Source organism: Toxorhynchites rutilus, chromosome 2 (assembly GCF_029784135.1).
Source record: "Toxorhynchites rutilus septentrionalis strain SRP chromosome 2, ASM2978413v1, whole genome shotgun sequence".
Taxonomy (NCBI): Eukaryota; Metazoa; Arthropoda; class Insecta; order Diptera; family Culicidae; genus Toxorhynchites; species Toxorhynchites rutilus.
In genome coordinates this window covers 7872825-7944913 of record NC_073745.1, presented here as the reverse complement: position 1 = coordinate 7944913, position 72089 = coordinate 7872825, and the positions used below count along the sequence as shown (strand labels likewise).

General features: G+C 39.6%; 2 protein-coding genes, 1 non-coding gene and 1 pseudogene across 6 annotated transcripts; 2 read left to right on the top strand and 2 right to left on the bottom strand.

Annotated features, from left to right (window-relative positions):
* Nucleotides 1-13271: 13271 nt before the first annotated feature.
* Nucleotides 13272-49233, top strand: LOC129768516 (uncharacterized). 4 transcript variants are annotated; one of them, XM_055770222.1, is made up of 6 exons: nucleotides 13272-28026; nucleotides 28091-28363; nucleotides 41491-41545; nucleotides 41605-42224; nucleotides 42283-42421; nucleotides 42485-42647. In XM_055770222.1, exon 1 carries the CDS (start codon nucleotides 19962-19964, stop codon nucleotides 21006-21008), a length of 1047 nt encoding a protein of 348 aa, XP_055626197.1. In that variant the 5' UTR covers nucleotides 13272-19961; the 3' UTR covers nucleotides 21009-28026; nucleotides 28091-28363; nucleotides 41491-41545; nucleotides 41605-42224; nucleotides 42283-42421; nucleotides 42485-42647. The 4 variants fall into 4 exon arrangements, with proteins under 4 accessions (XP_055626197.1, XP_055626198.1, XP_055626196.1 ...); XM_055770223.1 differs by having other exon boundaries at nucleotides 13272-28363; nucleotides 41491-41541; XM_055770221.1 differs by having other exon boundaries at nucleotides 13272-28363.
* On the bottom strand, nucleotides 37101-37171 carry Trnag-gcc (transfer RNA glycine (anticodon GCC)). Its single transcript has one exon. It is a non-coding gene; the product is annotated as a tRNA-Gly (tRNA).
* A 5829-nt stretch (nucleotides 49234-55062) lies between the features above and the next one.
* On the top strand, nucleotides 55063-56517 carry LOC129764522 (uncharacterized). Its single transcript, XM_055763696.1, has 3 exons — nucleotides 55063-55126; nucleotides 55191-55462; nucleotides 55525-56517. Exons 1-3 carry the CDS (start codon nucleotides 55063-55065, stop codon nucleotides 56515-56517), a joined length of 1329 nt encoding a protein of 442 aa, XP_055619671.1.
* A 126-nt stretch (nucleotides 56518-56643) lies between these two features.
* On the bottom strand, nucleotides 56644-57682 carry LOC129764521 (uncharacterized; annotated as a pseudogene).
* Between the last annotated feature and the right edge of the window lie 14407 nt (nucleotides 57683-72089).

Genomic DNA, 72089 nt, shown 5'->3' with positions numbered 1-72089 from the left:
ATCGTATCCTATGTTTCAAACTAACCGGGCAATCAGTGGATCCCAGGTTTGCGTGCGAGACACCGCCGCTTCCGACGGCGGGTCGGCGGTGGACTCGGATTGCGTCATCTTGGCGGCATGGGCCGCCTCGATTCCTTATCCTCGCCAAATGGGGACTTCGTCCCCATTACATTGTCCTCAGAATAAATTTCGAAAAACGAGAACAAGAGAATAAATTTATAATAGAAATGTGAGGCACATGATGTTTTTCCCGCGCCAAATATTTCTAGCCTACTACACTTTTTCTAAGCGGTTGTTTCTGTTGCAGTTGTTTACTGTGGCGATTTATTCCGGTCACCAGAGTTGTATGCTGCGGCGTACTCTCCGAAATCTGAGGTTTGTTATTTTGTTATTGCGACTTACATCATCATGGTTTTGCGAATGGAATCAGTTGATGACATAAGCATTGATAACGCGTGCATCATCCAGCCGATAAGAAAATTTCATACGTCATATTTTCGTCATCAGATTCTAATCTGCTCGTCGTAATCCCTGGGAAATCACTTCCTGCATTAAACTAGGGAGAAGCTATCGGTGGCAGAAGGGAACGAAGTACGTGTCACGCAACTTTGTTTCACTGGGGGAATTATGGTGGTGACACTAATCTCTTGAAGTTCTTGGACAATCAACGGCTAAGTTACGGCGATGGACATAATTTGTCGTGAGATTAAGATAAAAGTTTTAGAGTTCACTATTTCTCGTCATCTCAACTAAGAACCTTCTACGAGAAGCGTTCAGAAATTGGAGGACAAATTGAGCAAAACGATATTAAAAATTTAATAATATAATTCACATCTGTATTCGTTAAAATGTGAGTTTAATTTTATAATACTCATAAAACAAGAAAAACACAGACATAACGATTTAGATAACATAATGTGACAATGATTGAATGGAAAGCCTAGATTGCTGAAATTGCATACACTTCAAGCGAAGAAGCAAAAGAAACTCTAAAAACTGGTAAACAAAACAAAGTTCCTGACATTGAATTTCATTTTAACGATGGAAGGCGTGACGCTATAGACTTATGGACCGTCCTAAAGATTGTTAAGGGGAGGAAGACGGACAGATAGACAACGCAACGTAGAAATAGGCAATCAGTAAGCCACGCCTAGTATCAGAGACCAACCAATGGATAAGCCACAGCGGAAGATGACAGTAACAACAAAAATTTTATGATAGAAAATATGAGAGTTTATGCAAGTGTATAATAAAAAAAATAATAATAAAAATATTATGTTTACAATTATGATAAACCGAAAATGCACATGAAACGATGCAATTGAAAAGCAGATCATATGTTTAAAAAAGTAATAATATGTTCAAGAATCAAAAATAACAGAAAATGCGCTACTTCCCAATACGTGTATAAACATTTGCTAGAGCCAATATGAGCCAATATAAGCGAGCGAAACAGGAGACACATTGAAATGAAAGCATATGAAAGCTTTTCGTATAGTTTGCCAAATACAAGGCCCAGACCGAGATATAGATCTCTTTTATGTTCTCCTTTTGACTTTTAGAAAAAAGTCACAGGAGGGTTGTGTCCAAGACACGACCGCATAGTTGACGTAGGATTCCGTTAGGCTATCTGCTGCATGCTGATTTTTGATATGTTTGAAGAATTACATTGTTAAACTCTTCGATAATTATTTGGGTCCGTTTTATCTGGTTTTTAAGTATTGTTTGTTCACTCCACCAGTGTCCATAACCGAGTGATAATGCTAGAAAGATGGTGATTAGTCATTAGATGGTGCGTATCACGTACTAAAGTCACCCTCTGTGGTCCTGGACGAGATGGCTCCTATGTTATGTATAGATGGAATTAAGAGAAAAAAAAGCTCATCAATTAGGCTAACAGCACCCAATACGATATGTAGAGCATATGTGAAATCACTTTTTCGAATATTCCTTCATTTTTCCAATTTTGCTCGTCGCATGAACTTTCCTTGGGAGAAAAAAAATCGTGCTAAAATTTTACAATACATGATCGGTCACTGATATGAAATTTCACGAAGCAACCAACATAAAAATTCCAAATTTAAATTTTATTTAATTCTATCAAGCATAAGTTCTATTCAGTTCATTGAAACATCATTCTTCAATCAACCCATCGAAAGATTCTTATTGGAACGAAAATAACAAAAAAAAAAACACTCGTTCATCGCTCCCAACTTATTCGCCAGCATGTATGCAATCAGCAATGCACAACACTATCCATTTGTGCGCGTCGTTAGTTAAACTATCGACCACGAGGGTATTTACATGCTGATTACCCTCAGACACCTTGGATTATAAATCTCTGTTAGGGAATACATGTCAGTGGAAAAAAGCTCCCCCTACTTTCATGTATGCAATGTCGATTTCCCCCAGGCAGCTTGGTTTTGATGTCTCTGTTAGGGACTCGCCGCATGTGTCGTAGATTTCGACCAATCAGAAGTAGGTATTTCCGTTAAGATAAGGGTTGAGATTTTTCAATTGTTCGATAGTTAGTTTCATGACATATACTATTTTATTCAATGTAAAAAATTGTTATGGAGTGCCGAAATTGATTGACGCAAAAATCTCATTAATCCATCATGAAATTACTGAGCAATAAGCATTTGAAATTGGACAATTTTCACGATGCGCTCGATTTTCGATTTTCAATTTGTACCCCAATATGTTCCCGAAAGACGTAATCCTACGTCAAAAAACACTTTTCAACTTCATTTTATAATCAGGAAATGATTACGCAATAGCACCAGTAGCTATGTGGATAGCATGGTCGTGCAAAACAGCCTTCCATTCTAGCCGAGCTTGGTTCGATCCCCGTTGATATTGTTTGGGCTTTTTTTTTTGGGTGCAATCTCAGAAGAGATGAAAAAGAAAAAAGAAAGAGATGTCTGCTCCCATACATACAAACATTTGAAAGCTTTAAGACAGATGATTTTATTTGCTCATTTGACGCATCAGGACACGAAAAGCCATCTTTTCTGCCAAAGATTAAATGCTTTCTGGCAACGCTAGTTTAGATGTAGTTTCCCCTCAAACTCATTGAGTGAGGGGAGATGCAGCTCCCCTATTTGAATAATTTAATAAGACAATTTTCTAACCAGGATATAAGGAACAATAAAATTAATGATTTCTCAAATAAGAATTTCGGAATTTTCCATACTCATGCTCCACGGTTTTGTAGTCCGTGCTGGGGAAACACATTCCGGTCTTCTTCTTATTGTTGAATTATAGATACGTTAAGCTTTTGCAGTCGTCTCTAGCCCTGGGCTCTACTCTACTTCAAGCTCCCCTTCCGCCACTCAGCGAACTATTCCATTCTTTATTTTTAAAGGCAATCAAGTTCGCAGTTTATTCGCCTCTAAACTAGCAAACCGTGTCCGCTTTCAGCACCATAAAGCGAAGATCTGATGTGCATGTATTTTCAATGACGATTCCCCTTGGTTTTGAAGTCTGTGTTGGGGAAATTGTATTCCATTGTTACTCTGGTTGCTCCTTTTGATCAGTACCATTTGACTAGCACAAATTGAACCAATCAAAACGTGGCACTTAACGCATTTGGACAATGCTTGATATTTCACAATTTTTCAATTTTGACGTAGGACTACGTCTTTCATTTCTATACCGGGGTGTAAAATCAAAGTTTCGAAAACGAAAGCGTTACGCCGAAGACCGAGATTTTGAGTGTTAATAGCTCCTAAACAACTGAACGAAATTGTATGATAAACACTTCATTCGAAAGATAAAATGTCTACGCGTTCTATACTTGTTACTTTCTGATCCAAAAACTTGTTTCAATAGTCTTAAATTTGCTTTCAAAATAGGCTATTGAAATCACCAATCGGTATATAAGCGAGCGCCGCTCGGAAATCCACTCAGTTCTAATTGAACAGCGATTGGAGCATGTTGTCGCTGTTGTGGTGAAGCTCTTCATTTATCATGAAAGCGCGGATGAACGGTGTCACCAAGAGCCTGTTTGTGCACCTTAGGCCAGAAGGGAATCCATCAGGAGGAGAGTGATGCTACAAACGGTTCCCCGGGAAGATCTCGAAGCAGCCGCTACACACACACACATACACGCACGGAATTCTTTCCGTTTGGATCGAGAAAGATCCGGAAAATAATCTGCCAGTTCCTCTAGGAATTTAGAAATACATTCATGTGAAAGAGTTTATTTGAATATTTTCTATCCATGTAACACTGTGACCAAATATGTTTCAATCAAGTGCTATTAACAGATGGTTATCGAGTTAGCATTAACCACTGGTTGGCTTCCAGTATCGAGGAAAATGTGGAAATATCTAATCGTTACTGAAAATAATCTGCCAGTTCCTCTGGGAATTTAAAATTACATTCATATGAAAGAGTTTATTTTAATGTTTTCTATCCATGTAACACTGTGACCAAATACATCAGGTTTTGTGATTTTTCAATCAATCGCAATCAACAGGATAGCTTCTGAAGATTATTCTTCCCCATCAGTAGGATATTTCCGTATCCAATATTGGATGCATAAAACCTTGTGCCTCCAACGTAACGCTCTCGTTTTCGAAGTTCTCCAAATATTCATTCATTCAGAATGAATTCAGATTCAACTTCATACAAATGATCTCTAAATCAACGATAGTCCTACGTCACCCTTGCGGTTATACCATAGATATAACCCACTTCCTGTTTTTATCTCAAAAAGCTTCACCTGTCAATTTATGTTAACATCTTTACGATCTCAGGTTATAAGCATTCGAAATATTTCATTTTTTCCTACATGTCTTCATTTCACCTCTCATAAATTCCGCTTAGACGTAGTCCCACGTCAAAAAATATCAATTATTATAAATTGGTACTAATCAGTAGAGTTTTTTTGCAATTCAATTTTAAATTACCATGCGCTTTTTCACCAAAGAGATACACTCGGCTTAAGCTATTAGAAATGGAAGTAGGGGGGATTTATGAAACCATAACCACAATAAGGAATTCATCTCCTCACTTCATTCATCAACAGGACACTGGTTCTATTTAGCCCTCTATTTCACTAGCTTACAATTATGTTTATTTTTTTTTAATTTAGAAAAAAATGAAGATTTGAAAAAAATAAATTATATTGCACATGTTTTCCTGTTGCTGCCATTCACGATTTCAGCGGTCTGGCTTGCAATTTTGCATTTATAAAAGAAAAAGTGTAAAATGTAGCGAATTTTCTCTTGGTTGTCCTTCATTGTTAACACCCTGTAACTCACAACTGAATGGAACGAACAAGAAACAGCAAAAGATTTTTTTTAGTGTGAAATGTCGAGCCTAAACTTTAAATTGTATAATCTATATTACGCGAGATATTGATCACTAAAACCAGCTACCGAGAAAATAATGGATAACTTTTTCCTCAACTTAATATGTAATGATAGCTAAGGGCAATGAATCGAAACATCAAAGGAACAGACAAACAATAAAAAAACAGGAAGTGGGTTATATCTATGGTATAACCGCAAGGGTGACGTAGGACTATCATTGATTTAGAGATCATTTGTTTGAAGTTGAATCTAAATCCATTCTGAATGAATCAATAAATGAATATTTGGGGGACGAGAAAACGAGAGCGTTACGTTGGAGGCACAAGGTTTTATGCATCCAATATAGGATACGAAAAACCTTGTTCTGAAGAATAATCTTCACAAGCTTTCTTGCTAACTGTACTTGATTAACAAATCACAAACCCAAATGTATTATATGGATATTTTATGGATAGAAAACATTAAAATAAACTCTTTCGCTTGAACGTAATTTTCAATTCCAAGGGGAACTTGCAGATTATTTTCCAGTAACGATTAGATTTTTCCAAATTTTCCTCGATACTGGAAGCCCACCAGTGGTTAATGCTAATTCGATAACCACCTGTTAATAGCACTTGATTGAAACATATTTGGTCACAGTGTTACATGGATAGAAAACATTCAAATAAACATTTTCACATGAATGTATTTTTAAATTCCCAGAGGAACTGATCGATTATTTTCCGGATATTTCTCATGGCATCCAAACGGAAAGAATTCCGTGCGTGTATGTGTGTGTATGTGTATGATATCCCTCTTTTCCATTTTCTATACGAATGATCAGGTAGTGAGTCTTAAACAACTGCAGTTTGTGAACAAAGAAACGAAATGTCATGAAACTTCACACATATGCTAATGACAGATGAACCTCTCGAAATGAATCTTGTTCCTTTAGTAGCGCCATCAGTTGAAAAATCTCGGGACTTTCCAGTCCATCTGGTATAAGGTCTTCTAAAAAAATTATTCGATGCCCTGCTGGGCGACCTTACGGTAGTTGACCGGAACCTTAGCCATGATCGGTAAGAAGATAATTGTCAGCATGTTCTTCAGAACTTTCGTGGCCTTGGTGATCCGCTGCTTCTCTGTTTGACCACAAAATTATTGGAGTAGATCCTCCGTTTATGGTTCACCCAGCAATTTTCTATCGGTCGCAGCTGGGGGACTTTGAGAGGGTTGGTGAACTTCCGCACAAGGTCTATCTTCAGCCAGTCCATCTCCTCCAGTGATTTGTTGTCAGCCGCTGTTTCTGGGTGATTGCCTGTTGCTCAGACACGGTCGGCCTGGACTGACGCTTCCGCATAAAAAGTCCATTTTAGCCAGGTACTTGTTCATAGTTTGGTCGGTTGCTCCGACCTCCCGGCCCAAGGCGAGGTACGATGAGGCTACCTTGCTCTCGGTCTCCCTCTCCAGCTGCTGCTCCACTTTACGTTTGCTGTGAACTGTCGGACGATCAGAGCCAGGCTTCCTTCCGTCGCTCTCGCATTCTCCTGGAGAAAGGGGATGTTTTAAATGCCGCATCGGCTATATCCAGCGGACACAACGTGCATTACGATGTCCAACTTCCTCGCGCTCTAGGGTGAAATTTCCAGAAGGAGAGATGAGGGTAAGACGAACATGATAAGGAAAACTTCAATTGTATCTTTGGAAACTCATGTTTTCAAAAATTTAAAAGCAGTTTCTTACAGTTCAATATAGCGGTTTTCGAAATAACTGGCCAAATGTTTTATAAAAACAGGAAGTGGGTTATATATATGGTATAACCGTAGGACTGTCGTTGATTTAGAGATCATTTGTTTGAAGTTGAATCTAAATCCATTCTGAATGAATGAATATATGAATATTTGGGTTATTTCGAAAACGAGAGCGTTACGTTGGAGGCACAAGGTTTTATGCATCCAATATAGGATACGAAAAACCTTGTTCTGAAGAATAATCTTCAGAAGCTAACCTGCTAACTGTACTTGATTGACAAATCACAAACCCAAATGTATTATATGGATATTTTATGGATAGAAAACATTAAAATAAACTCTTTCGCTTGAATGTAATTTTCAATTCCAAGGGGAACTGGCAGATTATTTTCAGTAACGATTAGATATTTCCACATTTTCCTCGATACTGGAAGCCCACCAGTGGTTAATGCTAATTCGATAACCATCTGTTAATAGCACTTGCTTGGAACATATTTGGTCACAGTGTTACATGGATAGAAAACATTCAAATAAACTCTTTCACATGAATGTATTTTTAAATTCCCAGAGGAACTGGCAGATCATTTTCCAGCAATGATTAGGTCTTTCCGGAACTTTCTCGATGCTGAATGGCATCCAAACGGAAAGAATTCTGCGCGTGTATGTGTCGATCCTTCGCCGTCCACCTCCTGCAGCACGTTAGGCAACGATGTTGTCTTGTCGATGTCCTCACGAAAAATGAATGTGTCTCACCACCAGAATATCGCTTAAGTATGCTTTTTGTGTGTGATTGAATCGAAAGTAGGTGTGGTTTACGATGGCAATTTGGAAGGCAAACTAGAGGGGAATGAACTCTCTGAGCTCGTAACTTTCGGCGACTGAGCAATAATCGATTGCGGGCGCATACAATATTGGATACGGAAATATCCTACTGATGGGGAAGAATAAGCTATCCTGTTAATTGCGATTGATTGAAAAATCACAAAACCAAATGTATTTGGTCACAGTGTTACATGGATAGAAAACATTCAAATAAACTCTTTCACATGAATGTATTTTTAAATTCCCAGAGGAACTGGCAGATTATTTTCAGTAACGATTAGATATTTCCACATTTTCCTCGATACTGGAAGCCCACCAGTGGTTAATGCTAACTCGATAACCATCTGTTAATAGCACATGATTGAAACATATTTGGTCATAGTGTTACATGGATAGAAAACATTAAAATAAACTCTTTCACATGAATGTATTTTTTTTTAATTCCCAGAGGAACTGGCAGATTATTTTCCGGAACTTTCTCGATGCTGAATGACATCCAAACGGAAAGAATTCCGCGCGTGTATGTGTGTGTAGCGATATCTCCCCGGGGAACCGTTTGTGGCATCACTCTCCTCCTGATGGATTCCCTTCTGGCCTAGGGTGCACACCGGTGACACCGTTCATCCGCGCTTTCATGATAAACGAAGAGCTTCACCACAACAGCGACAACATGCTCCAATCGCTGTTCAATTAGAACTGAGTGGATTTCCGAGCGGCGCTCGCTTATATACCGATTGGTGATTTCAATAGCCTGTTTTGAAAGCAATTTTAAGACTATTGAAACAAGTTTTTGGATGAAAAAGTAACAAGTATATAACGCGTAGACATTTTATCTTTCGAATGAAGTGTTTATCATACCATTTCGTTCAGTTGTTTAGGAGCTATTAACGCTCAAAATCTCGGTCTCCGGCGTAACGCTTTCGTTTTCGAAACTTTGATTTTACACCCCGGTATAGAAATGAAAGACGTAGTCCTACGTCAAAAAATATTTCAATGTTTTTTGGTTCAGATTTCATTATAGTTATTTTCAGTCAATTATCTCACTCTCGGGAGATAATCTATCTACATAAAAAGCTCGTGCCACGGTGTTTATGGTCGAACTCCTCCGAAACGGCTCGACAGATATTGATAATATTATACCAAAAAAAAATAGTAGACATGAGAATAGATCGTAAGGTTTATATCATACTGCAAGGATATCGATTACCGTATATTTAATACCAATTAGAGTGGCTTAATGGAGAGAAAAAAAATTCTGAATATTTTCCATTATCTTTCATTCGCTCTCTACCTTCGCTTACATGTCGAGCATGAATTTTTGGCACAGCTCACGCATTGTGGATCACCGTGAGCTGTGCCAAAAATTCATGGTCGACACGTAAGCGAAGTTAGAGAGAAAATGATTGCAATTCCTACTACACAATCAACAGAAGCGGCGGAAGCAAGAATACATTCACCTGCGAGAAGCTATCATGAGCAACGCCGACTCAGTCTTTGCTATTGTCTATTGGCCAAAACGCAATGCTTTGTCATCACATTACAGCACGTTTGTTTAACTAGAAAATTAAGTTTTTAATGAGCTTGATTGAAAAAAATTACACGTATTCGGTCCCAAGATTACCTCACAAACACATTTTTGATTCGATTAGTCGACAAAATGCGGCTTGAGGAAATCGATAGTGTAACTTCATCGGAATTTTTCCTAACGAATCGTTGTGGCAAACTTGCCAGCCATGCAGTTTGACATAGACGCCATTGAGCTTCGTGATCCATTTCTGTGAAGCGAGAATGATGATGTATTTTCGGGTGAAATAAACACGCTTTTAAAATAAAAATTTCAAATGAAAATTAGCTCAACCGTGTCAAATATGTATTCGATAAGACAAAATAACACATTCTCTGCAATTAGAGAAGAATCTTGAAAGAAAATTGTGTGTGATAATGATTTTATATTATGAACAAAGTTTTGTCGAAAATGTAAGGAAATTTATAGAAAAATAGTTAGGTTAGGGTTAAAATTATATCTCATGAATATTCAAATAACATCGAGCAATAATTTCCATTCAATTTTTGACGTGGGACTACGTCTAACCGGAGTATATGGGGGTAAAATGAAAACCGAAACACAGAACATGCAGGAAAAAATTAAAGATTCCGAATGCTTATAACTCGAACATTTCTTACTGGATCGGAAAGATGTTTGCATCAATTGATACGAAATATTTCTACGCTTCTATCGCAATTAATAAAACGTTATTTTTCATTAGATAAACTATTGAATAACTGTAAAATGTTAAGCGTTATCTAAACACTCTAACTACCTCGTTTTGATTGACCCGCTTTACGGTTTCCCCAACACAGCCATCTAAACTAAGCAGGCTTGGGGAAATCGGAGACTTTTGTTCTCACCGAAATCTGTTCCCTTAAACAGACTTCAAAACCAAGCAGCGTTAGAGAAATCGGCATTGCAAATATATGAATGTTGGTTGTATTTTTGTTCCGACTGAAATGTGTTTCCCTAACACAGACTTCAAATCAATGATTCGTAGGGAAATTGGCATTGCGAGTTCATGCATGTCTGAGGAAATTGACATTGCCATTCAATTCAGGTCGGGGGTATTTTTGTTCCGACTGAAATGTGTTTGCCTAACACAGACTTCAAAATGAAGATGTCCAACGTCAACCTTGCGGTCATATCATACATATAAACCACCCATTTTTATCAATTTAAAATTTTTTTGGGTCTGCTTACCTAATAGAGAGTAAAGTTCCCCACAAATACGGATGAATTGTTATGATATTTGTTTGGCGTCAATACAAAATCGCCACATTAGCATGCGATTTAATTGCATAGAGCAAACGGATTTCAGAATGCAAAAGCCGTTTTCGATCGAATCGTGAAGCCCGTCCTTGATTCTAACGAATCGAATTCCGGAATATATGTAACAGTTCATTATTGTAACCACAGTGGCCCATGCGGTGATCTGAAACTGATTTAAACTATGCAAGGCGATAAAAGCGTTTTGCTAAACATTTCGCCCACAATACGGTGAAGAGCAATTTTTTTTCAAATCCATGAATACCGATGTAAAAACTCCTCAATTCAATGACTACGTCATGAAATGCATGATTCTGAGTTGGTTTCCAGCAGCATAAACACGCCTTCGTTCATATTGTTTCAAACGTTCTATTTTATCGATCACATTCGATAAATGTTATAGATCATTCAAATACAACAAGAAATAATGGCAGAATATAATGTTATAATTATAATGGCAGAACAGCTTGTTATTAATAAAGAAGAATCCTGGGAAAGCGATTGCATTTTGGAATGTTCAGTCAGATTTAGTAAAACTCTTCCGAATAAGTATAGTTTCGAACAGTTATGACTATTTGAACGTTGACAAAATAATGTTATTCTCATTTTTTGTGTATCGTACTTACACGTTGAGATTATATAACATAGTAAATTGAAACTAAACTCGAAACGGGATTTCAAGTAGTTTCAAATTTTTATGTATCCTTCGCTGAACAATGCCTGAGAAATCAAGGAGGAAAATATTTCACTTCCCGCAAATGCTGATCTCAACTTTCTCTTTGTACCATTCCGAGCCACGTGTCCTTCAAAAAACTTTTTCCATTCACCGAACTAGCAGAGCAGAATGAAGCGACACGCCGTCTGACAAGTCATAAATAAATTAAACAAGATCACTTGCTGCACGCCCGGAGAATTCCGAAATGCTTCTCACAGCGGAAACTGTTTTGCATTCGTCACCAAGGCGCTTGGCAACGCTCGAGCTGCTCAGCTGTCGTAAAACCCAACCTGTGCCGTGTCGAACTCGAAAAACTCGTCCCCATTAGTCCTCCCAGAAACCAGAATACCTCCGCTTGGAGGATGGAGGACGCACTGTGTATGCAAAAGTGTGTGCATCACACGTCTGCGGGGAGCTGACTGAGTTCGAGATGAGCGTAAAACATCAATAAGATTGCTCTGACAAGATAAGAAACGATTTCGAGCCACAAACGCGGAACGGATTAAGAACGAATTTGAATTCGTTCCCCGCTCGCTGGAAATCCCTCCCCTGGGCCTCACGCGATAGCGATAGGCATCGGGAAAAGCGGATGACACTTTCCTGATCGAAACGATGATGAGTGTGGGATTACTTTGCCATTTCGGACCCAATGCAAACTTGAAAGGCTGTCATTTGTTTTATTGATTTTTTTCTTCTTTTGTTCAAAACTCGAGGTGGAACGAGTCACGTTTATGATTAACGGTCATCGCCACGAAGGACGGGTGAGCAGGATCTATTCATTTTCCACTTTCATGTACGATTCCTGCACAGACTCGAACTGCCAAACAAACTTCTGAGGAAAATAAATGAATTTTCAATCCCTTCAATTATCGAGTCAATGCGCGGGCAGGAGAAGTGAAGCAGCCGGTTCGAATACCCGGAAGGGAGAAAATTGTAAAGGTGCCAGGATAATAGCACTCTCGGGAGAACACGCGCCGGAACAAGTGATTGGCTGTCGTTCCTGCCGCTCGTTGTGGTTTCGCACTGGATTGTGGTCTCGGTGCATCCTGATGCTGACAGTGATGACTATGGTTACGTAATTGAACGGGGCAACAAGTGCTCCGCCCGATGGCCTTTTCAGTGGTGGGGGACTAAATTGCATACAATTCAATCGGAATTGATAGTTTAGATCACGTCCAGTACAAATAAACGGTAATTTGTTCAATGAGTTTTTAATGCCAGCTGAATAGATTGACTGCCAATGAATTTTCCATCAATCACAACAGCGTAGGGCAAATACACAGATGTAATGAGGTTGGTTGAAAAATCACTGAACAAATAATTGTAATTAGATTTGTGGAGAATATAAATGGCGGGAAAGGGAATGTATGTCATCAATGGCCAGGCGCTCCCATTGAGGGATACTGTTTTCAATTGAACACTAACACCTTTAACGAGGAAATCGAATTCACTGTTGTTAAAGGATTTACAAAAACATGTTTCTTTGTTTTCAATTCTGAAAATGAATTAAAACAAGTGATACTATCAATTCTATGACGATTCATAACTGACAGTCGAAAAATCAATTTCCCCGGACCGCCATTGGGAACACGCAGACGACCGCCCCTTTTGGCCACCGCCCATTAGAGGGTTGGGTGACAACGCAGGGACGGACGTGGTGTCAAGCGCATCCAGCGAGATCTCATCTTCTCCTGCCATTTGTTTGCTATAAATTCCGGCGCTCGACGCTCCGCAAAGAAGATGTAGTTCACGCTTCCGGAACCTGTTCCGCTAGCGATAGGGAAGCATCGTTGTCCGTGCGGGGACGTAAGAGAAGATGTAGCGAGGGTGATACTTTTGATCTCCCGCGCACAACGGCAGCAGCCATAATCCTATGGCCTACCCAACCAGCGAGAGCTCAACGTGAGATCAGTTCGTCTGCAGCATCCGACTCGCTCGCGTGTTTATCTCTACGATTAGCTAAGGTCGTCTTCGCTTTGGAATGGATGCTGCCATTGCTGCTGGAAGACGGAATACCGGTTTGACTGGACCGAACAACGAAGAACGTCTCCATCGAAAAGGAGCTGGCCGCATCCGCTTTGGCAATAGTTAATTATGGCATTATAATTGTCAACTGTCGTAGCCAAGAGGGAATCCCGACGAAGATGATCATCAGTGAACCATCCGGAATATTGAATACATTGTTCCGCAGCAAGTGTGACATCATGTGAATCGAGCTTATCTCGATTTGTTTATTTAGATGGCAGATTACTTTACGTTGTTCGATCTAAGTGTTTATTGGTGCTGGAATATGACCAACAATAAGTTGTCTTCGGTCGAATGAGACGAATGAATTAGTTTGACGCGAATCAGCGAGAGTTTTTCGAACGTTTCAGGTTACTCGCGATGAGAATAAAGTGTCTTTTAGTTTCTGCATCGGAATTTCTCGTTTTATGAATTTTGATTGGATTATTTTGGCTATTGGAACCAAGAATAAGATTCCACTAGACTTCCTTTGACACCATTTGAAAAAATTATTATTTTCCTTCATCTTCAACATCTACATTACTATTTCAGAGCATTTAGACCATGCATATTGTTTCCGACAATCGACAATTCCTCGTGATTTGCAACAAAAATTATATGTGCATCAATTGGAACGTATTCCCGGAAAATACTCTTAGTACAATGGAATTTTTTTCTTTCCGTTTGTTCACAAATTGGCAAAATGCTATACAGCTGAAGATAAAATATACATCATTTTAAAGCTACAAGTTTCTAGTTTTGGAATCTCTGGTTGTTGTTTTTTTGGTTTTGACATGTGTAAATGTTATGGACGAAACGTGTATAAAATATGCATGCATCGAACCAGAAATGTGCACCTAGAAAACTGTACCTCTGATGTATAACCAAATCCAGGTGCTCATTCAATACGAACGTACAACTTTTCAAAAATCACATAAAAATATGGTGCTGTACCTGGCTCCTGTAATTTTTCGTTTGAATTTGTGACAGTCAGTTTGTAGATGCAACAAAATCATGTTTTGTTGCAACTATATTAATTGTTTTGTTTTCTATTTTGATTCTATTTGTATATTCTAACAGTCCAGTTCAAACTTTTGTGGAGTAGAAGATTGGGCTCTCAGTATTTACTTCACACTGCCCGCTGGTTACACCTTTTGACATGATAATGATTGAAAACAACCATTGCAACCATTGCGCCTCAAGTCTTATTCTAGTTCATCAAGAAACATTGGAAGCTATTATTCTAGGATATATATTTCATAACTATCAAATAATCACGACAAAAAGGGTGATATTTTCTACCAGCAAGGTTTCATGCTTGCTGGACCAGATGGCAAGGATATCCTCGGGCCATGGCTGCAGGCTACTGAAGATGCCAAAATGTTGTAATTCCCCTTCATCGTGAAGAAGAAGAAACAAGAATCTTCGTGGCTGATTCATTGTTCACACGTTAGATCCTGAAGAATAGTTCGGCATCTTTTAGATAGCAGCAAAACGCTACTACTCTCGTTGAATCGTCGCTCAAGATGTCTCGTACACTCCCGCTGATTCCATAGAGATTTCGCAGATCCTTGTATTTCGGGCAACCACACAGGAAATGTTCAACGGAGTTGCAAATTTGGCAGTGGCCCCAGAGTAGACGGAAAGGTCCTCTATACAATCCGTGCGAGACCGAGCAGTGGCCGGTCCTCAGTCTGGACAGGATTCGTTGTTCTCGCATCATTAGTGCATCTTCGACCCTGTTCAATCGAACGCTTACTTTTCTGAGAAACTGTTCTCTATCTACGAACCAAACCAGCTATCCGTCCAAAGGGCGCGTGATCCACAACATCACTTCTTCGAGCAGCACCTCCCAAAGGAAAAACTGACCGGTGTAATCGATTCCAGTTAATCGGGCCGTCGCTTCATTCCACTATGTCCGAGAATCCACATGAACACAGTGTCGGGCGATAAGTACTTTCTGACGGCCTGTACCCATGAAGACCCAGAATACCTGACAGATGTCCGCGAGTTTCTTGCTGGGAATTAACCTATTCTTAACGTCGCTTACCCCAAATCCAAATCCCAATGGTCCCAAATATCTGATTTCGTGGAAACGGTATTTTTCTGCTATGATGGCCTTAAAGTGCACGTTCGCCACAAACCAGGATTGTTTTGCCCCCAGGGTGAGATTGGAATGCGCCACACGTTGCAAGATCGTTTTGCTAAGGGCAATCAGACGGGTCTCCCCATACCGCCGGTTTTAAACAAGAAACTGGCAGTCCTGGATACGATGATTAGGTCGAAAGAGAGTTCTCTAATTTCAGCGCAGACAGAGGCAGCTGGTGTCGATGACAGGATGCCGAAGACAGTTCATAGTGGTAGTGTTATAAATCAGTGCCAGAGTTCTTGGGAGCTTGTCTCCGGCCAAACACACCAGATTGTCAGGCCGTATGAGGCGGCTGCTAATAATAATTTTTGCCACCCGTAACCGGATCTTCCTGTTGTTGTTTCGGTGCGGTTTGGAAATAGTTTTCAACAGGTTCTACCGGGTAACACAACTCTTCTCAACTTCCTCGAAATGGAGGAGAAAACTAAGTTTGTGGTTGACCAACACTCCAAGGATCATGACCATTTTTTGGCGGGAAATGTAGTCTTTGTATAACTTTGTTTACTGAGTGGTACGATAAATTGGTGTGACTGAAGAGTGTGCCCCGGTGAGTGTTTTACCTTGATCGTTTTGGTCATCGGAGTCTAGGTCAGGTTCGGACAAGTTAGCCAAGTTGCTGTTTTATAGTGATCCGCTCGTATTTTTCTTTTGCACAGTTTGGGAAAGTAGGAATCTCGTTTCATGTTTCTCCTTCCGTTGAAGAGCAAATGTGCCGTCTGTTTGAGCCATTTTCTTCTCCATGGTCTTTACGGCGTTGGTTAATTTGTGCACCGATGGGCTGTGACTCCATCGAAGCGACCAGGCTGTCGATGGTTACTTCAACCTTCAACGTCTCCTTGAGCAACTTACCCGGCCATTCTGCATTTGGTCGGGGCCACCTTCTCATTTGCCGCCTGATCCGACTCTTTGTTTGCTCTGGCCAGCAAAACTGACCGACCGGCCAATTTCTGCTTAAAAGATCGACTTGATTTTATAGTCGACGTCCCGGTCGACTTTAATCTTTTGGATCAGGTGTTCTCTTCTCTTCTTCCCGGATATCCCGATCAGTCAGATTGTGGTCAGCAGTGTTGCAATGGATACAGCCAGGGTTTCCACTAATATTTTTCAAAAACTGGAAGCATGCTCTCAAAAATAACTGGAAGTAAACTGGATCCTATGAAAACGGTTCATTTTAAAAAGATCTTCTTTGATTTATCTAAATTGATTTTTTATTTATTTCAATGCTTGAGAAATTCCCTATGATGCTTCGTGTAGGGGAACTGGGGGGAATGTGGTCACCCTAGATAACATGCCCAATTCCTGTTTCCACATACCACTTAAAATTCCGTTCTTCGAAGAATATTGTAGCTCAACTTATTGTAGTTCAAGATAGAAAGCGGTTTTTATTATGAAAATTGAAAATAGTATATTTTTCATATATGTGGTCACCCTAAGGAATACGACCATTTCCAGCGTCACATACCGCTTCAATGCCCGTTTCTCGAAGAATATTATAGCTCAACTCATTGTTGTTCAAGATAGCAAACGGCTTTTACGATAAAAATTCAAAATAGTACACTTTTCATCATTAGAAAAATCGTTAGTCATCATTAGTGAAAAATCGAACATTATTTTTGCTTGGAGGTAAAGTGGTCACCTAGTGGGGGCAAAGTGGTCACTAGCACATATCAAGCTTAATGAGATAGATTTATGCGTTTTTTTCGTTCAAATTTGTTTGAATCATATTTGATATAGTAATAACATCTATGAAATAAGCTTGGCCTATTCACCTAGAGTCTCAATTTAATTTGTCTCATACATACAAAAATGTAGCAAGAAACACATAACATTCCACATAAAAACGCTTCGTTCAGTTGGAGTGGCATAGTTTTCCAGGGTCAAAGCCACAAAAGGAACCTCTTCAATAGCAGAATGTGATGAGGTATATCAGTTTTAGTAAACAGCACATTGTATGTCGTTATTCACCTATGACCACTTTGCCCCCAAACATCAAAATTACTTCTATGCCAATTAATCGCTGAGAATCAACAAAATATCTGTTCACCTCTCCTAGAATATGTGAACAATCGTCCAAACTGATGATTTGTCCAATATATCAGATTGAATAAACTAAATTTCACGAGAAATTCCTTAGATACCATGCGCACAGAACTATGGCCTAATGGCTATCGCGAGAACAATTTCTGTTTTTATTTATATTTTGACATGCAACAGCCTCACAATCCGATCGGCCTGGGTTCAATCCCAGCTGGCGTCGTTGGGATTTTCTGAGGTGAAAAATCTCTGGTTGCGTCTTCCTTCGGAAGGGAAGTAAAAGAAGTTGGCCCGGTTCAGTAGTTGTTGAGTCTGATAGGTAGGAACAGGTGGAGTCACCTCCCTGATGTCGGTGATTGGCACTAAAGTGGCGGAAATAGGTCGACGAAAAAATAGGCGAAGATAAAAAAAAAGCAGGTGACCACTTTACCCCCACTACCCCTAGCATTTATATGTAGATGTAGATGTAGATAAAACGATGAAGTCAACCCTATCATTCGAGCAGATCAATATGACATTTCCCACCACTCGAACATTTCTATGAAACTATATTTGAGGATCTTTTCTTCTAGAACCTCTAAAAAAAGTTTTTTTTGGTAAAAAAACTCGCATTTATTGTTTCATGTCGATAACATCGCTGATAGGAGTCGCAAAACTGCTCGACAATATAATCTGGTTATGGATCATTGCACCGGACCTAACATTAATCCTCTGTTCATTATCTTCTAACACGCATTTGACATTGCTGTAGTGTTTCTTTTTTGATAATCTTCGTTGCTATCATTCCAATAAGAATATATATATATTGCTAATGACAGTTGTCAGTATAAATAAGCTTAGCGACAGGGATTTTTACATTCAGATCTTGTACTGCCACACTGAAATAATACAACTGAACAGGTTCGTGTAGTGGTAGAATACTGTCGGTTTGAATAGGCAGCTAAATAATAGCTTGAATAACATATTCAATTTGATTCGAATTCGACTTAGCAAATAATAAGTCAGGTCCAATACAATTGAAACACAAATTTCTGCATTGCTCGAGAATTAATCAAGCAAACGAAACCAAAGTTGACATGTGGAGGTTTTAGGGTGCAATAAACGTTTCTTATTGGTTAGACATTCTTCCCCCCTCCTTAAAGGGGGCCTGCCATACAAATGAAACACAAACATATTCCAACCAAACATGACAATTGAAAATTTTCGGAAAACTCTGAAGGAAAATGGGAAAATTCGAAAAATTCAATTCGAATATGTTCTACAATTACATATTGACAAGCATTGTTAGTTGATTTGATGTTTGCGCTAACTGAATTGATCTTCGTTCGAAAGTGGAAATGGATTTTAATGTGATAAAACGCACTTCTATATCGTCTTTTATCTATATAAATAAAAATGGATCGCCGAATATGTTGATAAGAGCAAAACTCGAGAAAGGAATTGTCCGATTTAGGGCTGTCTTTATTCTGTCATATTTTCTGTATCCAACATTTATTCCATTTAACGGATTAACATGTTATTTGCAAGTGGATGATAAATCTTGCACGATAGTTGTGTCTGAAAATAATCTGTTATTATAATGTCGAGTTTTGGTAAAAGTACTGAAATTTTATATTTAAAAATAATGTTGAACGGTAGATTAGAAGATATCAATGAACAGTTCTGCGATTGGACCCATGAACGTGCGCTTAGTACGAAAACGTGGATGTGATAACAAAAAATATATTTTGGGCGGGACGAAGTTTGCCGGGTCAGCTAGTGCTAAATAAAAGAAACCAATAAATCAATTTTTACGGTTTTACGTTTTTGCGTGGTTTGGAATGGGAGCTAAATCAAAACACACAAAACTGTCAAACTGACGTTTCTGTGCACTGATTTATGCTGTGATTTATGTATTAGAATTCTGGAATCATTTTTGATTAGGTCCCACAATAGTATTCCAATAATAAAACGAGCACAGTCAATACCAAAACAACACTGCTCAAGTATTACTTTGGTACTGAAATTATCAAATTTTGATATTAAAAAGCTACATTATTGTTGAAAAACAAACTTTACATGTTGTCATTGTTTTCTTGTTCTTCTTCGTTCTTGCTGCTTTATATTCTCGTTTATTCTCATCCATTCCCGATTTCTCCCCACGAAAAGAGACGTAGTTTTTGTGGCCAGTATACCTTTCATCGTAATGTTCCCCAGTCTGTTTCTAAAGTCTGCTTCATTTAATATTGGAACAAATTCTTTCGCTCATTGTGGCGCTCCTAGTGGACGGATTTGGAAACTTTTTTCACCCACGTGTCGGGAAATTCATTACCTTTCACCATGTATTTATGTCATAACACCAAACGATAGCATTTTGTAAACAACCACCATGGAAGCCGAACGGAGAGATAAAATTGTGCACAGTTTTCTTGAAAATCCATTGTTGTCGGCATCTAAGCTAGCTAAACAGCTTAAAATGCCCAGAAATACCGTATGGCGTGTTATCAAGCAGTACAAGGAAACATTGACGACGGCTCGGAAGCCGCATTCGAAGCGTCGGAGTGGAACTGTCGACCGGAAACTGCGTGGGAAAGTCATCAAGGCCGTCAAGAGGAATCCCAATCTTTCAGACCGCGATTTGGCCAATAAGTTCCAGGCTGCTCACAGTACGGTGCGACGAATTCATCTCCGGGAAAGAATAAGGTCATTCCGAGCCAGCAAACAGCCAAATCGGACGCTGAAGCAGAACAATGTGGCCAGAATCCGTGCTCGAAAGCTGTACGACCAAGTGCTGACCAAGTTCGACGGATGTATTCTGATGGACGATGAGACCTACGTGAAGGCGGGCTTTGGGCAAATCCCAGGTCAAAAATTTTATTTGGCGACGGCTCGGGGGCATGTACCTGCAAAATTTAAGTTCGTGTTTGCGGATAAATTCGCCCGCAAGTACATGATTTGGCAGGGGATATGCAGTTGTGGACAGAAAACCAAAGTCCAAAGTCCAAACCATGACAAGACAATGACATCAGAAGTTTACAAAAAAGAGTGCCTACAGAAACGGATTCTGCCGTTTATTCGTGCCCACGACCGTCCAGTAATGTTTTGGCCGGACCTCGCAAGCTGCCATTACAGCAAAACGGTTATGGAATGGTACGCAACGAACGGGGTCAGCGTAATACCGAAGGACCTCAACCCTCCAAACTGCCCCCAGTTCCGGCCGATAGAGAAATACTGGGCAATCACGAAGCGGAGGCTTAAGGCAAAGGGAAAACTTGTTAGGAACATGACTCAAATGAAGAACTGGTGGAATCAAATCGCCAAAACGGTGGACGAAAAGGGTGTGCGCCGCCTAATGTGCCGTATTACGGGAAAAGTACGAGAATTTCTTCGAAACAGCAATGAATTTTTTTTTTTTATTTTTTTTATGAAAGAGTAAAGAAAATGCTACATTTGTATGAAAAACAAATTATGAATTCGTTAATAAATGACTGAACTACACGCAATTGTTTGTGTTCCAATATTAAATGAAGCAGACTTTATTCTTCATTTTGTTGAGATTATATTCAGAAAAAAGTTCTTTCCTCAGTTTCCACAGGGTTAGGAAGGGTGAGGTAGGGACATTATTTATACATTGTAAAACTATTTTACATAAAATGAGTAAAACTGAAGCAAAAATTTAAAAAACTGGATAAAACCGGATAATATTATAAAAACTGGAAGATTTTAGGATTGTTCGACTGGATCGAGAAAAAAATGGAAGAATCCAGTTTAAACTGGAAAATTGGCAACGCTGGCTACAGAACCAGCGCCTTTAGCACTTATTTCCTTATTTCCTCAACTTAGTGTGCCCGCAGGCCCAACAACTGAAGCACTAAACCGTTGCAGGATAATACGGTCCCGTTCCTACTTATAGTTACTCAAAGTTGATGTATTCTGGTGATTCGGTTCCATCCCCCCTTGGGTGATTTTTCGATTTTCGAAAAACTCAAAATTCAAAAAAATCATCGGAAATCGGGGTTTTCAAAAATTTGTTTTGTGATTTTTGTGAAGACATTTGGCATAAAAAAAATCGATTTTCGGCCAAAATTTTTTTCGAGAGAACACCAGATCTCGACGTGCAGACATTCGGCGTGAAAATATATTTTTTTTACCCCGATTTCATGGGGAGAACATGGGGGATTTTCGAGGGCAAAAAATCAAAACTTTGAGTGTTTTGAACCTTAGCCTCATGTTCGATTGAGCAGAAATTTTGCAATGGTAATTTTTTGGGGCCAGTAAACAAAATGTCGCTGCCACCCTAATGTCCATATTCCATAATTGTGGATTCTCTTCCATAACCACACTGGCACGAGAATATCCCGTATGTAGAATATTTTTCCCGTTTGGTAACTTAAAAATAAACATGATTCATCCATTTGCAACTGAAATGTAAATGATTAAGAAAATATCATTGAATTCTCTCACATAAAACAACACTCACCTCTTTCTCGGTTTATTTAAGAGGCTTTAGCCCTTTGCGGGCGTGTTTAATTCTGATATGTATGGCGTACTGATCGGAGTGAATCTCCCTCGCAAGAGCAGCGATAACATGTATATCGAAGATAAACAAGATCTATTTTTTGTGAAATTTTGATATGTATTTACTTAACAATGTGTTCTGATGTGATGTGTTTATAGAAATAACATTTTATAAATAACGAAGGAAAATACCCAGCATCGTGACTATCCCCTTATCTTTCCACGTTCATAATCTTTGGTTTATACCGGGTACCATTGTCTTCTATTCATAGGAGCTCCTTTTTAATTCGTGAACAGGTTCACTAAACATTAATATTTGTTTAGAGAAAAATGTAAATTGATATATAATTCAATCTGCTTTCAGACACCACAGCATGTAACCATTCTAATCATATACTTTGATTAGAATGGTTACATACTGTAGTGGCTGAATGCAGACATACGAGCGCGAGCTTGAGCTTGGGTAGACTGTACACTTCGTAGTTGCTCTCCGTGATTGACCTGAACCAGCGAAATTGCACAAAAAACACACTGAATGTCGCTTGAGAGTAGCAATCCATTCTCATTGTGCAAGTTTCGGTGGATCGAGCTTCAAATAGTCAATAACGACGCCAGCCACGTCCTTCTAGTCACCAGATGGGTCACCTCTATAGCGCGGTTCCCTAGCGATTATCATTTGAGGGATAGTTGTTAGTGGGAAGGGTTAAGAATCAAGATTTACTGCGGATAGTGATGTGATTATGTTAACGCGAACCCAAAACGACTCGACAAAACATGGGTCCGAGGTTATCATCGGGCTACCTGAGAAATCGAAAGAACTCTACAATGACTCGAATCGGCGACTTATTATACACTCTGTCCAACTTCTATAAGACCACCCTGATTCTATTTCGTTGCAACACAAACAGTTAGAATTTCAACAAGATACATCCATACATTGTTGAATGTTTAGAATAAAGCATATTTAAGGTCAATTTCGTTTAAAAGAGTTGTTTGTTTATTTATTGTGCTTAAATATAATATAGAAACTAAATACTTGAAATTAAGAACATTTCAAAATTCATAAGGATCATCAATGAATAAAACGAATTTCTCGATATTTTTCGATGTTTCCGAAATTGCGACCTTGAGCTCTTCAATCGTGATGTACCGTTTTCCCTCAGTGTAAATTCTGCGTACAAGGTTCCCCCTAAGATTTTCAACAGGATTCAAATCTGGAGAGCGTACCGACCAGTCCAAAAAATTAAGTTTTTGGTCCCTAATCCATTGTTTAGTTGCTTAGTTATTGCTTTCTCGTATGAATAGTAGCATTGTTTTCCTGGAATGTGAATTTTTTGTGACGATATCCACGCAAAAACGGTAGGAGAGAGGATTCCAGAACTTACGTGATCCTTGAATGGTGTGAAAGCTGTCTTGAGCTTTCCGGTTGCACAGAATCCCGCCCAAATCATGCACTAGCCTCCAACAAAATTTCTGGTTAAAAAATACTGTTTCTTCTTTCGTCAATCACGCCAGTGCCCGTTGAAACCATCAAGACCATCCTAATTGATCTTTTTTCGTCAGTGAAGATAACCTATACATTGGGCCTGATCACGAACGTCACTTCACGGTGAAAACGAAGTGAATTGTATACAACGTTATTACGGCTGCCACCGTGTGTGTAGAATCCGGAAGAGTTCATCCGTCGTGACAACTTCGATGAACTCGGTGTTATTATGAATATCACGATACTGTCACGTCACGGGGAAAAACAAGTATATTTGTCACTTGTGGTTTAAATGGTGAAAGCTAGTCACGCGGAATGGAGTAAGTTTAATTTCGGATTTATTTAGCTTTTTTGCTAACATTTTGAGTTGTGTCTTACTTTTTAAATAAGAAAAGATAAACAAACAGCAATGTACTCGCTTGGTGGCATTTTTAGAACGAAATTCTGACGTATCCAGAGGACGTAAATTTGTTTATTTGGATTCGATAAATACTATGCTATGGGATGTAACTGAGGACTAAAAATGTAGCTCCTGTTGAACGATTAAAACATGGCGAAAGGTCTAATTTCGATTGTCCTAAATGAATAGAAATTTTTTATTTCTATTTTAAGGATTAGACTAACAGAGAGTTGCAACCCCATAAAATGGCAATGGAAGCCACTGGCCACTGACGATCATTATGATTGATTATGCATAATATTGATTTGCTGATAGTTTGAATATTAAACAATAACTGTAATGTTTTCCAACATTGCAGAGCTGGTTTTTGTAATTCAAACATTCGCAATTGGTGGACAAGACCCGAATCAGGACGATAGTTACATCGAATAAGGCCATTGATCTTTTGTTTTTACGTAATAGATATTTTCAACGATATTGTTTTGAAGACATACTTTGAATGAAAGAATATTTAAATTTCAAATAAGGAAAAAAATGAATCTATCATTGCATAGCTTTTAATTTAATAATTTTCAAATTATTCTCTAGTTCTTTTTCCATAATTTTGATATCCGTCCAAAGGAAATCTGAATCATTTTCTGCGTATGGCAGAAAAACTCATCAGGTGTTTCATATGAAAATTATGCTTCTGACCGACGGTACTGACCAGTTTCTGTTTAAATAATTATATCAAACCTCATGTCCCGTATATCAAATTACACGAGAATGGGAAGTATAAGAGGATTAAACTCCAGAATCCCATATGGGAGTAACTAAGATTATACTGATCATGAGATGGATAAATTCGGGTTTATTCTGAAATATAGAAGATATTATTATTCATCAAAATTGTAGAAACGGTTGTTCAAAAATGATTTTAACGTTAACCTATACTAACTACTTCTCACTATTCAAACGAGTAAGACAGAGCTGAGTACAAGAGTATGCGAGATATCAATTATTAAACTCATGATAGTCATGCTTTATCTCTAAAGTAATTTATAGAAAAGGAAATAAAATTACATTCCCATATGTTCAACAACTACATCATTCAAAAGCAACCAAGTGTTCCTCCTCATCTTTGAACCAGCGTTTGATTCAGCAAACTAACGCATCAAGCAAATGATTCATGGAATGATTCCGAATAGTTGGCATTGAAATACCGAATCATCGAGATATAATCGCAAACTTGTCATTCTAAAACATACGTTCAATTAAATGAAATATTATCTCATACACTTAGTTATTTTACCTACATAACGTTCAAACGTCCGAAATTATGCAACCAACATAACGTTCAAAATTATGCAACTGAGATGTCTCTTATAAACGAGAATGAACTCTTTCACTTCACGGAGTTTATTTTTACACGCAACTATCCGTGACAATGATGATAGACACAAAAAGATTAAGTGAAGTGTAAGTGACGTGAAAGCGTTTGTGACAGTGATGTTCATGATCAGGCCCATTGAAGAACTTTTCGTTATGGTATACAGAATACAGAATGTGAAGGGTGTGTCACATCAAATTGCATCACGGAAAAAACGGTGTAGAAATTTAATTTTTAGGAATTATATCTTCAGCTTTCGCTTATAATCAGATAAGCGTGTATAGATCACGTTGGCCATGCTTCACTGTCAATTTTTCGTAAATTTGGAAAAATGTCGTCGAACGAAAAAGAGCGTCGTGAATTAATCCTGTGCACTCATTTCGAGAATCCGGAGTTGTCACATCGGGACATCGGTAAGATGCTGGGAATCGTCCAATCCACGGTCAGCAGAGTACTAAAACGATATTTCGAGAACCTAACCATCGACCGGAAGGTGAAGAACGGCAAAAATGGATGCTCCGTCAGTGAAAAAGATCACAAGCGCGTAGTTAAGCAGTTTAGACGCGATCCGAGAAGTTCGGTGCGGGATGTCGCCAATAAGCTGAATTTGTCAAGTTCATTCGTCCAGCGGACCAAACAGCGGGAGGGCCTGCGTACATACAAGGTTCAGAAGGCTCCTAACCGCGATGAAAGGCAAAACATGGTGAGGAAGGCGCGAGCCCGGAAGCTGTACACCGAAATGCTGACGAAGCCGCATTGCCTGGTAATGGACGACGAAACCTACGTCAAAGCGGACTTTCGTCAGCTGCCGGGCCTGTTGTTCTTCTCCGCAAAGGACAAATTCAGCGTTCCGGAGGAGATTAGCAAGCAGAAACTATCCAAGTTTGCCAAAAAGTACATGGTGTGGCAAGCGATCTGCTCTTGCGGAAAGCGCCCCCTTCGTGATGACCGGCACGGTAAACGGGCAGGTTTACCTTAACGAGTGCCTACAGAAGCACTTACTACCACTATTGAAGCAGCACGAGGGCCTGACCATCTTCTGGCCGGATCTCGCTTCGTGCCACTATTCAAAGGACGTGTTGGAGTGGTAAGAAGCCAACGGGGTCACCTTCGTGCCAAAGGAAATGAACCCGCCCAACGCGCCGGAGCTTCGCCCAATAGAGAAATATTGGGCGATTATGAAGCAGGCCCTCCGGAAGAACCCAAAAGTTGTCAAATCGGAGGCGGACTTCAAGAGAATGGATTTCTGTTCAAAAAAAAACTAAAACCTGACGTTGTACAGAACCTTATGAACGGGGTAAAGCGGAAGGTGCGAGCATACGGGCTTGGGCTCGAAGTATGAATAAAAAGAAAATGCCAAAAGTTGTTTAATAGTTTTTATTTTACTGTCTAAAATTTTCAAAAGGATCGGTCTACTGGGCGAATTTCTACAGCGTTTTTTCCGTGATGCAATTTGATGTGACACACCCTTTATTCTTTTGGAAACATTCTTTGTCACAACATACCATGTCCCACTGTCGGTTCATGTGAGCTTTGGCAAAACTCAGACGTCATCCGATGTGAGATGGTGTAAGATGAGGTTTAACGCTTTAACCTTTTAAACCCTCTTTATGTGAGGATTTTTTACCAAACCTTGATGAATTGTCATCCGATTGCTTTATATTGCTTTATTTGAATAAGCGATTTTGAGGTATTCGAATCTGTTCTAGCTATTTCCCGCTTATCCCAGTCAGAGAGCTTCAATTTACGTGGAGCTCTCTCCTTCTTATCGTATCCTTGAGGATTCGTCAAATAATTGAGCACTACTTGATGGGATCGTCCAATCCGACGAGAAATTTCTTCGATACCAACATTTTCTTGGAGGAATGCATCGATTTGTCTTTCTTTTCTTTACGTGAGCACATTTTCATTATTTATTGATCAAAACAACTAAAACAACGGGAAAATGTAACTGGTCTTATAGAAAATTGGCACTTGGAAAATATAAAACCTTTGATTTACGCTCAGAGATTACACACACACATATGAAAATTATGCAGTGTATGGTAGTCACCAATACGAACACACTAGAATATAAGTAGAAGCATTGGTTATTTATAATGGCACAAAGCAGCAATATCGTCACCTGGTCTTATAGAAGTTAGACAGAGTGTATTATTTTTGCGCCTGGTATTCTCTTGTATTCTCAGATCGCGACGCCGAAGATTAACTGAAAGGTAACTGAAAGAACTCCTCAATGGTTCGAATCGACGATATATTATGAGATCGTTCACGCGTAGTATACCTCTATTGAATTCCCTAAAAGTCATGAATGGGTTACCTGAGAAGGTAACCGAAATAACTCCTCTAAAATGATTTGAATCGACCGCTTATTATATGACTTTTCGCGCATGGTACTCTCTTGTATTGTCAAATCGCGACGCCGGAGATTATTATGAACAAGTTGAGCTCCGTGTTGGTCGCTAGGGGCCGACATTGAGTATTTCGTTAGAAAAACGTTAATCACTAGGAGTGACAGTTACTAAATTGTAACGTTTGATAAAAAAATATGTTGAGAAAAAAAAGGAAAAAATAATTCAATTTAAATTCAAAGTTCTTTATTAATTGTTTAGGTAGTAATACAATATATAAAAAAACAGCTCATAGTGTTCCGTTTGCGATTACGTTTAAGGATAATCAAGGTAAAAAACTAAAGGAAACTTATCTCTCCTGAATTAATTTACTTTATAAACCCTTTGTGAACAGGAACGCCTTTTCATCAGGCGGCTTATCCAGGACCTTGCTGCTGGACAATTGATTCGGTTGAATACCGGGTGAGTCTGCAACCACGGCGAAACGAACCGGAGCGAACCCGAACGTCCGACTCGGTGCATCCGCAGTATCCCGCTGTACATGCCAAACGCACTTGGAGGAACTTGGAGGAAGACCGATCGGTGGCTCGCCTGTGTGGTGGCAGACCACCCGCAGGCAAGCACGTCCCCGAGTTCTGGAGCGAATCCGGAGATCGACAGATTATAGGTAAAACCCTGCGAGCAGGTATGATAGATTGAGTAACATGGACATGATCACATGATAAAGTGAAAACAAAGGGAACGGGAGAGAAGAGAGATAAAATATTGTAGAAAGTGTGGAAAATGTAAAGAAAATAGAAAAGAGTGAAATAGTCGAAATAGAGGTTTTTCAGTTGGAGAATCACGTGGATTAAATTTCCGGTTAACCTAAACAATCCCTTTTCCGTTCGGAAAAAATACGCTTGATGCGGAATAAATGGAAAGCGCAGCAAGAGCAATCTGGGGCTCAACGTGTTAATCTACCTTTGAATGTAACCGGAAAAACTTTTCTATGATATGAGAACAGACATACGACTGCGAAGGTAAAACTTGGCAGTTCATCTGTATCCAAACACTCACTGATTGCATTCACCGCCGAAATAGGGTCATCTATAATAATTGTTTATTGATTGTTGTGGCACTCAAAAAGAGTGCATTTGAAAAGGGTTCCACGACGATGACAGATCCGAAATCATACTATACGTGAAGCTCTGTCCATGTAATACATTTGTTTTGAATAATGATTAATTTTATGAAAACATGATATATACATTCCACATCTTGTAGCATAGAACTCCCAATTCAAACTCCATTTTCTGTGTATATGGACTTTCATTTGATGCGCTTAATTTTCTAAACAAACAGAAGCTCACAGCAAAAACTCATTAACGATATCAAACGAAACCAATATATGTCGAATCATATATGCACAAATAAACAGATTGAATGCATGCTACAACTCATCAAAGAGATCCTATTTGAAAGCCTATAGACCCTGTTTGTGGCAAAGGATTATCCCCCTATTAATTGTTTTTTCTTACTCCTCGCCCTTCCGTAGACCGTAGACTGGGTTTCGTCCCGGTGGAATACGATCCATTTTAATATTTAGCATATTTCACACACCTAGCCAGCCGTTCGACATTTATTTTATACACCAGACGAACATTATATCCGATACCCTGCACACTGAGAGCGCCTCATTTACAAACAGGCAATTACTTAATTTATTCATTTTTCTTTCTGAGTGTGTGGGAGCAGCAGCAGAAGTGGTTTGAGAGGATACCCGCAAATGAAGTATGACGAGCAGTGTCAGGAAAAACACATCGTTAGACAATTATTTAATCTTTTGATTTGATTCGATAGACGAAGACAGAGGTCTGAAACAATGTAATATCCGCGTTTATTGATGATAGAATTTGATTTGGATACAATTCGAATTCAATAGAATTTTTTTAAACATTTTCAATGCAACTGCAGCTATTTTTTTCCATTCACACCTTCATATTAGTTCCTAGATGACATTTCTGAGTTATATTTCTCCTTCTTTGGTTGCATGTGAGAATCCCTATTCAAGTGTCACATTCTGCACGGAAAGACTCTTCTCTTCCGCCGCGGCAAAGGTATAGCGCTCATTAAAATTCTTGCCACTTGTTGGAACGACAACGTCTCCTAGGGCATTGAAATCACTCCGTGGAGTGTCCCTTCCTAGCGATTGTAACCGAATAATGGGTAGAAACATAACAACAATAACAACAGCGCGACTGGTGTGGATGCTAGCACAAGAATAGGGTATCCGTCGATTCGGACCTATCCCAACGCGCGCTGACGTCTCGAGCTTCTGTCGAATGGTGTCACGATCGGATGTAACGGTAATCGGGTGGTTCGCGTCATTGTTTGTTCCTCTTCGAAGCAAAATTCGCTGTTAGGGAACAAGTCGAACAGGATGGACCCATCCGACAGGTTATTGATAGTTCCGTTTTACATCGACACAAGGTCGTCGTTACCGACGGAGAAATGTCGCAGCATGCATTAGACTGGAGAGATTATACCAAGTTGCATGGCTAGTCCAATAGTCGAGTGTTATAGCCTTGCTGTTGCAATATTTGAAATCCTTCGGTTTTTCTGTTCCCCTGGTAATGAATTTTCCACCAGTAACAATATCAACCGCGGTACAATAATCCAGCCCTTGTAATAGGTTGTACGGTCACCCTCACTAACGCTTGGGAAAACTGATGCTAGCTGTGAAAAAGCTGCTCCGAACAAAATATCGCGACGGGGGAGAAACGTATTCAACACTCAATCTGTTAACTATTGTTATTACGACTACGCCCTGTTTCGAGCCTTTTTCCCTTAGTTTTAGCCTTGGACATTAAAAACAAATAATCGGGGAATAAGATTTGCTAGCATTTTGCTACTTCAACCCCTTCCTCTTGCTTTTTGAGTTTGATGGCCTGGAATGCTTGTATCATGTATTCGGGAAGATTGTTTTTTTTTATTAATCCGTTTATTTTTACAGGCTCAGTTACATAATTTTAATGGAGCCAAACTCTTAACTATATTTCAAATAGCATATATCAACATGTTGTTTCCTTAATTCTATGGTTAATGAAATAGGAAACCGATTACTCGCGGTCGACTCGAGTTTAGAAGGGTGACACATTTTCATTAGGAAAAGGATGGGATGTAAGGAGATGTGTGTTTACACTCGCACTCACATTCACATTCACATTCTCATTCACACTGACACTTCACACTCAATTCTTAAAACTATCCTTACATCTAATATGTATTTACAATTTAACTTATTCTAATGTTAGTAGGAAGGGAACCGATAGCTCGCGAAGGACGAAAAGGAGGGGAAAAGGATGTATGAACAATCACACTCGAAGATCGATAGCTTTAAGGAAAACATATATTTGGGACATGTAATCAAGGTCTAACCGAGCCAACACATCTCTCACCGGCACATTGGACTGCTTTCCTCCAGCCCGAAGGGAGGGGAAGATTGTTATTAGTCATAGATTTAACTTAGGCAATGCTATGACACTTACAGTAGAAAGATAGAAAGATGATGACTTCCCTGCTTCAGTCGGAATTGGCGGACCCTGTATATTGAAAAAGCGTTCATGCCTATATTCAAATTTGAATTCATAATCTCGAAAAGTGTTTTTATATTTCTATCGAAATTCGGATTTGCATAATCTTAAAAATGATCAATCGTTTTTTCGTTTTGGTTTTTTTTTACTATAGCGCGTTTTCAAGATCACATATAACACACAAAAAGATGAAATGTAGAAGAATCGATTATTTAGCACCTATCAGCCAGCTAGTGACCTAATTTATGAGAAAAGAAAATCGAATAAATATGAAGCTTTGATGTCGGCCACAACTTAGCGAATAGTATGCTGTGGTAGCGAATTGTGAATATGAATTATGCAGGCTTTTCATGCATGTCTTTTTCGTACCTAAACCTCTTAGGTCCACGTTCGTTGGATGCTGATTCACTTTCTTTTGTCACTTTTGCCTCTCCATAACCTACGATATATACGATATACAATTACATAAGCGGGTTTTCGCTTCTCAAGATACGAGAGAATAATGTTCTCTGTTTGTTTCTTTGAAGGACATTACAGGACAAAACAAGATGAAAGTCTGGCAAGCAACTGATCCAAAAAATGCCTCCTATTCTCGGGACAATTTTCAAACTATTTAAAAGATCATAAACCGTTCATGAGAAAACATTATTGGCACAGTCTGGATAGAAAACAAAAATAACGGAGAATCAGATGAATAAAAAAAATGGAAAAAAGATGAATAAATAATAATAAAAACATAAATAAATAAGTTCCCGCTAACTAAGTGACAGATTTCAACGTGAAAAGTATACTTCCAGTAAATTCATCTCTGTTCGGTATGAATAAAAAAAATTGCATGCTCTTGAGTAGCATGCAGTACAAAACAAGAACACGATATACCGCTTCCATGCCCACCAATCAGAGTTTATCAACTGACTTCCCTGTATCTGGAGCAGCTTTATGTGCCGAGTATATGATACGACACACTGCGAACACAATATAATTCGTGATGTTGTTTCGTTCAAGGTTTGAACTAAAAAGTATTACAGGTCGGACTCGATTATCCGGAGACTCGATTATCCGGGATTCGATTATCCGGAATTTTAGACTCGATTATCAGGAGTATTTTATTTTTATTTTCGGAAATTTTGAATAATTTGTATAATAATTCCATATTGAATAGCCAATATGGGTATCAAATGAAAGGGCTTGACTAAAGGGTGTGTCACATCAAATTGCATCAGGGAAAAAACGCTGTAGAAATTTAATTTTTAGGAATTATATCTTCAGCTTTCGCTTATAATCAGATAAGAGTGTATAGATCACGTTGGCCATGCTTCACTGTCAATGTTTCGTAAATTTGGAAAAATGTCGTCGAACGAAAAAGAGCGTCGTGAATTAATCCTGTGCACTCATTTCGAGAATCCGGAGTTGTCACATCGGGACATCGGTAAGATGCTGGGAATCGTCCAATCCACGGTCAGCAGAGTACTAAAACGATATTTCGAGAACCTAACCATCGACCGGAAGGTGAAGAACGGCAAAAATGGATGCTCCGTCAGTGAAAAAGATCACAAGCGCGTAGTTAAGCAGTTTAGACGCGATCCGAGAAGTTCGGTGCGGGATGTCGCCAATAAGCTGAATTTGTCAAGTTCATTCGTCCAGCGGACCAAACAGCGGGAGGGCCTGCGTACATACAAGGTTCAGAAGGCTCCTAACCGCGATGAAAGGCAAAACATGGTGGGGAAGGCGCGAGCCCGGAAGCTGTACACCGAAATGCTGACGAAGCCGCATTGCCTGGTAATGGACGACGAAACCTACGTCAAAGCGGACTTTCGTCAGCTGCCGGGCCTGTTGTTCTTCTCCGCAGAGGACAAATTCAGCGTTCCGGAGGAGATTAGCAAGCAGAAACTATCCAAGTTTGCCAAAAAGTACATGGTGTGGCAAGCGATCTGCTCTTGCGGAAAGCGGAGCGCCCCCTTCGTGATGACCGGCACGGTAAACGGGCAGGTTTACCTTAAGGAGTGCCTACAGAAGCGCTTACTACCACTATTGAAGCAGCACGAGGGCCCGACCATTTTCTGGCCGGATCTCGCTTCGTGCCACTATTCAAAGGACGTGTTGGAGTGGTACGAAGCCAACGGGGTCACCTTCGTGCCAAAGGAAATGAACCCGCCCAACGCGCCGGAGCTTCGCCCAATAGAGAAATATTGGGCGATTATGAAGCAGGCCCTCTGGAAGAACCCAAAAGTTATCAAATCGGAGGCGGACTTCAAGAGAAAATGGATTTCTGTTCAAAAAAAACTACAACCTGACGTTGTTCAGAACCTTATGGACGGGGTAAAGAGGAAGGTGCGGGCATACGGGCTTGGGCTCGAAGTATGAATAAAAAGAAAATGCCAAAAGTTGTTTAATAGTTTTTATTTTACTGTCTAAAATTTTCAAAAGGATCGGTCTACTGGGCGATTTTCTACAGCGTTTTTTCCGTGATGCAATTTGATGTGACACACCCTTTATTAGAATACAGTTATTTATGAAAAATGCAAATCCAAGATGACCGCCACCACAAGATGGCGCCATATATATGTTTTCACAACCCCATCAATATAGGTATCAAATGGAAGGGCTTGACTAGTAAAACACAGTAGATAATGAAAAATACAAATCCAAGATGACCGCAGTTCCCAAAAAACTGATTACTTTTTAATGGTTTCATTCAGCTTGCCCGGTTTGAATGTATGTTTGAGTGTTCGTAGGATTGCCCCACATTAATTGAAATTTGACCCCGTTCCTGATCACTGATTGATCCGAAATTTGGAACATACATTTAATTCTATTGCCATTATAAAACTGCGTATTTCATGATTTGTTCCTTGTTTAATTATTTTCTAGCTTTTAGTACATTATTCCGTATAACCTCAAAAGCTGTTTTATTTGCATTATTTTGTAGTTTTTAGTTAATTATCTGTACCATTAGCATACTACAATGGTATATCTACAATAAAACCATTCAAGGATTTTTTTAATTTTTATTTCTTACCTAACTTTCTTCGGAGTATTTTAATTATTCACTGTATCCTATTAGTTAAATCATTTTATTTTATAACAATACAGGGTAACTTCGATATAACGTACATTTTACTTTCAAAATTGTACGTTGTATCGAAACATAGTAAAGAACTCAGAAATGTAGCTTATATTACTTTATTGTGTTGCTGTTTGAGTAAGGTTAATGGATAAATTCAACTAGAAGACGAAGCCAACCTTTCTCATGATGTTTCTCTTCGTACTGTTGATTAAAATTCTATTCATTTAGAATCCGGAATCACAAAACAGTTGTACTTCGGGATTTTTTTTTTCTTTATTATAGTGACTTTCAACACATTTCGGCTGGTTCGTCACTTTTACTTCCATTTTTGGAAGAATGTCGGGAGTGAGAATTGAACTCGTGATCTCTGCGTGAGAGGTATGGATGTTACCACTACGCCAGATCGCCTCCCCTAAACACTTCGGGATTGGTTAGAAGTACAAACCAAGCTTTAGTATCAAAATACAGATAATTCATTGTTCTTTCAGAAAAATACTATTCAAAGAAATCTTCTTTGGACTTTGAAAATGTGTACGTTATAACGAGGGTACGCTTTATCGAAGTTTCCCTGTATTGAGGGGAATGCAAAAAATACATAGTCGACCATTTAGAGGCGGTTACCTTTTCGAATTTATGTTGTTCATAATGTAGTCTATTCTCCAAGTCAAGCCATTCAGCCATTTTTAAGGGGCCTTATTTCAAGAAGAAATGTAACCTTTCAACGTTAAGGTGTAATTTGAGTGGCTATTACATGTACAGTGGGGTAAAAATAGTGATTTTTGGAGATTCTGCTTGATTTTTTACCAGGAATTCTTTATATCGAAGTGGCAGCCAAATTAAGAAAGATAGAATTTGGGGGTAAAAGAACAAATTGTAGAGCGGTTTGAGTTTGAGAGTATATTATCTGTACCATTAGCATACTACAATGGTATCTCTACAATAAAACCATTCAACTTTTTTTTAATTTTTATTTCTTACCTAACTTTCTTCGGAGTATTTTAATTATTTACTGTATCCTATTAGTCAAATCTTTTTATTTGATAACAATACAGGGTAACTTCGATATAACGTACATTTTACTTTCAAAATTGTACGTTGTATCGAAACATAGTAAAGAACTCAGAAACGTAGCTTATATTACTTTATTGTGTTGCTGTTTGAGTAAGGTTAATGGATAAATTCAACTAGAAGACGAAGCCAACCTTTCTCATGATGTTTCTCTTCGTACTGTTGATTAAAATTCTATTCATTTAGAATCCGGAATCACAAAACAGTTGTACTTCGGGATTGGTTAGAAGTACAAACCAAGCTTTAGTATCAAAATACAGATAATTCATTGTTCTTTCAGAAAAATACTATTCAAAGAAATCTTCTTTGGACTTTGAAAATGTGTACGTTATAACGAGGGTACGCTTTATCGAAGTTTCCCTGTATTGAGGGGAATGCAAAAAATACATAGTCGACCATTTAGAGGCGTCAAGTCAAGCCATTCAGCCATTTTTAAGGGGCCTTATTTCAAGAAGAAATGTAACCTTTCAACGTTAAGGTGTAATTTGAGTGGCTATTACATGTACAGTGGGGTAAAAATAGTGATTTTTGGAGATTTTGCTTGATTTTTTACCAGGAATTATTTATATCGAAGTGGCAGCCAAATTAAGAAAGATAGAATTTGGGTGTAAAAGAATAAATTGTAGAGCGGTTTGAGAGCTTCAATGATAGGAACAATCCAATTAGTACAATTTTTAGGATAAAACTAATAATAACACATTAAAAATTATTAACTTTTAAGTTTTTCACTTCCAAAATGTTATTAAAATACACTAATTTAGATGTTCCACTACTATATCCTACACTAAATTTTCACATCTTTCAAATGTAACAGACAGAGTTGTCTTCCGTAGCGTTCTTTTTAATGTAGAGCCAGTTTGAGGCAACAGAGTCCGAAACAGAAAAATAGTTCTATAACTCTGTCATTGTTGAAATTCGAGCGTAGAAGGATTTTTTTCATCAAATATGATCGCCTATTACCTCCTGAGAGAATCTGGATAAATTATTTTTGACGTAGGATTACGTCTTTCGGGAACATATTGGGGTACAAATTGAAAATCGAAAATCGAGCACATCGTGAAAATTGTCCAATTTCAAACGCTTATTGCTCAGTCATTTCATGATGGATTGATAAAATTTTGGATTGATAAAAAACAATCCATTTCATGATGGATTGATAAAGATGGATGGAAAAATTTGAAATCTTTTATCTGATACGCACCATCCAACGACTGTTTATCATCCTTCTGTCATCATCACTCGGTAAACAATGGTGGAGTGAACAAACAATACCCAACAACCAAACAAAACGGCCCTTTTCAGGAGGCCACCAAATCATTATCAAAGAGTTTAACGATGTAATTCTTCAAACATATCCAAAATCAACATATAGCCTAACGGAAACCTACGTCCTACTGCGGTCGTGTCTCGGACACAACCCTCCTGTGACTTTTTTCATGGGAGAAAGGTGTTTTCTGACTTTAAGGGGATGAATCAAAAATCAATTTTTTTCTTTTATATTCAAAAAACAAAAAATACATGCAAAAAAAACCAATAAAAAAAACGTTTTTTTTTGACTCGATTATCCGGAGAATTCGATTATCCGGAGTGAAAAAAAAATCAATACTCCGGATAATCGAGTCCGACCTGTATTTACAGAATGAATAAAAATAGGAATTTACAAGTTTACCAAACCTCTAAAAAATAGATTTTCTTGCATCGGCCGGGAATCGAACCCGGGCCGCCCGCGTGGCAGGCGAGCATTCTACCACTGAACCACCGATGCTCGGTTGAGAAGTGTTGAAGCGAAATGGAGTACCATATGATCAAATAAGAAAACAAAATCTCTAATCGTGTTTCCACGCATATAAATATTCAATCTGAGCCGCTGAATCGACTAGGATTACTAGTAAGGGAATTGGGGGTAAAGTGGTCACCCTAAGAAATATGCCCATTTCCTGTGTTCACATATCGCAACAATTCACATATGGCTAATATTAGGCTGTCAAAAAAGTCCTGCGGTATTTCCGCGAGGTGTCGTTGTAAGCGCGTAGTTCTAGTTGTATTCATTGTATCGAGTCATACTATAGCTTGTTGGAAAGGTATTTTTGCGCGCTATAATATAGTCCTTGACAGTGTTTTATTTGGTTAAGTCGTTCGTGAGTTATAGTGTCGCAAATATGGAGCAAAATAAAGAGAAAATCCGACATATTTTACAGTACTACTATGACAAAGGCAAAAATGCATCTCAAGCTGCCAATAAAATTTGTGCAGTTTATGGACCCGATACAGTTTCCATTTCCACCGCACAACGATGGTTTCAACGTTTTCGTTCTGGTGTAGAGGTAGAGGAAGATGCGCCACGCTCCGGAAGGCCTGTCGTCGAAAATTGCGACAAAATCGCTGAATTAGCCGAGAAAGACCGGCATAGTAGCAGCCGTAGCATCGGCCAAAAGCTGGGGATAAGTCATCAAACCGTTATTAACCATTTGAAGAAGCTTGGATTCAACAGAGAAGCTCGATGTATGGGTGCCGGACACGTTGACGCAAAAATAACATCTTTGACCGTATCGACGCATGTGAATCGCTGCTGAATCGCAACAAAATCGGCCCGTTTCTGAAGCGGATGGTGACTGGCGATGAAAAGTGGGTCACTTACGACAACGTGAAGCGCAAACGGTCGTGGCCGAAGCCCTCTGAAGCGGCTCAGACGGTGGCCAAGCCCTCATTAACGGCCAGGAAGGTTCTGCTGTGTGTTTGGTGGGATTGTCAAGGAATAATCTATTATGAGCTGCTTCTCTATGGCCAAACGCTCAATTCGGACCTGTACTGCCAACAACTGGACCGCTTGAAGGTAGCACTCATGAAGAAGAGGCCATCTTTGATAAACAGAGGCCGCATTGTCTTCCATCAGGACAACGCCAGGCCACACACTTCTTTGGTGACGCGCCAGAAGCTCCGGGAGCTCGGATGGGAGGTTCTTTTGCATCCGCCGTATAGTCCGGACCTTGCACCAAGTGACTACCACCTGTTTTTGTTCATGGCGAACGAGCTAGGTAGTCAGAAGTTAGCCACAAAAGAGTCCTGTGAAAATTGGCTATCCGAGTTTTATGCCAACAAAGGAAGCGAGCTTCTATAACAGGGGTATTATGAAGTTGGCATCTCGTTGGGTACAAGTCATCGAACAAAACGGCGTATATTTGACATAAAACAGATGATTTTAACTAATTTTATGAACAAATGAAAATTCAAAAAAAATACAGCAGGACTTTTTTGACAGCCTAATATATTAACGTAATGTTGTTGGAGAAAGCAAAAGATTTTTACTATTATAATGTAAAATTTATGGAATGGCGTCAGTTTGTTCTAATGATTGCAATGCCTGATACATCAGCGAGTGAGTAATTTGCTTCGTATCTATAACGATACTGAAAGTTTGCCTCCGAGGTCCAACATTTCTACTCCAGACAAATATTCCCCTTCGTTGTTCTTCTTTTCTTTGTTCTTCTTTTGTTTGTTTTCATTCCCCTTCGTTGATCACCGATAAGTTGCTCGTTATTGAGGGCATGGATAGGGAAGCTCACAAATGAGCAGAACAAATGTATGGGAAAATGGAAATGCTTCTAGTTTTCATCAATTCAAACCGTTTACACATCAGGGGATTATAAAATATAGCAAAAAAAAACAATCTTAGGGAATTTCCGATTCGCTTGGTATGTAAATCGTCTAAATCCATTCGAGGCTAAAAAAGTTATTAACGTTAACTTTATTTCATAAAAACGTGACCTGTTTTCTGATTTGACACCCTTAATCAAAGACGTAGTTCTACGCCAAAAGAATATTTATAGCAGATTCGTGAAGTCGAGCACGATCAACTGCAACAGAGAAACGGCAAGATAATTCTTCCTACTGAATCGATATCATCCAAATCCATCCAGTTCTCCGAAAACCGACCGACACTAGTTCCAATGTCATGCCACGCCATCCATCGAAGAAGGTGCGAATCCGTCCTCTCAACAGAGACAGCATTTCCATCGCGATGACAAACAGCCCAGGGACTTTTTAGAGCCCCAACAACACGTACCAACCAAAATTTTTAAAAATATACCAAAACAACAAACTCACTTCTCCCTATTTCGCACTTTTCACAAAGCCAGTTTTTTCATTGCACTTACAATTGTTCGTATCCGCTTTCCGATAAACTTTTTATCGGTGTTTAAACCTAGGATTGAACGATCTCTGCCCGATTTTTGATTTGATTTTGATTGATTTTTTTTCCATTCCGATCTCCGATTTTTTGGATCGATTCGCGAAAATCGATCTTTTCCATTTCAGAAAATCATTTTGTAGATTTTTTTTCAGTGAACATCATTTTTTATCACCAAAGAACACTTAGTAAATTCAATAAACAAAATGTTAAAATTTGGATCGGTTCATAAGGCTTGCTCAAAAGTCAGGCTGATTCTATGATTTATAAAATAAACAATGAACATATTAAAAAATGGCTTTTGATTTTCCAAAGCTCGATTCTCTGGTAGCGATTTAAACAGTGATCTCTAGGCTGTTCTGGGAATCGATTCGTCAAGATCGATCTTTTCTAAAGATCGCCCAATCCTGGTTCAAACCCACCAGTCGACTCTGCCTTCCCGAGATCTCAAGCGGACCGTTGGGTACATAAAAGGCGTGGTAAGCTGGACTGGACAGTACGGCTTAGTCGTAGTTAACAAATTAGACCGAATTAGATTCACAAATTGTTAGGAGCAGTCTCAGACAAAGCGCTAATGTCGGCAATGTTTCTATAAGTCCTATCCACCCCTCGTTTAAAGCAATTACTTCACAGAAATTCCAATTAAGAGCGTCCTCTGCTTTTATTCCTGTAGCGATCTCATTTCTTCGAAACCTATTTCTACCATAAGATCTTCTTCCGGAACATCGACGTAGAATGAAGCAAATTGTTCCAGTTGTTGTTTATCCACCTTCTGTACTGTCCATGTTTGTATAGGAGACGTAAACGACAAAATGAACAAAATCGACTTTTAAGCTGTTTTGCATTCTACACAATGTGATACGTTTGCTCAACATGCAAACAAACATTTTTTATTCGAAAACATTTGAGCAATTTTGAAAAAACGTTTTCGAAAAATCACTGTTTGTCCGCATAACAGACGTTGTTCCATGGAGCTTTCATACATCTTCTAAAATCAACAATTATAAGTATTTTTTTTACACGATGAACAAAGAGAAGCAATTGTGTGTTATAATTACCAAAATTTCTGCATTTGAATCTTCAAGTAGATAATGAAACAATCACATCAGCAGTAAAATTAAAATAATATTGGTTCTTAGCACTATAACTCATCGGATTCAACATTGAATTATTTCACATAATCAGCATTTTCTCATACCGTTGGTGTAAGTCACTCCACCATCTTTATGCCATTGATCGTGATATCGGTAAATCATGTTGCTAAAATTACCAACATTGCAGTTTGCCTAAACAAATTCGATTAATTGAAAAAACACGAACCTGCTGTTCTTATCATATACCAGAGTATTCTTCAGAAAGAAAGTACTATCATATACCAGGGACAGACATACAGCTGTACTAGCGTTGTACAGGTACCATTGTACCATGACAGACATACTTTGGTTGTACATTGTACCGAATGTCAAACTGAGAATCAGAAATTTTTCCGATTTTCACCATATATTTCAATGAAAAAGGTTATTATTTAGCGTTCAAACTATCAAACATAACAAACAAGTTTAAAATCTATGTTAATAACTCAAGAGAAAGTCAATGAATAGAATGTTTACCAAGTGATTTGATTCGGTTTGTTCATGCTACCCACCACTAACCGTCTATGGCGCTGCGCATAGTACAACTGTACCCAGTTTCATATATTTTCGAGCGGTTTTAAGCACCATGTGGACCGAGCAACGGAAAGTGCTCAAAAATTTTGTGCTGTGCTGGAATTTTACCCCGCCTTTCCCCCCATAAGCAGCACTGCCTATAGTTTCAGCCATAATTGTACACGATTACTTGTACAGAGCGAAACGGCATCACTGATCGAGTCTTTTCTCTTTCTCTCATGATAATGACAGTTTGTTCAAAACAATAAAACGGAGAATGGAATGGATCGAGAATCATGTTTCGTAGGTACGACAAGATTTGTTGTTTTTTCAAATATCAATCATGATGAATTTTGTGTTTTTCAGCTTTTCTGAACAACATTACAGATTGGAAGACCTACATAATGCAGCGAGCAAAACACAGCAGCAGCAAGCAGTTGTTCGACTTATTTCATGGAGGGGGGCCCATCGAATCGGATATTTTATTTCGAAGAAAAATAAATGAAAATGCAACAGTTGCAGACGAAAACGGCAGTATTTATTTGTCGATGCTCGGAAAAATAATATGCATCCTGAACATATCCGTAAAGTTATTCGTGGTCATAGTGATATGAAGCGAACCGTGCAGAGAGTTTTGCAGTGATGAAATTGTATGCTAACGTTCCGGTGCTGCATCATATCGTCTCGTGATGTGCGGTTGGAAATAAGACCGATGCCGTTCCAACGAATCCAACGATATACTGATAGCGTGTAGGAACCAGAACAATTGAAGGTTATCAAAATTGATTCAAGGTCAATTCCTGCGAACATGAGTGAACACCAGTTTTTGACTGAAGTGGCGTGTTTCAACACAAAAAGTAACCACCACCAGCATCGCTATGTGGATTTACAAACGGATCCTATATACTATGACTTTCATCATGACATAGTCTCCGGATATTGTTCATGGGAGGTCTAAATGTTCATCTATCACCAAGGACCGTTAGGTATGAGCATTGGTTTCTATCGTTGTCACATATTTAATCGATTTATGTTTTGTTTCAGTATTGAAAATTGGAATGATTGCGATAGCATTTTGTCAGCCCATTCGCGCTAAATAATTGCTAATTGTGTAATAATATGCTGAGATGTTTATATTATTGTGAAACTCTCAAAAATATTTCGAGATAGTAGAGCGGTCTTCGTAAGTTAGGTGATTTTGTTATAGATAACGATTTATAATTGTTATATTTTTCATAATGCCCAGAAATCATTGATTTCTTCATTCGTCGTGACAGTACGCAGAATACCAGAGGATGTCACGGATTGATATTATGGAACTGATGAATTGTAATACTGAACGCTATTCCGGTAGGGAACGATCGGTAGACATTCAAACAAAATAGTAACGAAATTAAATTTAAAAATAGCCATGCAATGAAATGTAATGTATTTGTACATATAATAAAATGAATCAATTCCATCCACTGTCTGTTTGTTTTACTTTCTATTTGATCATACTTGAAAATAAATAAAGTCATAATAAGGGTCGAGTAGTTTCGCATTCGGTCGACGTGGTGCCAGATTGGCACAGTGTTGGCCCGTATTTGGTTGTCAAACACGAAGGATAGTTCGACAAAATCATTGCAAAATGGCACGATGTCGGTACCGATGTCGACATTATTTTCTGGGACCAATTTGGCACAACAAAATAGAGTGGGTAGCCATTTACAGCGGTAAAACAGGTCGGTACAGGTACAGGTACAGCGATTGTACCGAGTTGCTTGCATAGTTCTAGCGCTGTACATGGTGACAGACATACAATTTTTGAAGTAGGGGAAAAGGGGGGAATTTGGACCACCTAAGGAAATCGCCTAATATTTCCAAACCAACACGGTCTAAATAAAAAAAATGTCACATTGTATACTGAGCTATACTTGTTTTCTCTCAATAAATAATGTTTAATCATTATATAAAGCTTCAATCTACCGAATATATCATAAAATAAAAAAGAGGATTTTTGGACATTAAAATTTGGTCCAGTGTGTGTTTCATCGAAAAAAACATACTTATGTTTATGTAAAGTATGCAATGCTGCACGTGAAACTCTCAAACACAAACTCACTGAGTGCCAACGAATAACAATGGCATGGACGCTTCTACAGAGGATAATAGCAACAACACTTGACAACACTTGACGAGGCTTTCATATGACGATTTGATACATCCAACTTTAAGTGGCGTGAATGGAGAAACGAAAACAAAAATAATGAAAATTTTTATCAGTTACGTAATGTTCATAATGAATTTTGACAATGTGGTAGAAGTAAATGAATTGGAGTTCCACCTAAGATTTGGATTTTAATGATACAATATTTTAATGATACAATATTTTATGTAAATAGCTTTGACAAAACAATGAAATAAACTAAATTTTGATTTATAAAAAAAAAATCAGTGAGAATGTTTTGGGATCGATACCAGGTGTCTTGGTCAGATTCCAGACCAGAAAAGTTGGATTGACACCATCTCGCATGAATCTTGTCACTGTTGGTCGAGCATTTTCAAACACTTTTGATGCTTGGTCAAAGAAAATCCGTTCTCGATGGCTTGCGATGCTCTTTTAAGCTCCTCCTTCTTCCAACGTTGTCTGTCCATCCTCTTCTTGTAATTCAGCGGCATCTGGAATCAATTAGACCAAAGAAAAGTATCAAACCTGTAGGACCAATTCACCCCACAGAAACGTGTCCATGTCACCCCACACAACACGCAAAAATTAAAATGCAATTAATTTCATTTATTGTTCTCAAACTTACAGTTTCGCTACATCAAATTGTTCCTCTTCTGTAGGCGAACAGAACTTTACTGCACAATACACGAAAAGTTTGTTTAATTAGCGGGAAAAACCTTAAAACCACGATGGGAAAACTCACATTTTTTGACGATCAAAGTGCTTGTTGTGTTCATGCTACCGTTTCCCTTTACTTGTGAAGTTTTACCAAAGTTTTTTTACTTTAGGTACATACGGTTCAACAATAGAAGGAAATGACATTATAAAAAATCCAAGTTGAGCCGTAATTTTTGAGATAAAGGGGTGGTCCAAATCACCCCATATGACCAAATCACCCCGTGTTACCCTACAACGCTAGTACAATTGTATGATAGACTCGCAACAAATCAAGAGACAGACATTTCACTAAATTTATTCCAAACGTTTTGACTATTATCAGAATTATAAAAAACTAAATTATAAAAAACAAACAGAGCAACCTGGTGATTACGTCTAGCTATGCGGATGTTCATTGAAACGATTGATTATCCGCGTAAATAGATGCAAGCGTTTCCCAAATGGAAAAACGTGTGTTATAATCCGCAAAATTACCTAGGCCCTTTTTTTGGCGATAATATCATTTCATCGAAAATTTGCATAGTTATGCTTGTAGGCCAAAAAAGAACAAAAATGCGTTTTTCCAACACTAATAGTGTTGTCGATTACGTCTCCTATGGGCAGTGTAGGAGCCTTGAACCACTGTGACCAATAGTTTCATCTATTCCAGTTATATAGATAATTATATTTCAAGAATTCACCAGACTTACTTACTTAATACCCAATTCACTATGCTATGTACTTATCATAAGCCTAAAGTGACCAGATGGTCAAATGTCTTACGCGGGACACAAAAAAACAAAACGTTATGTTGATATATAGGGTTGGGGAAAAAGAAATGTCGTATTTCTGATCGAAATTTGACGCTTTATTTAACATACCTAAAATTATCCAATTTAAGTCAAATATGCGCAATTTTGTTCGCAAACTTCTTGCCATTTAGAAGGCAACTTCATTATCCCCCTTCTTATAAACCGCCCCCCCTGTGTGGACGCCAGAGTGCATATTGGCAGCACTGTCAGCTATAAGTATCTCGCCATACTCGTTCATCCCACCATTCGTATATACCTCGATTACAGCAATCTTGCACCTCGGCCTGACAGCTCATCTGAGTACGCCACACTCACAATCGTCCCCTTCCTTGTTCCAGCCACAGCAGAAGAAAGATACGTTTCCGCGTTCCGAGGCAAAATGGTGTACTTCACGGAGCCCGGTTATTTACATTGGCGATCCTGCCAGGAGCAGGAATTTCCTGCAGCACGGCTATTTGTGTTCGTCATAGCCAATTGACCATCGTCATAGCCAATTGACCATTGTGGCGTGGTGTTGGGACGAAAAAGCTAAATATATTTCGAGAAAAAAACAAATGTGTGGAGGTGAAAATGAACATGGCTGTATTGCAGGTTAGACATTGTGATTGTTGTAGTGTAGCCGGGTCTGAAAAAGGTTGAACACGAGTGTTTTTTTCTCACTTTTGGTTTTTTTGTTGAATAAAGGGAAAGTGTTGTGTGAGGAATCGAGGAATCACCCAACGCGCTCTGAGAAGCCGAATCACTCTTTCGTTACAGTTGGTATGTCGAAAGTGGCGATGCTTGGTGCTATACGACTGACTGTGGGTAACGTGCGTGTGTATGTGCATCTAGTATATGCACGCGAGGTGGGATGATACTGTGAAGCCTAACAGGCGATACCGGCAAGTTCATTATAGCTTATGACGCCACACAAGTGTGAAGTAATGAACTTTTTATATATGATTGGGCTTGTGGAAGGGATCGGAATCAGGTAATATTAAAAGCGGATCGTGACGACCGCGCTAGGTATTATTAAAAGCGGATCGTGACGACCGCGCTAGGTGCTATGAAAAGCGGATCGTGACGACCGCGCTAGGTATTATTAAAAGCGGATCGTGACGACCGCGCTAGGTACTATTAAAAGCGGATCGTGACGACCGCGCTAGGTACTATTAAAAGCGGATCGTGACGACCGCGCTAGGTACTATTTAAAGCGGATCGTGACGACCGCGCTAGGTATTATTAAAAGCGGATCGTGACGACCGTGGCGCTATGTTCAATTTAAAACGGAACGTAACGACCGTGCCACATTTGATTGAAGGGGCTCGTGATAATCGAGAATTTAATTTCATTCAAAATTGCGTCGAGATAAATGGGAATTATGAAAACAATAACCATTTATGAACAAATCCCACTATTAGAGCAGCTATCCATGCTACTTCATAAGAGGACGGCATGAAATGTCGAAAATAAAGATAAAACTGAAGAAAAAATCTTTCATCTATTCCCCAGGTTCCGTTTTTTTTTAGAAAGGGGGGAGGATGTGTTGTCGCCAGAGTGCATATTGGCAGCACTGTCAGCTATAAGTATCTCGCCATATCGCCATACTCGTTCATCCCACCATTCGTATATACCTCGATTACAGCAACCTTGCACCTCGGCCTGACAGCTCATCTGAGTACGCCACACTCACAATCGTCCCCTTCCTTGTTCCAGCCACAGCAGAAGTAAGATATGTTTCCGCGTTCCGAGGCAAAATGGTGTACTTCACGGAGCCCGGTTTTTAAACCCCCCCCCCCCCCCCTCTCCTTATTTGCAAGAAACTCAGACAGCCAGTTTTCGCAAGCCTCTTTTGAGGCCAACTTAGTATCACCAAGAGCGTTTTGAATGGACCGGAAGAGATGATAATCACTTGGAGCCAGGTCCGGACTATACGATGGGTGCAATAGGACATCCCATCCGAGCTCCCGTAGCTGCTACCATCTTCCGTAGCGTAGATGTGTGAGGCCGAGCGTTGTCCTGGTGGAAAACAACACCATTCCTATTGATCATTTCTGACCGCTTCTGGTCAATCGCCTGCTTCAAACGGTCAAGCTGCTCACAGTAGAGAACCGAGTTGAGGGTCTGGCCATAGTTGAGTAGTTCATAGTGGATGATTCCCTTCCAATCCCACCAAACACACAGCAAAACCTTCCTGGCCGTTAATCCGGGCTAAGCGATGGTTTGGGCCGGCTCACCGCGCTTCGACCACGATTTTTGTCGTAGGACTACGTCTTTCATTTCTATACCGGGGTGTAAAATCAAAGTTTCGAAAACGAAAGCGTTACGCCGGAGACCGAGATTTTGAGCGTGAATAGCTCCTAAACAACTGAACGAAATGGTATGATAAACACTTCATTCGAAAGATAAAATGTCTACGCGTTATATACTTGTTACTTTTTGATCCAAAAACTTGTTTCAATAGTCTTAAAATTGCTTTCAAAACAGGCTATTGAGCGGCGCTCGGGAATCCACTCAGTTCTAATTGAACAGCGATTGGAGCATGTTGTCGCTGTTGCGGTGAAGCTCTTTATTTATCATGAAAGCGCGGATGAACGGTGTCACCAAGAGCCTGTTTGTGCACCCTAGGCCAGAAGGGAATCTATCAGGAGGAGAGTGATGCCACAAACGGTTCCCTGGGAAGACATCGCTACACACACATACACGCGCGGCTATTAACAGGTGGTTATCGAGTTGGCATTAACCACTGGTGGGCTTCCAGTATCGAGGAAAATGTGGAAATATCTAATCGTTACTGAAAATAATCTGCCAGTTCCTCTGGGAATTTTCAAAATATATTCATGTGAAAGAGTTTAATTGAATGTTTTCTATCCATGTAACACTGTGACCAAATATGTTTCAATCAAGTGCTATTAACAGATGGTTATCGAGTTGGCATTAACCACTGGTGGGCTTCCAGTATCGAGGAAAATGTGGAAATATCTAATCGTTACTGAAAATAATCTGCCAGTTCCTTTGGGAATTTTCAAAATATATTCATGTGAAAGAGTTTAATTGAATGTTTTCTATCCATGTAACACTGTGACCAAATACATTTGGTTTTGTGGTTTTTCAATCAATCGCAATTAACAGGATAGCTTCAGAAGATTATTCTTCCCCATCAGTAGGATATTTCCGTATCCAATATTGTATGCGCCCGCAATCGATTATTGCTCAGTCGCCGAAAGTTCCGAGCTCAGAGAGTTCATTCCCCTCTAGTTTGCCTTCCAAATTGCCATCGTAAACCACACCTTCTCTCGATTCAATCACACACATTCATTTTTCGTGAGGACATCGACAAGACAACATCGTTGCCTAACGTGCTGGAGGAGGTGGATGGCGAAGGATCGACACATACACGCGCAGAACTCTTTCCGTTAGGATGCCATTCAGCATCGAGAAAGTTCCGGAAAGATCTAATCATTGCTGGAAAATAATCTGCCAGTTCCTTTGGGAATTTTCAAAATATATTCATGTGAAAGAGTTTATTTTAATGTTTTCTATCCATGTAACACTGTGACCAAATACATTAGGTTTTGTGATTTTTCAATCAATCGCAATCAACAGGATAGCTTCTGAAGATTATTCTTCCCCATCAGTAGGATATTTCCGTATCCAATATTGGATGCATAAAACCTTGTGCCTCCAACGTAACGCTCTCGTTTTCGAAGTTCTCCAAATATTCATTCATTCAGAATGAATTCAGATTCAACTTCATACAAATGATCTCTAAATCAACGATAGTCCTACGTCACCCTTGCGGTTATACCATAGATATAACCCACTTCCTGTTTTTTCGCTTTAGGTTGTCGTACGTGATCCACTTTTCATCACCAGTCACCATCTTCTTCAAAAATGGATCGAGTTCGTTCCGTTTCAGCATCGCATGCGTTGATTCGGTCTAAAAGATTTTTTTGTGTCAACTCGTGTGGCACCCATACATCCAGCTTTTATTGGAATCCAATCTTCTGCAAATGGTTCCAAACGGTTTTATGGTCTATACCCAGTTACTATTTTCTACTATTTTCGAATGGCGATGAAAAAAAACTACAAAAAATAATTTAATGGAACCAATTTTCCTTAAATATTACATTTATTAATCCTACAACAAAAATTATTCAAGTCTGTTGATAAGCAGCAGCAGCACTAGTAACTTCATGATTTTTTTCATACTATCAGCTTCACCCCACAGCAAAGGAGTTGGACATCCTGAGACTCTTTGTGTCCGCCAGACATAGCCGATCAGGTATTTACAACATCCTCTTCCTGGCGCTCCTTAAACCGGGAGATCGAAACAACCGGCCAAACGGTGAAGGAGAATCTGGCCAAAATGGACATTTTAATGCGGAAGCGGCAGACGAGACCGGCAGTATCTGAGCAGCAGGCAATCACACAGAAGGAGTAGCTTCAGGTGCTGGTGAAAAACTTCTTTCCGGCGAAAGAAGTGAAAAACTTCTTTTCATGCTCATAATGGAAGACGAGACGTGCTTGATGCTAGAATTCAACGAATGTTCGGGGACCGGGTACTTTACGTTCTCCATGTAAGCGATGACGTCGAATATATTGTAGCTTGCAAGAAATATCAGCAAAAGGCGATTATCTTCCAACATCAGAGGAAGCTGTCAAAATATAAGCGCAATAACTACTCAAGTCACTAATTTTTACAGATACACTAAAAACGCTCTTTTTCCACTGAAAAATACGGTCATACTGCCAATTTATTAAGTGACTCCTAGTCACCACAGTCAAATCCAGGGGCCCTTTACGGCTGTCAAAATTGCACAACTCTCGCCATCCGTGTAATCTAAAAATTTGATTCAGATGTTTCAAGCCCCGGGCAAGGGGATATGATCCGCGAGTCAAGATGTGCTACAAATTTAGCTGTCATTGCCAAACCTATCAAATTACTCGGCGAACTCAAGGCAAATCTATGGAACAAGGTGCGCCCATTCGCTAACTAAAAAAAGAATTGTTTTTTGAAAAAAAAAAGACGGGTGGGTAATGTCAGGGACATAACCGGAGTGACGTAGGACTATACAAAGGGGACAGCTTTTATTAAATATATATTTTAAATATATTGTTTTATTTTCTTCTCCTACGTGAATACCTACCTATCTACCTGAAAAATGGATTAGTTTACTGTTTACTCTTTATGAATATGTTGAGGGTTGAAAAGAACCTTTGGTGTTGTGTTTTTGTTATCACTCGATATTCCCATCTTGTTCGGTTAAACCTTCCTGTTTAGCTATTACGTTTGCCACTCGCCACAGCTTTCACAGTTGGAAAATTTCTTCCTATCCAGCTTGTGACATATTGTTCAGTAAATTACATTTAATGCGACGTGCCGGAGAAGCAGTTTGCCACTCACTGAAACTAATTGTTGCCTTGATGAGCGCCGAACCGAAGCTGCTCTGTTCTTGATGCGGGTTTTCTGATTGTCGTGAGCAGCTTTGCAAGCCAACTCGAGCACTCCGACGGCCGAAACTCTATAATCGCTGTTAGGTATACTGGTGCTCCGGCACCAATCCGTTCGGCCTAGTTACCCTTGCGGAGCAATCAGTGAATGCGACCAACAGAGAACTGGAGACCTGCACGGTTCGAGTGAGACTTTGCCTTTTCCTTAACTTGTCCTCCTTTGTTACGTCCACGGTGCCGATGCCGTACAACCACACGGGTTTACGGTTTGAAAGAAAATAAGATATTTTTTTGGGGTCCGCGTGTTTTATACTCTAGCGGTACACACTCACAGGATAGAGACAAATCGGCAGACTCAGCCAGAGGGGCGAGTCCAACGAGACGAACGAATGAGCGTTAAAAGGGAGCGATGGCAAAAAAAATACATTCATTACGATTTGTTCGCTCGTTGGATTCACATGCAGGCTGAAAAGGGTCCTTTTCAGGATCACAAAATTATCTTCAATCTAAAGAGTTTATTGTTTTGTTGTCACTCGATATCCCCATCTTGTTCGGCTAAACCTTTCTGTTTAGCGATTGCATTTGCCACTCGCCTCATCTTTCACAGTTGGAAAATTTCTTCCCATCCAGCTTGTGACATATTTTACAGTAAATTACATTCAATGCAACGTACCGAAGCGCCACTCAGTGTCGCATTGGAGGCGATTTGAACCTGTAATTGAACATTTGCGATGACAGTGGTACAGTGTCGACTTTCAATGTGCGGTCATAATTTGGATCTCTATGTTTACAAAAATGTACAACTAAATAAGTCGCATTACATGTCCGTCCAATTAGCTAAATGTCGAACTAATTGTAAATTACTGTACTTTCAATCTGGAAACAATTTAAGAGTTGGTGAAAATTAAATAATCTTGAAAGTCCCCAACTATCAATAAGCTCAGAACTACTGCCAAATTCACATACTCATCAGATCCTGGCAAACAAATTATGAAAACATCAATTTGTGTTTTATTATTATTTTGGATAATGTTTTAGAACGCATTGAACTTTATTTCCTAAACTCTTTTTTTGGAAGGTTTAATGGCCCTGAAAAGCGCCTTGTTTTATGGAATGGTTCCACTTTAGAAAACTTAGTACTCGTGGTTTTGAAAAAAAAAACCATTTCGAACGCCCTCGATGCCGCCTTGTTCTGGATTTGCCACCAAAGCAGATTGTAAAAAGAACAAACTTTTTTCTTCTGCTACCTGCTGCCGTTTTGCGATTGCGTTTGCCACTCGCCACTCGCTGCAACTGCCTGTTGTTGTCTTGATGTGTTCTGTTCTGAATGCGGTTTTTCTTATCGTCGCGAGCAGCTTTACCAGCCAACTCGATCACTTCGGCGGCCGAAACTATATAACGGCGGCGACTGGTGCACTGGTACTAACGCGCTCGGCCTAGCTACCCTTGCGGGGAACTCCATATCAACACGGTTCGAGCGGGACTTTGCCTTTCCCTTCACTTTTCCTCCTTTACCATGTCCAGACATGGGTGCTTGGGTTGGTTTGTTGATGTGTTGTGATGCGAACCGATGTGGTGTACGGTTTGAATGAGAATGATCGTTACGGCAGCGGAGCGGGGATTTTTAAGCTGACTGGCTGCCTCGAGAATTACGCATGTGTGAGACTGCGACCAATGTTTCGTTCATTTTTTTCTTTTTCCTTTCCAATCGTGCTTCATTCTATTTCGCTGCTGCTCTGGTTGCCCGTTTTGGTCGGTACGATTTGAGGAGCACAAAATGGACCAATCAAAAATGGGCACATAGTGAATTTTGAGAATGCTTGATATTTCACAATTATTCAATTATTTATCTCAAGAAAAATGAAATGTTATTCGTTATGATAGATGCGTAGATATATTTCCTATCAATTGATGCAAAAACCTTTGCGATCTATTGAGAAATGCTCGAGTTATAAGCGTTCCAAATCTTGCATTTTTTCGTACTTGTTCAGTGCCTAGATTTCCATTTCACCCCCTATATCTTCCGGTTAGACGTAGTCCTACGTCAAAAAGACGGGTGGGTAATGTTGGGGACATAACCGGAGTGACGTAGGACTATACAAAGGGGACAGTTTTTGTTAAATATATGTTTTAAATATATTTATTTTCTTCTCCTACGTGAATACCTACCTATCCACCTGAAAAATGGATTAGTTTACTGTTTACTCTTTATGAACATGTTGGTGGTTCTGAAAAGAACCTTTGGTGTTGTGTTTTGTTATCACGCGATATCCCCATCTTGTTCGGTTAAACCTTCCTGTTTAGCTATTGCGTTTTCCACTCGCCACAGCTTTCACAGTTGGAAAAATTCTTCCCATCCAGCTTGTGACATGTTGTACAGTAAGTTACATTCAATGCGTCGTGCCGAAGCACCACTCAGTGTCGCATTGGAGCCGATTTTCACCTGTAATTGGACATTTCCGATGACAGTGGTACAGTGTCGACTTTCAATGTGGGGTCATAATTTGGACCCCGAACTCTATGTTTACAAAAATGTCCAACTAAATATGTCGTATTACAGGTCCGTCCAATTAGCTAAATGTCGAGCTAAACATAAATTACTGTACTTTCAATCTAGAAGCAATTTAAGAATTGGTGAAAATTGAATAATCGGGAAAGTCCCCAACCATCAATAAGCTCAGAACAACTGCCAAATTCTCATACTCATCAGATCCTGGCAAACAAAATATGAAAAAATCAATTTGTGTTTTATTATTATTTTGGATATCATTTTAGAAAGCATTGAACTGTATTTCCTAAACTCTTTTTTGAAAAGTTTAATGGCCCTGATAAGCGCCGTGTTTTGTGGAATGGTTCCAATTTAGAAAACTTTGTACTCGTGGTTTTGAAAAAAAACATTTCGAACGCCCTCGATGCCGCCTTGTTCTGGATTTGCCACCAGTTTGTATAGAGAACAAACTTTTTTCTTCTGCTACCTGATGTCGTTTTGCGATTGCGTTTGCCACTCGCCACTCGCTGCAACTGCCTGTTGTCTTGATGTCCACCGAACCGAATGTGTTCTGTTCCGAATGCGGGTTTTCTTATCGTCGCGAGCAGCTTTGCCAGCTAACTCGATCACTTCGGCGGCCGAAACTATATAACGGCGGCTAGGTGGAATGGTGCACTGCTACTAACGCGCTCGGCCTAGCTACCCTTGCGGGGAACTCCAGACCAACACGGTTCGAGCGGGATTTTGCCTTTTCCTTCACTTTTCCTCCTTTGCCATGTCCAGACATGGCTGCTTGTGTTGGTTTGTTGATGTGTTGTGATGCGAAACGATGTGGTGTACGGTTTGGATGAGAATGATCGTTACGGAAGGAAGGAAGGAAGGTATTGTATTATAGAGACTTTAAACTTTTGCAGTTCATTCGTATCTAGCCTTGAGAAAGGCCCTTTGAAAATTCTACTCTACTCTACTCCAGCGCTACCACCTCCGCCCTCTTGCCTTGAGAAAGGCACTCGATCCCTCGCCGTCCAGCTCGTCCAGCAACGATATTGTCCAGTCGGTGTCCACACAAAGAATGATCGTTACGGCAGCGGAGCGGGGATTTTTAAGCTGACTGGCTGGCTCGAGAATTACGCATGTGTGTGACTGCGACCAATGTTTCGTTCATATTTTTTCTTTTTCCTTTCCAATCGTGCTTCATTGTATTTCGCTGCTGCTCTGGTTGCCTGTTTTGGTCGGTACGATTTGAGGAGCACAAAATGGACCAATCAAAAATGGGCACATAGTGCATTTGGACAATGCTTAATATTTCACAATTATTCAATTATTTATCTCAAGAAAAATGAAATGTTATTCGTTATGATAGATGCGTAGATATATTTCCTATCAATTGATGCAAAAACCTTTGCGATCTATTGAGAAATGCTCGAGTTATAAGCATTCCAAATCTTGCATTTTTTCCTACTTGTTACGTGCCTAGATTTCCATTTCACCCCCTATATCTTCCGGTTAGACGTAGTCCTACGTCAAAAAATTTTACATAGAAATTACATAGAATACATATTGAATACAGAAAAGTAAATTTTCATTCATTATTTTTTGTTCTAGAAGTGTGTTAATTTCGTCCTTAATTTCGTTTTCCAAATGGCGCAAATCATTATGGTGCCTTCAACGCAAAGACAATAAATGAAACGCTTGCAGCGTAAAACGTAATGAATATAATGAATATAGCAATGAGTATTTCATAAAGTATCAGTATATTCCACAAATTGTGCTCAATCGTCTTAATTTACTTTTGTGTATTTTTAAATGGCTGCAGAAAACCACTTCACGTTTTGACCCACCTGGTAGTATGTTAAGTGCCTTGTTTTACACCAGCTTGAGAGTTTGGCAGTTCTCGCGAGTGACAGTGGTCGCAAATTGCATTTGCGACCCGGACATGTTTGACGCTGTCAAATCCTATGTGCTAGTATACGGATGCCCTCAGGCTGAGATGTTTACATTCTGTTGTAGGAAGGTGGTCGAACTTTGACTCAAAGTGTAAACAAACCGTCAGGAAAGGAGAAAAATACTCACTGAAAACGATTTTTTTCTACACTCCCCCTGGTCAATGCTAGTTTTAATTTACTTTTCGATCAACACATTTCGGTTGCTGAAAAGAGTTTGTTTCAAGGTTTGCTTCTTTTTGTACAACGGAAATGAAAAAAGTCCGTCGTAAGCGTCGTAGGATGGATGGATCCGAAGGCGGTGGCTTAGATACTGAGGTCTCGTCTTTGAGCTCAATCTCTGAAGGTAAAGGACAACAATAATATAGAACGAAAAATGAAATATACAATTCCAAACAATGCATTTTCAGATACAACTCTCCCTGACAAAAGTGACTCCAAGAACCCAACTCCGGATGCCCCGGATCCTGATGAGTATCAGTTCAATGATAATTCCATTGATTATGATGTGGAATATTTTGACGAAGCTCAAGATCAAAGCTCTCTCGAAAGGACAAGCAATGATGAATCGCATGCAGACCCTCTTTCCGAATCAGGAACTTCTCATTCAGCAAAGCTAAGTAATGATGATTCGCAAGCAGACCCACTGTCCGGACCAGGAGCTTGCCATTCAACAAAGCGAGTAAGAATATTTTTTTTACTTTTCTGACCAATTGATATTGAAAGGATTTCGTTCAATTGTAGCGGAAGACAGGTAAATACAAGAAACAAATACGAGATCATACCTTTCATTCTGAGCTAGACGAGCTACTACACGGATCCAAGGAGAATGACAACCAGTATCGGTTCAAAGGTACTGTATTCGAGAAGAATTTCAAAAACCAGAAGTCATTCGAACGCTGTGGAGACATTATGGTATCCGGAAGTTGTGTAGAAGACGTTATGAGCAAAGTTTGGCAATTTTGTTTGAAGTTTATTTATCGTGGTGTTGTTTTCCCGGATGCGTCCAATGAGTCAGGAGATCTCAAATGGGAGGATCCACCCACGTTTGATGACCGTGACAAATTTATGATCTTTCACAACAAAATCAGCAAGCGAAGCATCATTCCCTCCTTGGTAGACGGACATACGCTTCAGACGTGGCTGACGAAGGATGTGTCAGTAATTTTATACAAATATTCCAATGTTGTATCAACGCTTCACAAGTGGAATCAAGTCGAAAGCCAACTCCTACGTTCGAAAACAGTGGACCGGGCAGGTGCAGAATCGGTTGGATCTCTGAATGATGTAAAGGAAGACTTGAAAAAACGGCATGGCAAATATTTGAGTGCCGACGATGTGAATAGGGGATGTTGGGCTAACTGGATTTGCAGCAAACCGTTGACAATGCGAGATGATCTGATGAGTCACACTCCACCACAGCATATCATTGGACTTTTCAGTACAGTTCCTGTCCACAGTGACGTCCTTTTGGAAAAGGCGAGATTGGATTTTCAAGTAGCATCCACTGTAAACAAAGCATATGTGAGGGTCTTGCAAGACCTGAAAGACGATCATCGTCAATTGATGAACATAGCATCCGTGATGGGCCAACGAATTACAATGCTTGAGGAAAAACAAAATGAATATGATACAATGCTTACTGCTATGAATAGCTCAGTATCTGCTAGAGAGAACAAGTTTTCAGTAGAATTGGCTCAATCCGTTACAGATTGCGTTGATGTGGATCACCTGTGATCATATGATGTTAATTGTTGGTGAATTTTTAATCGAATAAATAAAATGCACATTCAAAATTTTTTTTTTTTCTTTATTGAGTATCATCAAGCAAACAGATCAACCGTACCGTAAATGGCAGTAACATTAAATTTCAAACCCAAACGTTTTCATGTCTTGGCCCAAACCAATGCTTGGGTCAAATATGGCACCGTGAAGATACCCACATTTTGCAAAAATTTTCTCGGAATCATAATTTTTAAAATGTTTCAAAGCTTCACATATGGTAATAGTCAAATCTTTAGAGCTAATCTCAACATATGTTTTCTTTAAGTGTTTTTTGAGATATCCAAACACGTACTCTATAGGATTATAGAATGGAGCATACGCTGGCAGAAAGATCACAATAATTCCTAATGATCGTAGGTACTCTATTATTGCTTTGTGGCAGTGGATACGGGCTCCATCCATAACCCATACACTATATTGCCCAGGATGTCGTTTAACTGTTCCGCTTAATGCAAACGAACGCACGCAATCAAAAAATTTGTGTCGGGTAAATGTCCCCTCGGTGGAGAACGTTTCAAGCACACCGTTGCTCCCCAAGAAACTCAGCATAGAACATCTGGGCTTCCTAACGAACTCCCCACGGTATATAAGACGATAACCTACCGGTGCGTATCCTTTATTTCGGAGCAGTCCACGATTGTCAAAGGATATTTCATCCAAGAACACCAGGCAATGAATGTCCCAAGCTATAATGGTCATGTCGGATTGAAACCGGTAGATATCTTGTTGGCGTAAATGCAATGCCCGTCTTCCACGTATAACCTTCTGAGTGAAGGATTCGACTGATGGATGCGGAACTTATTGACTTATGGAAAGTCCGTTCAAACCGTTCCTTAGCTTCAAGTAAGTACAAGATGGGACAATCTTTATACAAGTTCACTATCCAAGATCTCTCCTTCGGACCAAATTGAAGGTAGACCTTTACTCTTTCCTTTCGTCCAAAATATTTGTTTTCGTCGTAAAGACGAATCCACTGCGAAATTGTTGAATGATGCTTGGCGTAGATTTTGGCCAATGTATTCTTCTTGATGCCTAAGTAGAAATATCCGTAGAGGCAATGGTAAACAGTGTTTACGGAAGCATGACGATGAAGAACGTTTTCGCGAATATTAGCCATATCAAATCGAGCCGGAACCAAGGTCGAATCTAAACGTTGACAAAACGTAAATCAGTATTTTTAACACATAAACATTGTTTCATAATAACCTACCGTTTTCCAATTTAAATGTAAAATCAATTCTAAGCAACTCTTAAACATTGAAAAAAAAAAATTAATTCATCTCACGGCGATCTGTTGACATGAATGACAATAACAAGGGAGAACAAGAAGAGAAGCAAAAAGTCAAATGTGACAATCGGTGACAGCGCTTATTTTACGAGTATCTTTGGTGCGCGTTACCGCCGTCGCTGCATGCGGATTTATTATAAGCGCCGCAATATCATCCACATCAAGTTACCGAAGAAGGTCCTTCTCTGAAAGACGAGAAGGGAATGTTCAAGCCGCTCTTCTTTCGAGTCATATGGTGAACGGGGGACGAGTACGAAGTGCTTGCTTAAACTTGCGAAGGTGATGTGGTCTTTATACCGGAACGGGGATCAGCCCATTATGCCAAAAGATCACTGGAGAATGGATAATAGATCGGCTGAAGATAAACATTGTCGCGTAGACTGCCAACCTTCCAACATACCCCAGCTGCGGCCTATAGAAAACTTTTAAGCGAATGGCCAAAATGGAGAGATATCTGACTACCAAAGCCACGGAAAGATAAAAGAACATGTCGACATACATCTTTTCATCAGCCATGATTGAGGTTCTGGTGAACATTTGCTTCATTTTCGATACTTCATCAAACAACCCTGCCTCTTCCTGTCCAGCATACACTAGTTCTTCCGTATCATTTAACATGTTAAGCCTTGACCAAGCTAGAGGACCAAAGATGAACTTTTCGTTTGACTCACGTTGGTCTCTGCGGATCAATAGGGGACTTTTATAAAAATCATTATAAACTGCTCAACGTATTAATCGTTGAATGCATTGGAAGCGCTCTTGAACAGTCTGACAAATAAAAGTTTTATTTTGAGGTTCATCCATTTAATAAAATCAACATGATCAAATTGTAATATTGAAATATATTGATATCGCGGGACATCTTCGTTCCTTTTGTCAAATGCGGGACGTTTCGCGGGACGTAATCCTACGCGGGACATTCTGTTGAAATGCGGGACTGTCCCGCGTAACGCGGGACGTCTGGTCAGTTTACATAAGCCATATGGATAGAATACCGAAAAATTTGCTAAATATTCAGATCCGTATGATATCCCGTTGTATTTTCTGTGATGGTTCCACCCTACCTTAGTTGAAATATTTCCATTTTATTTCAATGAATACTCTCACCAAAGCTCGCATACAATAAAATCTTCACTCAATAGTCGCACACAAGTTGATATCGATTGCACGCAAGTGTGCTGTCAGGCGTTTGACAAGCGCAGTTATACAGCACATGAAAATATAGCGGGATGGAAATAAAGGAACCCCTTTTTATCTAGATGGAAAACTCACAGCAGACTAAACCGAAAGTGGGTTCAGAATGATGGAAGCAGAAAAATATCGCCATAACTATTGTTCATGATGGGGCACCTTCCCTTCGCAACTACTGAAAATTCGATAGGTGTGATGCCTGTGAAATACTGAACGATTATAGATGATGATGATGATGACCCACCTCATACCCCTACAAAGGTTTTAACTGGCCGATTTATCTAATAGATAATATTTATATTTAACCAAATTAAGATATCAGTATTATAAAACAAAACAGCGAACTGACTCTGTTGCAGGCATGAATTTCTATTAATCGAACATCATAAATAGGCAAAAACTTTGAAAGAAAAACAATGGTCCTATCCTTATCGACATTATCATAATGATAATCCCAACTTCAGACCCAAAGTTTTTTTAAGGCATGTCAAGAAAATTTCCAACCCGGGAAGATCCTTGACAGATTGGGAATCGAACCCAATATCTAAAAGTGTCTGCTTAGAACATGATAGAGATCTGCCACATTCAGAAATACTCGATATAACCATCTTATGATAAGATAGTTTACGACAATTCTGAATGAGCTATCCCCATTCCAGTTTCCACTTCAGACCCACATAAAAATTTCATTATGTATCAGTGTTCTGCCAGTGTTCCATTAACATAGTCCAGGCCGACCAAACGCGCGCGTGGCTCAAACTCTCGTAGACAACGAATTACGATTAGACAACGAACGTGGTGAATTATGGAGGCTGTGGAACCTTTAAGTTCATTCGCCTCTAACGAACAATTAGACAGACGATTCAAACTAGGTTCAAACTATCATTAACATAATGAGGTATCGGCGTAAAACCGTGGCGATAGATCGTGAAATAACCGATCGCAAATCGAACCCCTTATCTGAAACGAGTGACGAATTATATTCAACGCAACAAAATGGTGTCCAAAACAACAGTTATGGTCGAGATGGAAAATGGAAGGTGGGAAGATTTTTTAAATCTGTGACGTCACAGATTTTGTTTATGTATGTTACTTTTCTTATAATAGTCCAATCCATAGGAAAAGTGTAGTTATAAAAAGTAACAATAAGCAAATGAAATGAACGAACTAGTTTTTTTTTCCTAAATCAATGCTAGCGATCAAAATCATAAGGGCCCGACATTTTAACAGAAACTAAAATTTCAGTATTTTTGAAGTGTTCCAGACTTAATTTTAATTCAATTTTACTTCTCGTTACGTCGACCAAAAACGTAAACGAACAAAGTCAGAGTCACACAATCTTGTGTTCCTTTGACGGATAAACATTTGACAGTGCATGGTAAATAAGGTTGCAAGTTTATTTCATGTAAAATGAACTTGAAAAATAAATTTAATTGACTCCGTATGACTTAGATTGAGACGAAAAGTTTTCTGCTTGAGCCTTAGTTTTAGACGACTGAAGTTTTCAGCAACCTAATTGTGAAAAAAGAATTTCCAATTGCTGACAAAAGTCAAACTTCCATGAAGTTGCTCTAGAATCCAAACATAGTAGACATTAGAATACTATTTCTGAAATCAAAGAAAAAAGTAAACATTTTAGTATGTGATATGTTCTGTTTTTTTTGTTCAGAATTCGAAAAATATGATTTGGAAATCTGTAATTAGCTTCTGTACATCCTTTTTCAACGTTATTCGTTGACATATTCAATTTTGTACCATTTGAGTAACTGACTGGTATGCCTGGTATGTGAACTTCCTATCTTCCTGGCTACTAACACAATCAAAGTTCAACACAACCAAAACCCGTGAATCTTCCCACCTTCTATTCTTCATCTCGAGTTATGGTTATCTTAGACGTAGAGAAAGCTTTCGATAACGTGTGGCATGACGGCCTTATACATAAATTGTATCGTTTCGTTTTCCCGTGTTATTTAACGAAGTTGATTCAACATTATTTGAAGGATCGAAAATCACACGTTGCGCTCAATGGAACAATGTCTAGAGAATATCCTGTTTTCGCTGGGGTACTTCAAGGAAGTATTTCAGAGCCTCTTTTGTACAACCTTTTCATCACAGACATTCCCATACTTGCTAGTGATGCTACTCTAGCGCTATTCGCAGATGACACGGCTATATTGTATAGAGCTGGGGTTTTCAAATGGTACTCCGCGGGAAATTTGTGCTCCGCGAATTTATAGCAAATGCTCTCACTAGAAAGCCCACCTCGAAGAGGACCATTCTTTAATTTCATTTCACGGGGCACATAGTGTTTTGACGTAGGATTACGTCTTTCGGGAACATATTGGGGTACAAATTGAAAATCGAGAATCGAGCACATCGCGAAAATTGTCCAATTTCAAACGCTTATTGCTCAGTCATTTCATGATGGATTGATTAAATTTTTGCGTCAATCGATTTCGGCACTCCATAACAATTTTTTATATTGAATAAAATAATATTTGGCTGTCAAAAAAGTCCTGCGGTATTTTTTTTAAATTTTCATTTGTTCATAAAATTAGTTAAAATCATCTGTTTTATGTCAAATATACGCCGTTTTGTTCGATGACTTGTTCCCAACGAGATGCCAACTTCATAATACCACTGTTATAGAAGCTCGCTTCCTTATTGGCAAAAAACTCGGATAGCCAATTTTCACAGGCCTCTTTTGTGGCTAACTTCTGACTACCTAGCTCGTTCACCATGTACAAAAACAGGTGGTAGTCACTTGGTGCAAGGTCCGGACTATACGGCGGATGCAAAAGAACCTCTCATCCGAGCTCCCGGAGCTTCTGGCGCGTCACCAAAGAAGTGTGTGGCCTGGCGTTGTCCTGATGGAAGACAATGCGGCCTCTGTTTATCAAAGATAGCCTCTTCTTCATGAGTGCTACCTTCAAGCGGTCCAGTTGTTGGCAGTACAGGTCCGAATTGAGCGTTTGGCCATAGGGAAGCAGCTCATAATAGATTATTCCTTGACAATCCCACCAAACACACAGCAGAACCTTCCTGGCCGCTAATGAGGGCTTGGCCACCGTCTGAGCCGCTTCAGCGGGCTTCGACCACGACCGTTTGCGCTTCACGTTGTCGTAAGTGACCCACTTTTCATCGCCAGTCACCATCCGCTTCAGAAACGGGTCGATTTTGTTGCGATTCAGCAGCGATTCACATGCGTCGATACGGTCAAAGATGTTTTTTTTGCGTCAACGTGTGTGGCACCCATACATCGAGCTTCTTTGTGAATCCAAGCTTCTTCAAATGGTTAATAACGGTTTGATGACTTATCCCCAGCTCTTGGCCGATGCTACGGCTGCTACTATGCCGGTCTTTCTCGGCTAATTCAGCGATATTGTCGCAATTTTCGACGACAAGCCTTCCGGAGCGTGGCGCATCTTCGACGACCTCTACACCAGAACGAAACGTTGAAACCATCGTTGTGCGGTGGAAATGGAAACTGTATCGGGTCCATAAACTGCACAAATTTTATTGGCAGCTTGAGATGCATTTTTGCCTTTGTCATAGTAGTACTGTAAAATATGTCGGATTTTCTCTTTATTTTGCTCCATATTTGCGACACTATAACTCACGAACGACTTAACCAAATAAAACACTGTCAAGGACTATATTATAGCGCGCAAAAATACCTTTCCAACAAGCTATAGTATGACTCGATACAATGAATACAACTAGAACTACGCGCTTACAATGACACCTCGCGGAAATACCGCAGGACTTTTTTGACAGCCTAATATATCATTAAACTAACTATCAAACAATTGAAAAATCTCAACCCCTATCCTAACGGAAATACCCACTTCTGATTGGTCGAAATTGACGACACATGCGGCGGTTCCCTAACAGAGACATCAAAACCAAGCTGCCTAGGGGAAATCGGCATTGCAAATACTTGAAAGAAGGGGGAGCTTTTGCTCCCGCCTAGATGTGTTCCCAAACAGAGACATCAAAACCAAGCTGCCTGATGGAAATCGGCATTGCAAATACATGAAAGTCGGGGCATTTTTATATTGCAAGTAAGAAGAGTGATACAAATAATTCTAGCAAATAAAATTTAAATTTGGAACTTGAATGTTGGTTGCTTCGTGAAACTCCATATCAATGTCCGATCGTGTATTGTGAAAAATTTAGCACAAGGGTAAGTGTAAAATTGTATACGATAGCCGTTGTGTTAACCCTTTCCCGTACAACATAGAGTCTCACTACATATAGTACATATAGTATTTGGTATTGTTAGTCCAATTAAAATTCGCATTGGGTTGAATAAACAATCAGAAAGTAAAAATTATAAAAGAAAATTACCTTTCCCATTTCAAATATATTTTCGCTATATTAAAGTAACATGTTTTTACTGATAAGAAAAATTGATAATTGTGTTCGGTATTAATAATTATCTTATATTACATTGGTGATTTTTTTTACTTTATTTCATCAATACATATCACAAGAGGCATCTCGTCTAGGATTATAGAGGGCGGTTCTCATCATATCTCGTTCCACTTCGGTATCCTTTATCTGATACGCACCATCCAACGACTGTTTATCATCCTTCTGTCATCATCACCCGTTAAACACTGGTGGAATGAACAAATACCCAACAACCAAACAAAACGGACTTTTTTAGGTCCACCTAATCATTATCAAAGAGTTTAACGACGTAATTATCCAAAATCAACAGATAACCTAACGGAATCCTACGTCAATTATGCGGTCGTGTCTCTGACACAACCCTCCTGTGACTTTTTTCTTGTTTCCTACGGGTCATATGTAGTGTAACTGTGACGCACAACCGAAATAGAGCTGTTTCGAGTTGGGTAATGTCAATGCAAATAGGATTTGTTTTATTGATTAAAAAATGCAGGTGCTCCGTCAAATGTTTTTGATATAAAAAGTGCTCTGCCATAAAAAATCTGAAAACCCCTGGTATAGAGGAAGAATACTTAGACCCATCATCAATCGAACACTCACAGGGTTAAGGTCTTTCATAAAATACCTCTTGTAAACGAGAAGAAGGAACTTACGCCATTCAGTGGCGTCGACTTTCGGATTTGGTAAATTAATAACGAAATAAATAATAAATTTCTGCTGCTAGCTAAACTCGCAGCGGGGCGGAAGGAAGACAAACTCGCCGCTGCCGTTGGTGCGCGTCGAGTTATACAATCATAAATAGTAAACGAACCCTTGGGCCAGATTGCTGGCTCGGGTATCGTATCACATTTTATGTTTATATCGCCCAGCGCCCTCGGGGGTGGTTTATTGCCTTAGAGGTCTTGAATATTGATGAGTTGGGTTTAAGCGTGATCATATTACACTCTCAACATAGAAGATTAAATTAAATGCGGCAAAAACTCAACTAATTGTGTTTCCTCATAGAAAATCTCGAAACCTGAATCCTGAAGCTGGAATCAGAATCCAAGGACAGCATATCGATTGGTCTAATGAAGTGAAATACCTTGATCTCACTATCGATGAGCATCTCACCTATCGGAAACATGTTGAGAATATAACCACTAAAAACATAATACTTCTTCGTAAATTGTACCCGTTAATTATCAGAAGATCAAGGATTTCTATTCGTAACAAGCTTACCACCTATAAGCAACTAGTTTTACTGGTTCTCGAATACGCGTCCCCAATCTGGATGAATTGTGCCAAAACTTACCTGCAAAAGATTCAAGTTATACAAAACAAATACCTAAGAATGATTATCAATGCGCACGCAAGAACACGAACCACCGAGATCCATCGCATTACTGGATTAGAAACAATCGCCGAAAGATTTAGAAAAAAGTTGGATAATATTCGTAGACGAACGCAGCAGACAGAGTTCTTAGTATTGGATGGGGAGAATGAAGGGTGCCTGTCTGAAGATCAACATTTATCCTTTTGTTTTGTGTTTATTTTGTAGATAGTTGGTATTTGTTTTTTGTTTATATTGTAACCCGAGACGGTCGGGTATGAATGAATGGGGGAGTTGCTAGTGAACGGCTTAAGCGCCACTCCCGAAGGAGACCGTTCACCACTGTTTCGGTGCCCAGCTGAGACTCTGCCAAAGGGCAGGTTTTTTTCTTTGAACCCCAAACAAGAGAAGTTTCAAGTTCGACCGTCCCAGGCACGTTGGGAAACGAACTGATTGCTGTGGTGTTTGTTGCTCGCAACAATCGACCTCAGACTGATAAAGTAGATCTCAATCTGCCTGCGTTATCATCACAGGCAGTAACTCAAACAATCCACGTTTTCCCTTCACGCTTGGGAAACCAGAACCAACAAAAAAATCAACAAAGAATAACCAACGGGGAAAGCAAAGCTGGCTAATTGGGATCTCGTCACAAAACCAGTTTTAGAACTCTATTGTCCCCGAAACCGACAAAAAAAACTAAAGGAGACTTCTAACTAAAAAAAAAAAAAAAAAAAAAAGAAACATAATATGGTCTCTATATGTTCAACATAAATATTCAATATTTGTTTCTTGAAAAACTATTTACATTTTCTTTATTCTTTCATTTTCCTTTAATCTTTGAATCTCTAACCAAAAGCTCCACTACACTATCGCTTCCTTGTTCGGCTCTTCAAAACTATCTAAACTTCACTACTAAAAATCTTCATTCATCATTACTAAATTTTCCAGGTACTTCCACCACTTAATCATCAATCGTGCTTTGTCCGGTGCTCCATCTTCATCTTCTCACTTTCATTCCTATAGGTTATATGATGGGTGGGTGGGGTATATATATGCGTGTGTGCTGCTATTCATTCAATATTTGTAATCACAACCAGCGGAAAAATTAGCGTCGCTGGGACCTAGGGATTTTGGGTATCTTACTTCAATCAAATCAACACGTACGTGGAAAATCTCATATTCTCTATATGATCATATATATTTCATAATTGAGATTCGAACCGGCTACCCTCAACCTGGCAGACCGGACGACTAACTCGCTCGGCTACGATCGCTACTCATAGGTTTTCACGACCGTACCGGCACTAATTTCGACATGCGCATGGAATTAGTAAAGTTTCGTTTGTTACTCACGACCTTTTTGAGTTCGCTGTCCAATACAACTTTGGATGTTGCTTATGCCGCTTAGATCAGCGGGGCCTCCTCCCGCTTGTCGATGGTGCCGTTGCAGAGATTAGCGGGGTTTCTTCCCGCTTGACGTGGATGTTGCTGCTGCACGGATCAGCGGAACTCCTCCACTTTCGTCGGTCGTCGTCGCTTTTGCTGCTTCCTGCCAGCGCTTCGCGCTCTTCAGCTCGTGGTTTGCTGGTACCTTCTCGCTGCACCGTGGGGTCTGGAACGGCTCTAGCTGTTGAACGGTGTGTCGGAATCGCAACTGTCAAACGGAAAATATATGTTTCCACCCACGTGGAATGTCAGCACACATGGCACCCATGGATATAACAAGCACAGATTACCTGGGATTTTACCACGCTTCGCACGATAACACTCCTACTCTTTCTACCTTTTGAGCCACTACTTTTAAATCTAGGAAAAAATAAAATGAAATTTCCAGAAAAAAGAACCCTAAAACTGGCTTGCTCGGAATAACCGCGACTCACTAACCTAAGCTAACACACCGAGGCTCTTGGCAAAGTCCGCCAGTCCAGCCTCTTCCACGATCCAGGACAAAGTGACCGATTAGGATTTCTAAATCCTCAGATCAACCAGGCGCGAGATCAATTTTGTCTCAGTTATGTAATTGCCACAAAAGTGCGCAAGTACATAACATTTCTAAAGTCGATTATCGTGGGCAACAATTGCCTCAATCATTAAGGCCATCCACCTTTAATCCCAAGTGCCTGATCTTGCCGGACCTTCCGTCCAACCCATATTTGGGCACAAAGCACCTGCTCTTTTGCAGAGTTTCAAACCAAAAACAGGAACAGCTCTTTCACTCCCCCTTTGGGTGAGGATGCAGCTCAACGTTTCCACAAAAGACATGTTCCAAAACAAAGAAGAAAATACTGAGTGCCGCGTCGCTAGAATGGAATGATTTTTGTCATCCCAGTTCTATCGACGTCTGAGCACTCAGTGGAACCCTACAAATGCCTCTTGTGGAAAGTTGCCCAAAAGAAGCAGATCCAAAGCTTTGCAGAATCAAGGGGCCGGCATATCTGAATTTGTGTACCATGCTACATCATTCCCCACTAGATTTTCGAAAATTTGATTGGTTCAAAACAAGTATTTTGAAACCAATCAAATTTTCGAAGGTTTCTGAGTTGTCAAACTTCACAAAACTAATCGCTATTTTCGGGGTCATATGTGTTCATCGTCAAAAAAAATCTCTATTTGCAGAGAGGAACCGTAGTTCTCTCTGTTACTGACCATCAACGTTTTTCAACTCCGGTCTCCAGCAAAAATCAGAAAAGTTCTGTTCAGTTTGACCTCTCAACCTTCGTAAAAAAAAATACTCATCAGTCTAAGAGAAAAGAAAACAAGAAGAAAAACTAACCCTGAACCACAGACAATCGTTGTGGATTGACAATCGCATTCACACGTTATTAAAAAAAAATACATGACTCAACATCATACTAAACTGGACCCACTATCTTCAACCTCTGATTTGTGTTCAGATAACGAAGATAAGGTATCTAAACTTAACTTAACTATCCACCTATGTGGAAAATAACCGATGATTCACGATATATTCCACCTCAAACTGTTTCGAGTAATCGGAACTATCACTTATCATCTTAACTAAAAGGGTCTGCTAACGTCTGCCGAAATTACCCCGGATAAATCCAGGAAAATATTTCTGTTTCCGCTAACTCATATTTCGCTGAATATTCCTGTTCGTCATAACATCGAACAACGAAATATCCAACATAATTCACAAAAATAGATTGTTCAACATTCGAACACCCCTCGCACTCTACGCAAGTCGGTTAATCTATTTTTGTATCACTCATACACACTCACGCTATTGTCAATCCAACGAATCTACAGTCGATAATCTATGAACAACTCTGACCGTTTTGTTTGTATTGGGTTCAGTATGTTTTGAAACGCGAGGAAGATTGGTGTTGTCTGAAGGTGCTCCGAGTTATGGTGTCAATTTTATCGGATGAAAGGAAGTATTTCGTTCCAATAACATGTTGTTATTGTAAAAGTTTAATTTGTTTTCCAGGTACAACATGCCAGCTTTAACCGGGGGAGCCCTAGGATCAGGATCAGGATCAGGACCAGGATTTGGAAAAGGAATACGGGAAAAAGGTCAACGTCAGCAACATAACAAAATGCCAAGATGGCGATGAGATGAAGGACGAAAAAAGAAATGGAACGGGAATAGGGAGAGGATAAAAGAAAACCTGAACTGCATGACCGACAGCACACGACGGTTCTCTTCGCATAGCGGGATCAACCTTTGCTAAGTATCCAAAATAGTTTACTTACTAATTCTCAAATTAATTTTATTCTTTTATTTTAGGTTCAAAAACGAAATGGAAAAAAATGGAATTTAAAAAGAAGCAAAAAAAAATATATGAAAAAGGTGAATATTGATCCGAACAACAATTTTTTTAACTAATTCTAGTTTAAGACTAATATAGTATTTAAGACTAGGGAATTCAGGTCCTTAATATACTAACTAAAATTACTATATACAAATTTTATTTACATCGGAAAACTGTTGTGTTTTCCGTTCAATGACCCTTTTTCGAATTTTTCATGGGATCGTCCTCTTGAGTGGTCTTTTTTCTGAAGGATTTGACAGCTCTTCTGAAAGTTCTCCCAACCAGCATAGTTCATGCTTTCTTTGACTGAGAGTTTTTCCAATTGCTCGCTGTTTTCCACGACATTCACTACTTCCATTCAGCAAGTCATCGCTGGGCTCGCTTTACGATTCATGGTCACGCCATTACTATTCATAGGTCATAGCCCTGGCTCCTTCTAATTATTCATGGAAATCGCAACTACAAGCTTCAAAGAACAATTTTCAAAACTCGCAACCAAAGTCAGCACTTCCCATAACTGGTTTTGAAAACCCAGGCGGAATTTCGCTGTCCAAAGATATTTCCCCGAAGGTGTTTTTTCTCATCGTAATCTTCTGGTTCCTCACTAGGAGTGACATAGCTTTACCAATGTTATTTGTTTAGATGAGAAGAAACGGGATTCATCTTCTTGAGGTGAGTTGCGAAGAAAACTCCAATTCGCTTGCCGTCGAGGTCTTCCAATTCATAGGAATGAGAACCTAAAACCTTCCTAACAATGCAAGGCTCGTATTTCGGCGCGAGCTTCTTGCTGAACCCTTTCCCTTTATCTGAGAGGTAGAATGTCTTCTTAAGTACCTGCTCCCCCGGAACATATTGCTGACAACTGGTGTTAGCTCGTAGATTGTACGTTCGCTCGTGCCGTTTATATGCACTCTCTAAATTCATTTTGACCTCTTCAAAAAGTTTCTTTCGATCCTCCGCTAGCTTTGTTTCATCTGGGCTTGACCTTTCGCTATTTTGCCGCATTAAAGCATACTCTCTCCCATCGGATACCTGGTTCCGCCCGAACACAATGAAATAGGGACTGTATTTTGTGGACTCATGGACAGCATTTCGAATCGCGTTTGCTATATCTTGCAGGTTGTCTGTCCAGTGTTTGTGCTCCTTTTTGAGCGTTGCACGGATCGCGGTGGTGATCACCCTGTTGACCCTTTCCGTATTGTTCACCTGAGGATGATATGCGGGGGTGAGCCAATGGATTACATTATAGTCGGCTAACAGTTTTTTAAAGGCTTTCGACACGAATTGTGTACCATTATCGGTTAACACAATCTCAGGCACCCCGAATAGACGGAAAATCATATTGTGGACAAATTCGACCAGTGTTTCCGCTTTAGCTTCACGGAAAGGTTGGACCAAAACAAATTTACTGAAGACGTCTGTTGCTACTAGCAGACATGTGTGGCGATTCTTTCCTGATGCCGGCAAGGGACCGACATAGTCCAGCGTGACAAATTGCCACGGGTACTCAACCACTTTCTGAACGCCCATGGGTGGCGTCGAATTAGTGTTGCCAGCTTTACTCGTCTGGCAACATAAACATTCTCTACAGTATCGCTTAATGTGTTCTCCCATTTTCGGCCAAAAGTACCGCTCTTTAATCGCTGCTAGAGTTTTCTCATAGCCAAAGTGTGCTTTGTCGTGTTCTCGCTTAATGATTTCGATTATTTCTGACTCGGGTGGGAAACGTTTCCATGCGAACCTCGAATCGGTTTGCTTCTTTGGAGATAAACAATATTTGTATATTTGCCCATCGATGACGCGATATTCTTGTAACTTTGTCGGATTTGCTTTTATTTTATCAATCAATTCCTCATATTGGGGATCGAGAGGTACGACTGAGATGACGTCCAGTGAACGTGAGAGGCAATCCGCTGTTACGTTGCTTTTGCCTTTTCGATAAACAAGTTCGATGTCGTAGGATTGGATGCGTAAGGCCCATCGCAACAATTTGGCATTACCCGATTCCGCTCCAATTTTGAACAACCAGAGTAGGCTCCTGGCGTCCGTCACCACTCTGAATCTTGTCCCTTCCACGTAGTGCCGAAAGTTGTCAATAGCCAACAGTACAGCGAGACACTCTTTTTCAACTGCAGCATACTTTCTCTGAGTGCTGCTTAATTTTTTACTAAAATAACTGATTATCCTAGTCTGACCATCCTGCTCTTGGACTAACGCAGCGCCTACTGCGTTATCGGAGGCATCCGATTCAATGCTAAACGGTAAAGCGAAATCTGGGTTTCCCAGAATTGGCGCTGAAGTTAAAGCAGATTTCAACTCGTTAAACGCTTGCTCTGCTTCCGGTGTCCATATAATTTTTTTCTTGCTTTTCTTAAGCAGATCTGTTATGGGTGTGGTGATTCGACTATAATTATCGATGAATTTCTGGTAAAACCCTGCTAAACCCATTAGACGACGTATGTCTTTTACTGTCTTGGGTCTTGTATAATTCAAGATTGGCTGAATACGTGATTCATCTATTGCGACTCCCTTCTCAGACAAAAGATATCCTAGATACATTACTTGCTTTTTACAAAATTCGGATTTCTCTAGCGATATTGTGAGTCCTGCCCTTTTCAAACGATCCGCAATTACCCTCAATAAACGGAAATGTTCGGGTAGTGTCTTGGTCGCGACCACAATGTCGTCTAAGTAGACGAAGACATTGGGTTGAAGGTCAAATCCGATGGCTTTATTCATGAGTCTGCACATCGTGAACGGTGCATTTGTGAGCCCGAAAGGACACACCTTGAACCTGAAAAGTCCTTTTGAAGTACGAAACGCAGTATAATTTCTGCTTTCCTCTTTCAATGGAATCTGGAAATAAGCATCTTTTAAGTCTATTATTGAATAATATTTTGCACTCTCTAATCGGTGGAATATTTCTTGCATATTCTGCATCGGATAAGCGTCTTTTACGGTCATTGCGTTGATTCGTCTCGAATCCAAACACACGCGAATTTTCCCATTCGATTTCCGCACTGCCACTAGTGGATTTGTCCACTCACTGTAGCACTCCTCAATCGCGTCGATGCTTTTGAAACGCTCAATTTCGGCATCAATTTCCTTTCGGATGTAGGGCGAGCATTTGTATACTGGCTGGTTTCGTGGCTGTGCTCCCTCCTTTAAAATTATCTCGTGTTGAATGAGATTGGTTCGCCCTAGTTTTCCCGGAGCAGTTAGCTCGAACATTTTTATGGTATTTATCAGCTCTCGCCGTTCCTCGCTCGACAATTCGTGTTCGGTCTCTACGTTTTCTGGTACGGGTTCGATCGGGCTTTCATACGTAGGAATGTCTAGGGTATCGTCTGTCTCTTTATTCGTTATTTTTGGAATGTCTGCCACAGGTTCTAAGTGGTAACAAGATTTTGGTTCTCTGACTCCGTTTAGGGTTGTCACATTCTCTGGTCCATGACCTAGATCAATCATCGGTTTGATTCCGAAGCTGTTCCAGAAGTCGGCACCAAGGATTAATTTTTGGGTTATTTGCGGTACAACTATAGTG

Coding starts and splice junctions, on each gene's coding strand:
- LOC129768516 (XM_055770225.1), top strand. CDS start 19,962: ATGGAAGCCGAACGGAGAGATAAAATTGTGCACAGTTTTCTTGAAAAT.
- LOC129764522 (XM_055763696.1), top strand. CDS start 55,063: ATGGATGGATCCGAAGGCGGTGGCTTAGATACTGAGGTCTCGTCTTTG. Junction 55,127..55,190: donor TTTGAGCTCAATCTCTGAAG/GTAAAGGACAAC, acceptor ATGCATTTTCAG/ATACAACTCTCCCTGACAAA. Junction 55,463..55,524: donor CTTGCCATTCAACAAAGCGA/GTAAGAATATTT, acceptor GTTCAATTGTAG/CGGAAGACAGGTAAATACAA.